This window comes from Humulus lupulus, chromosome 2 (assembly GCF_963169125.1).
Source record: "Humulus lupulus chromosome 2, drHumLupu1.1, whole genome shotgun sequence".
In the NCBI taxonomy this organism is placed as follows: Eukaryota; Viridiplantae; Streptophyta; class Magnoliopsida; order Rosales; family Cannabaceae; genus Humulus; species Humulus lupulus.
In genome coordinates, this window is record NC_084794.1 from 245865795 (window position 1) to 245937883 (window position 72089).

Here is a 72089-nt window from a genome sequence, read left to right on the forward strand (position 1 = left end):
TATATTTCAACGCATGAATATGCCCACTACTCCCAACTTTAAATGAGACATTGTCCTCAATGTCTAACGTTATGCATATTGTGGGAACAAATGAGAAAATGATAACCAACAAACAACAACAAAACCCCAAAAATTGAAATTCGCAACATAAAATAAAGACACAAATTAAAATAAAGCACACTAAAAAGAAAGATAAGACCTGATTAGTCTTTGGTAGACAAAAGCATCGCTCTCAAGTAAGTCTACCAATTGCATGTTTGCGTACTATCCTGTATTAATTGTTTGCGCACTATCCTATATCAATTGTTTGCGTACTATTCTTGCTTTTGGACTTCAATAATGCCATTTTTCAATTGTTTTCCAGATGTAACTCTTTATTTCTTCTTTCTTTTTCTTTATGCCAAAATGCAACTTTAATTCCTACAAAATAAAAATAAATTAATTCATAATAAAATATTTTCATTTATAAAATAAATGATATTAATTCCATGAAAATATTAATTAAACATAATTTATTTTGACCATTAAAATCAATAAATATGCATTTTTTTTTTACCACTAATCTCCTTTTGTTCATAGAACTCTTGAGAGTCTTGTTTATGACCTTGACCTGGCCACTTGCTTGGGGATGGGCCACCGAGGAGAAACTTTTAATAATCCCATTTTTATCACAGAACTATGTGAATAGCTCGCTGTCGAACTGGGTTACATTGTCCGAGACTATTTTCCTTGGCATCCCATATCTATAAATGATGTTCTTCACCACAAAGTCCAGGACCTTCTTCGAGGTGATTGTGGCCAGAGGTTCAGCCTTGGTCCATTTAGTGAAGTAGTCTATGACAACTACTGCATATCTGATTCCACTTTTTCCCATTGGTATGGATCCAATGAGGTCAATTCCTCATACCGCAAATGGCCAAGGGGAACTCATTATAGTGAGCTTGGTTGGTGGAGCATGAGGTATCAAGGCGAACATTGGCACTTGTCGCAATGCTTTACGTATCCAAATGAGTCTGCCTTTACTATTGGCCAGAAATATCCCTACCTTATTACTTTTTTTTAAAAGGTTGTGCCCCTTGCGTGATCTCCACAAAATCCTTCGTGAATTTCTTCTAAGATTTTCTTAGCTTCGAGTGGGGTTACACATCGCAATAACGGCATAGAATATCGTCTTCTATACATTCTCCTTTCACAAGATAGTGTACCTTAGTATTTCGTACATCAGTTTTTGGGCCTCGTTCCGGTCTACAGGCAGGTTCCCGTTTTGAAGTAGTCGATTGTAGGTGTTATCAAAGTAGAATGTGAGTCTATCATGTTGACTTCGACCTTGTCAGGCTCGATTATGCACGGTTTTGGTAAGAACTCCACTAGCCCCACGTTGAGTGTGTTAACCTCCTTGGGTGTGGCAAGTCGATATAAGGTGTCTTCATTCGAGTTCTGTTCTCGTGGAACTCGAATTGTTTGAATGTCTCTTTGAATTTTTCCAGATATGCTGCCATCTTAATCCCCCAAGCCTGGTACTCTCCTAACACTTGGTTGACTACCAACTGAGAATCACTATAGCAGTGTATAGCCTTAGCTTTCAGCTTGGAAGCTACCCGGAGCCCTGCTAACAGTGCCTCATATTCAACCTTGTTATTTGTAGCCTCGAAGCCAAATCTTAAGGCCGAGCGAAACCTATTTCCTGATGGAGTTATTAGGATAATGCATGCCCCCGATCTGGTCTCATTGGTGGATCCATTGACATAAAGTCTCCACAGCTCGCGGGCTGGGGTTATGACTTCTTTGTTGGTTATTCCTGTACATTCGACTATAAATTCAGCCAAGGTCTAACCTTTTATCGTCATTCTTGGGTGGTATCTCGAACTGCTTGAGTTCAACCACCCACTTTAATAGTCTTCTGGATGCTTCAAGTTTTGCTAATATTTGTCTTAGTGGCTAATTAGTCAGCACATGAATGGGATGCACTTGAAAGTAAGGTCGAAGATTTCGAGACGCATGAACTATGTGTTGGGAATAGCCCTTAAAGCAATTGTAGTTGACAAATGTTTTAAATGAAATGAATAATTAAATTGAATTATTATATATATACTATGTCCGATATAATATGAAAATATTAAGTGAATATCAGAAAATTCTAAGGTTTATCTATGTGGTCTTAATCTCATATTGGTATGAGAATATCGAGATTAAGATAATAAACTTAAAATAGTTCGTAGTAATAAAGTTATGGAATCTTTAGATTAATTACTGCGTACGATTCGCTAGAATTATGAATACAAGTGACCTAGATTCGGGTCACTAGTGTAGTAGGACACTTTAGTGAAAGTACTTTATATATAGAGATATATAGAACTGGACCAGATGTGATTTGTTAATACTTGTTTAAACACTGTTTCATAGTATTAATCAAACACATCAAACAATGATCATATACACGATGATCTTAATCCTGAGGTTGCTATGAACTTCTATATATGTCATCTGATCCTTTGATTCATGCATTAAGGTTTGTCAGAATGATTAGGCTAAGAACAATTGTTTTGGGGACTCAATGATATATATGGCTGGGGACATAGTTTAACAAATATGGAATCTATACCTTCTTATAGATTGAATAATGGTCCCCTATTGGGTTGACTTTTGGAACTGAAAAGGTTATGAGCGCTCACATCGCAAACTTGTTGTGACACAACCTTCACTAGTAAAGTCAATGGTACTCTAGGAACAAGATATAACTAAAAGGGTAAACGCTAATTTTATTCCCTTTTAATTGTGAGCCATTAATAGAGGATTAACGTTGTATATAATGATTATATCAATGGACACTTTATTCTTTAATAAAGTACTCAGTAAATATATGTCTGTAATTATCAAGAGTTCAATCTCATATTTATAGTGGAGTAATCATGAGATTAATAAATATGATTATTTAATCTAATAACTTTGATTAATAATCTAATATTTATTAGAGCTTGACATTATAGGTCCATAGGTTCCCAGGGTGGCTCTATCAACACCATATCAAGGTAAGAGTTAATACAAGGGTATAAATGTAATTTGGGAATTTGAGAAGAATTTTATTCTTCGAGTCAAGTATACAATTATAAGATAATTGAGGTTGAATAATTAATTATTAATTTTCAAAAATATATTTATAAATTTAAATATATAAATTTTTGAAATTCATATATATATATAAATAAATAAATTAATTAATTATTTTATTTGAGTGGGAGAAAATAAAATTGGTAAGTCAAAAATAGTTTTTTTTAAAATTTATTGAATTATAAAAGATGATGATAATGATGATCATTAATTTGAATTTTGAATTTTGAATTTAAAATTTAAATTTAGAAATATGGTTGTTATATTTTTCTTAAAAAGATAAATACCTTATTTTGTGGGAGATTGATTTTAGTTAAATAAATAAAAGAAAAATGAAAAATCCCTGAAAAAGAGAAAAGTAGGTCACACATGACACAGTTTAGAGACTATGCCATGCGTGTACCAACTGCATTGATATTGTATCAATGCTATTTTTATTTTATTTATTTAATTAATTAATAATTTGAAAAATAATTTTTTTTCAAATTTAGTAAGTTAGATATTTACCTAAATCAAATCCTATCATCATTATGATATTATTATTATATTACTACTATTATTAGGAATAATAAGGTAATAAAAATATCTCTCTATATATGGTATAGAATAAAGAGAAGAAACGCATAATATACAGATAACAACAACAGAATTCAGAATAGTTCTCAGAATTTTTGTCAGACAAAGACTCTTTCTTCTTCTTCTTCTTCTTTATTCTAGCCATTCTCAGACCATAATTCAAGTTCTCATGTGTTGAGAAATACTTGTGATTCCTAAAATTGCAAACCCATGTTCTCTATGTGCCCACACACATCTTGAGGTGTAGAGAACACTCCGAAAGATCGTGGTTTGAGTGCTTAAAGCTTTGGATAGGAAGATTGATAAATATATGAAAAGATTCAATGACACTTGATATGCTTCAAGAGGTAAAAATTCATGTTCTTGTATGTTTATATGTTATGTATAAATATATTGTATATTTATATATATGTTGCATGATTAATAATATTGTATGTTTATGTTTTTGTATGGATGTTTTCTTGTTCATATAAACTGTTTATATGAGTAATGAGAAATAATTTTTGTTGTTCCCAAAATGGGCTCACCACGCTCATTTCGCTGCGTGCTCTGAATATTTTTTCAACACTAAGCATAGTGCTAGCTTTTCCATCAGTGGATATCTTGATTCAATTCCCAGTAGTCTTTTGTTGACGTAGTAGACTGGTCTTTGTACTTTCTTATCCTCTCGAACAAGTGGTGCACTGATTGCATGCTCGCTTGTAGCGAGGAATAAGTAAAATATTTCCCACTTGACTGGTTTGGATAATATTGGTGGCTCAACGAGGTGCTTTTTGAGAGTCTGGAAGGCGAGCTCACACTCATCTGACCACTCAAACTTCTTGCCTCATCTCAAAAGATTAAAGAATGGTAAATAGTTGCCTGTGGATTTTGAAATGAACCTACACAAAAACTGGAAGGTGGGAGAGCATTGGCTGCTAGGATCGATGCTTTCTTATTGTGCATGCTCAGACCTGATTAGCCTTCGCACACACAAGATTATCGCCACCCTTACTTTGCTTAGATCTGATTGTTCTTCTCAGATGTATTGTAGTCATGGTTGTTTTCCGTTTTCGTCGTCACTGGCCCTTTGTGAACAACTGGATCATGATCATCATCAGTTTCCTTCATTGATGTGATGATTGTTTTAAGTGTTTGAAAAGATAATGAATTCTTATCACTATAGTTGTTCATGATTTTTGGATGTAGTGGGAGTTTTGAGAAGTCCAAGATCAAAATTGGCACTTTTTCTTTCTTGTATCCTTTTGAGAGATTAACACATTTTTCTATCATTCATTGTTATGTATGTGACTATTTATAGGCTACTTGAAGCTCTCAACCTAACGACTTCATCATTAAATGCCTTGATAATATTCGGATTACTCAGTCAAAGGTGTTATTATTGTCATAATTGTCCCTGATTTTTCGCGATTTCGCCAGATATTGAATTGACATAGTCGCGTGCTCTGACTTTACTGATACGATTCGATCGTACCTTGTCAGGGTGTACTTGTACTATTGATTCCCAACTTTTTGCAGCGTCACACGTTCAGTGTTCTGTTTCTTTCAATAAATGGTTAATAGATGGTTCATGTACTGCCCTGGCTACCCCAGAACAGTTACGGTGAATGGTGGACCGGAAATTTGACTCGTTACCTGAGTCCTTTGGTCAAAAACGTGCTCTAAGTGTAATTAACAGGTTAAGGTATAAAACCAATAAAAAGGAAATGGAGATTTTATTACAAACTGCTCTGCAGAGCTAAACAAAACATTTACAAGTGGTTCTCAGTACAAAATGGTCATTACAGGTTTAAATTTTACCGTCCCGCTGACCTAAGCGCAAAAATAGGGTAAACCCCCTAGTTCCTCTGAGAATGCCTTGGCCGTGGTGGTCAAGCGGCCGCATATGTACACATCACCACATAAGCTCTCCACTCAAGGCTAGGTGAGCTTTTCTTTCCCTTTACCTGCACCACATAGCACCCATGAGCCAAAGCCCAGCAAGAAAACATAATACTTTTCATAACATTATCAAATGATTATCATTATAATCATACTGAGCATAAAGCTTTCAAACAAGCGAATGAACATCACATGATTTTAGTGGGAGAATGGCTGCTAGGTAAGCCACTAGCCTCCAAGCTCTCTTTTCTAGCAGGAGAGTGGCTGCTAGGTAAGCCACTAGCCTCCAAGCTCTGTTTATTCATCGACCCTCAGGGTCGGTCAGGCATTAATGCTCTTTGAGTCATTCAATGCTAATAGTCGATTAGATCTAATCTCTGTTGGCTTGCGTGAACCACGCTAAGTCCATCCTTGACTAATAAGTCAGCGCTAAGTGACCAGTGTCCAGTATCACCGCCGAACTTGACTAATAAGTCACAGCTTCACAGCTGACACTAACACCTTTGCCAATTCTGACTGACAAGTCAGTGCAACGTGACCAGTGCCCAGTACCACTGTCGAACCTGACTAATCAGTCACAGCTTCACAGTTGATACTAGCACCTTTGCCAAACCTGACTAATTAGTCAGTGCTATGCACAAGCGAACAACATATGCTAAGCATTCCATGTTCAATCCATGTCCATATTACACAATCAACATGCCTTACAAATATCCATGCATGTCACACTTGGGGTGCAGTTTTCTTACCTCCGGTTCGAGCAAGAATAAATACAAGAACAACCCTGAGAACGATCAACCTTTTGGTCCTTTAGCGGTTACCTGGTCATAACCAAATTATGGGATTCCATCAATAAAATGAATAATAAAAGGTTCCCAAACCAAAACCTAACCTCCAAGACCTCAAACACTACTCAACCGGGTAGTAGGTTCAATCCCGAGGCCTTAGGCTTGAATCCCCATGCTAAAAAGCTCGCTTTGGCCAAAAATGCCTTAAGGGCCGTGGCCCTCCTTGGCCATGCCGCGGCCCTCCCCTCAAACAGAGGCGCCTAAACCCAGCAGCCCCCAAGGGCCGCGGCTCACCCTGACCATGCCACGGCGCAACGCCCAGTTCAGCCAAAACCCCTGTTTTTCTTCCCTTGCGTTTTCCCTTGGAACCAACCCTTCAAACCCAATTTAAACACCACCTAAACCTCTTTCAAATACCCATTTAAACCTCCAAACATCACCCATAACTAGCCCTCAACATAACCCAAGTAAAACACCTCAAGAACTCCCCTTAATTCCAACTTTCCACACCAAAATCAAGAGCTGAAATCCTAAAACGAAAACAAAGCAAAACCAGTAAAATAATGGATAAAACTCACCTCAAATTCGAAACCAAACCCTCTTCAATGGCTGAACCAAGTCTACAACCTTAGCCCCTTGATCTCCTAGCTTAGTTCCACCCTTTGAGCTCAAAAACTCCAAAGAAGAAACAAGGAAAAATGAAGGAAAAAGATGGTACGGGAAGGAGAAGAAGGAAACTCTGTTTTGAGTTCTGTTTTACAGCCATCTAAACATCATATATATCCAAATCACAAATGACCACAATACCCCTAGGTCTTTAAAAGTTTCTAAAGCCAACTCAAGGGTAATTTTGACACTTTCCACCTACACCGTTAATGATAATTAACGCTTCCTAATTCCCGCTAATCTCAATATTCTCAAACACCAATATTTCACATCCCGTTACCCTTTAATGCCCGGTAACACTCTAATCATTAAAACACCCCGAGACTCACCCCGAGCCCCGAGCTTAAGCCTGTTATGACCAAATCGATACTTAACATTCCTTGATCGTCTCATGCCAACTAGCTCGAACATACCCACATCATAATGTGGTCTCAAATTATATCACCAACATGCGAACAAATAATCAATTTACCCTCAACGGGCCAAATTACCATCACACCCCTGTGGATAGAAATATGGACTCACTTGCATGCATTTTACATCATATCATAATATAATCAACATATACATGCATTTAATCAATTAATAGCATAATTAAGCAAGTATGGCCCTCCCGGCCTACTGTTCACGCCGTTAAACACAACGGAGAATTTGGGGCATTACAGTTCACGAGTGCTTTCATATCAATTTAATATACATAATGGAATCATGTTAGGCATGCATATATCATAATTTGAATGTCTCTACCAAATATCATCTTTATTGATTTTATCTTTCTTTACAATTTGTGCAGAGCAAAGGTACACAAACGAGCACAGCGTGGCGAGCTAAAAATAATACTTTTTGAGAGCCATAGAATTCCACGTTTTGGGTAAGCGCTTCCCACCATGGATTTCTTGTAATATATAGGAACCTTTGCTTATTTCTTCTGTAATCTAGAATGACCCTTCCCAATTAGGCTCCAACTTATTTTGGTTACCAGTAAATCTTCTGAGCACCCTTTCTCCTACTAGGAACTCTCTCGGGTTAACACATTTTTGATATTGTTGCTCAGCCAACATCTTGTATTTTTTGTTGCAAATATGAGCTACCTAACTAAGTTCTTCAAGCAAGTCTAAATTGTGTGCAAGATGTGCTATATTGAGGGGCAGTACGACGACTATGTTTGTGCGCAAAGTTGGCAAGCCTGTCGCTGTTGGGATTACTGCCTCTATTCCGTACACCATTGCATATCGAGATTCTCCCGTGGAGATTTTGCGCGTATTTCTGTATGCCCATAGTACTTTTTGTCTTCCAAGTCCTTTATATTTCTGAATATTACATTATTAGTAGCCTCGTCCTACCTGTTCACTTGTGGATAGCTAACTGAGGAAAACCACAAGTAAATCTTAAATCGCTGGAACAACTCTTTGATTTTAGAATTTTTGAATGATGTTCCATTGTCTACTATAATCTCCTTTGAGATTCCAAATTGGAAAATTATGTACTTCCACATAAAGTTTACCGTATCAGACTTCCCCACGGTGGTGTAAGATTCACCGACTACCCATTTGGTATAGTAATCTATGGCCAATAACATTTTCCTCTAGCAGCTCTGGGAAACTCTCCTACTACATTAATTCCCTACTTCACGAACGCCCATGGTGCAACAACCGAATGCAAAGGCTGTGCGGGTTGGTGTATTAATGGTGCATTCTGTTGGCACTTATCACACATTCTTGCATGATGTCCTACCTCTATCATCATGTATGGACAATAATATTCTGTAGTAAGAGCCTTATGAACTAGGCTTCGACCGCCTGAATGATTGCAGCACATTCCTTTGTGAATCTCCTCTGATAACTCTACAAAATAGAGTTATTTTACCACTTTTTATGTGCTAATTGTTGCTTAATTCTTGTGTTTTTAATTGATTTGTTAAGTTTTTAAGTAATTTTGAATTTATTGGGTTTATTTTGATTTTATATATTTTTGTGTGTTTTTATAGTTATTTTGTTGTAAAATGTTGTAGTTAATTATTTGAATTATTGTTGTTTAATTTGAGGTAAAAAAATGTTGTATTATTGAACTTAAATATTAAATATAAATTAAGTTTTAATTAATATTTTCATGGAACTTATGTTGTATATTTGATTATTGAAAATATTTAGTTTTAATTTAATTTATGTTTTTTTATAGGATATATGTTGTATTTTTGGGCTCTTTAAAAGCAAGAAAAAGAAGGAAAAATTGTGACATTTATGAAATGCAAGCCAGCCCAGGCCCACACGCCACCTCACTAGGCCCATCCACACCATCAGCCAAGCTCCACACGCCTCTGCCTCCTGCCACAAGCCTTCAACAGCAGTTTGGTCCACCTGATTCTCCAAGCCCCTCCATTCCGCCTGGCCCAGTCCATCAGCAACACCACGCCAGTAGCTCACCAAGACCCAGGCAGCCCTGCTGCCTCACGCGTGATGCTCCCAGCCAGCAGCAAGCTTTCGGCCCAGCAACCTGCCACACTTCCCAGCCCACCACGCCTGGCCCAAACTCCTTTTTTCTTCTTTCCCCCATCTGCCTCGGGGTTATTCCCTTCATTTTTCTTTCTCTTGGAAGGGTTGTCCCCAGGGGTTTTGAAGTTGTAGGATCCGCCGAGGTCAAGCTAGAGTTAGCGTTCGTTGTTGTAGTTATGGGCTGAGAGGTCATATTCAATGCTGACCTTGCTTCCTCTACATTAACAAACCTCTGAGCTCTTCGATTGAACTAAGTTAAGGACCTTACAGGCTTTCTTTGCAAGTCTTCCCAGAGAGGACTCCCAGGCATTACTCCGGCTCGAACGACCATTAAATGACCATTTTCGTCGACATCACGAGCTCGAGCGACTTCCAAGTTAAATCTTGTGAGATAACCTTTCAGTGACTCATTTGGCTATTGTCGAACATTAGTCAAGGCTGAAGCCTCGGGTCTAATGCTGAACATGGCTTTGAATTGTTTCTTAAAATCTTTCGACAATTAATCCCAGGAGGAATTCGAATGCCTATTGTATTTTTCAGACCAGTTTTTTGCTGGTCCCGTGAGAGAGGCTGGAAACAGCATACACCTGAGCTCGTAGCCCACATTACTGGCGCGCATAATTGTATTGAATGTGCTCAAGTTGCTGTATGGATATGAATTTCCATCGAATGGTGGGACGTGAGGAATTCTAAATCCTTGAGGAAACAGGGTGTTAGAGATGTGTGGGGCAAAGGGCTTGAGTTCCTCATCGAACTCTTCGTCCCGTTCTTGCTACGTTCATTCTGTAAGAACCTAAATGCTCCCTCCAACTGCTCAATCCTCTCTTGGACTAGATCTACAGAAGGCCTGGCCTGAACTGGAGGGAGCAGGTTATCGTTGATTACAACTCCAATTCCCCGTCTCGGTGCAGGATTGTACATCGGCTGCTCGACCGTTCAGATGATCTCGTAGATCTGGATTCAGGGGATTATCACACCCCCGATTATGGTTTATGTGTTCTTGTAGGTCAGGGTGGTCTCCTCGATTCCCAACATTCCTTGGCTCTGTGTCATAAATGCTCACAGACCTAGTGTAATCCGAGCTTTCGCTTACGTAGCTCGTCTCTCGGTGATTACGAGGTGGATCCCCTGCTTGTCTCCTTGTCCCAGCGGCTCGTGACCATGACATTTGGCTTCTAGTGGGTTGAGGAGCCCTACAATCTCAGGTAGCCTCTCCATTTCCATGTCCCCGCCCAGCCTGTCGATCCCTATTTTGAGGGGCAGGGTCGCGAAGCATCTTGAATTGGTGAGGGATGCCTTATTGGTGATGGCGGGTGTCTTATGGGAGATGGTGGATGTCTCCCATTGTTGGGCCTAGATGGTCCCGAATTCGCCCGATTAGGTTTCGGGATATTCTGTGTTGTACCAAGATTTGAGGTCCGAGCCACTGGGGGGCTCGGTTATTCCCCATTCCTGTGTGTGCTGCTGCAGTCGAGTTGGTAGTGGCCTCAGCCTGATTTCCCCTCCGGGGTCTTGGCTAAACAGGAAGGGATGTTGGTGGCGGTACTTGTCCTGCTCTCCAGGTGGCCGCATTCTTTCGAGGACGTCCCTTGGGTCTACAAGGTGGGGCCTGGACGTCCTGCGGAGGCTGGGTATCTTGCGGAGGTGGGGCCTAAGCCGCTTGTGCTTCAGCAACTAGCCTGGCTAATTCTTCGTTGCGTTTTGTAGCTTCTGCCAACTATTTACGCATTTGGCAGTTTTCGAGTTCTACGATTGGGACATATCTCTCGGGATTGTTGTACATGTCCTCGTTGGCCCTAGGAGCAGGTGGTCCCCGAGAGTTATACGAGTCACTCCTCTCACCGAGATCAGAATTCACCATGGGCTGCTTTCCAGGGCGCCGGGGGTACTCATCTTCATCTAGAATTTCTTCATCAGGCACATTGGGATCATTTGCAGCCATTGCTAATTCGAGAGGCTCTCTGACTAAACAGATTCACGCACTGTTTAATGGCTCTCAATGAAAGCACCAAACTGTTGATGATGTTTTTCGTCAACTTAAAAATGAGAGCAATTAAATAAGAATATATCAGAGGAAATGAAAGAAGATGAAAACAATATCTTTTTTATGTGGTTCAGTAGTTAAATCTGCTTAGTCCACGAGTCTATGTTATTAGTGTTTTAGAGTCTTCTTGAAAATTTTCAGAGAATAGTTGCCCAGAGTTTTCCCTCAAGATCTCAAGATTTCGGTCCCCCACAAATGGAGTTTCCTTCTCTATTTATAGAGAATGTTTCAAAATTCGTTCCCACATATTTCGGGAAGATATTTTATAAATCAAATAATATAATGTCATTTAATGCATTATTTGCTACGTACACAGAAACATCCCATAAAATGTGGGTTTGGTTAACAAATTATATAATATCCCTTAAACATAGGGATTTTACAACAATAAATACATTCATATGTAACCGGTTAGCTCAGATACGGAATCCATTACATCTCTGAGACTATTCGCTTATCACGAGCTCGTCATTTTACTTCGCCTGAGCTTATAACAAGTAATCATTGATGAAGTCATCGCATTCGAGCTTACACTTCTCGAGCTCGAACCTTCTTGTCTGAAGGCAAAAGAAGCATCAGGAAATATATATAAGTGTTGAACCATGGCTATCGCGAGCTCAGAGCATATTCGAGGCTACACACTCCTCGAGCTTTCGAGGTTTTCATTTACAGCAAAACGGTCTGACTAAAGGATCATATGACAACCGTACTTATTTCGAACTTACACCTAACGAGCCTAGATTTCGGGATCGTAATTCCTCAACCCCAAAATCTGGGTGTAACAGAATCATTCTTAAAATATTTAGATATTTAATTTATGACAATAATAAACATAACATGAGAAAAAATATTACATAATATTTTTTAAACTAAATTAATGTTTCATTAAAAAAATATTATTACCTAGATTGTTGTTTTATAATTAATACTAATAACTATATTATCTCGATTATCTTGATATTATCAAATTTTATTATGTTTATGCATGATTATTTTATACATTTTTTTAAACTTAATAGTGTATATAAAGTTATTTATGTGCATATATATACATATGCTTTGTTATAAGTTACATTATAGAAAAAAAGTTACAAAAATAAAAATAAATATGTACATGATAAATATTGATAATTTTGTGATATTTCAGTTATTAATATTAAAAAAAATATGGGTAAGAATTTTTCTTAATGAAAAATTAATTTAATTTGTAAAACTATTAAATATATTTTTAAAATGTCATGAAAATATATTTTTTCAATGTCATATTTGGTATTGTTTAAAATTAAGTGGTCCAATTTTTTTATGATTGTTTCAGTTTTTTTTTTTATATTTTTTTATGTATTTTGAAAGAAAAAAGAAATAAAAATAACATTGAGGGATTTAAATGATACAATTTGAAAATGTTGGGGATTTAAGTGAACAAAATCAATTTTTGAGACCTAAGTGTTACAAAGTGTAAAGAATGAAGACTGCAGCTGAAAAAAAACTTTATAATAATGATATTTTATAATATTTGAATTTATATTATTATAATTATTAAATATTTATTCTAGCAAAATTTTATAAAAATTATATTATATATTACATGTTACATATTATTATAATAATAATATTTATAGCATTTGAATTTATATTAATATAAGTATTAAATATCTAGTATTGTATTATATATTATTATAATAATGATATTTTATAACATTTGAATTTATATTAATATAATTGATAAATATCTAGTTATAATAATGATATTTTATAGTATTTGAATATATATTATTATAATTAATAAATATACATTTTTTAATTTATTTTAAAAGTATATTCCGTTAAATATTTAAAATATTCCATTAAAATTAACAAACGAAACCGTTAAAATTAAGAATTTCCGTTATTTACACACTTTATATAGATATATATTTTTTTAAATAATTATAGTCCTTACACATATTTTGTGAACCACAACAGCAAACATTATCCAAATAAAACTAAATTTTAAAAAAAAGTCCATAGTCTACTATATGAATGTATATAATTAATATTAAAAAAATAAACAAAACCCCAATAAAGTGAAGAGTGTCATCTTGGTCCCTATGTCGTTTTAACTATTGAGGCGAAAATTGTTCCCGACCATCCTATGGCCCATTTTGATGGAAGTATCAGTCTCATTAAAAGCAAATCCCTCAAGAAATTGACATCACTGGGCGTGAAGTAGATTGAAGGCAATGGTGGGTTATAATAAACAAAGGATTGGATTTTTATTTTCATTTATCTTGCAAGGGGTATTTTGGTCTTTACCACTCGAATTCTATTGCCAACTTTATCCAAATTGGCATATGTAAAGTTGTGCATATCCAAAGACAACTTATATGAGCCACTAAAAAAGCAAAACTGTCAGAAACTTAAAAACAAAAACACAGTACTTGCACAACATAACCCCCTTTAATCGTCGTCATCCACAACCCCCCTTTAACTTTTGCCCGTCAAAGAAAAGAAGCAAGCACCAGAGGGTAATTTGATCATGAAAAGACGACAAATTCAAGAACAGTTTTTTGTCTTTTAGGTGTCGTATTGGGCCCTACAAAAGCCTCATAAAGTCAGTGGGCTCATAGTTGGGGTCCATTTAATCCCCTCCTCGGTACTGTATAGTGGGCTAGCATATCTCTCGGACCCCATCAAACTCATCATTCTCAGTATATTTTGATCCTACTTTTGACTGATATTTCACCTTCAACAACACCTTTTCGTAAGGATGTAAAAAGAGATGAGTTGCAAGCCAAATGTTTCATATGAATATTCTTCAAAGTGTAATAATACCCTTCAATCTATTTTTTTTAATAATGATAATTATAAAAATGAAAAAGAAATATCTTTCCGGGTCTACTTAAAAACCCTCAATCATGCAGGTTAAAAAAAAAAGTAGAGCAAAATTGCAGCATCATTTTAGCTAAAAGTGCATGAAACTTTGAAAAGAATTTTGCTTTCACTTTATATTTTTATTGGAGATGGCAAAAGGTGTTTGTTGTTGGGGGCCAACCATAGATAGAGCAGAGCATAGTGGTGATGTGTGCGTTAGACTATGACTAAACATTATCTCCTAATTAAGACTCTTTTGACTGGTATTTATATATATATTTGGGTGCCCTGTCTACTGTCCTCTCACAATGATAAAAAAAGATGATTATAAATAACCAAAAAAATATATATAGGTTTATATGTAAGGTCTTTATCTCCATGCTTCATGTATCAAAACATGAATTAGTAGAATGCAAAGAAACTGAGATTTGTCCTAATTGACATGAAATGTTGTTCCAAATATCTTAGTACTTTATTCTTTACTTAAGAGTAAAAACTAAAACTAGCTTAAGTTTCAGTAAGACTTGCTCTTTGCGATGCTTTTAATGACATATAACATTTTACAATAGTCTTTATATGAACTATTTTAAGCATCATCAAATAATTTAGAAGATGAACAAGTTTTGCATAGGTATGTTTATTGATAACTCTTGAATAAAAAATTATTTTTATACTTTTAAGCTTATAAATATAGAATTATGTTGAGTGATGTTTGTGTTTTATTGTTATTTTTAGTTTTTTTTTTTTTTTTTTGTATTCTTTGGTGTTCTTGTGTCATTTTTAGTGTTATAGGGCTAAAAGTAGAAAAATAAGGAATTTATGCATGAATTGTTCAAAGAAAAATAATGAAAAGTGAATTGGTCCTAAGTTTAATTTGTGCTGAAATGTCAGGTTTTGTTGGAGCAAAAGAAATTTTGCTAGAGCATTGAAATCCATCATATAAGGGAGAGACATATGCCATTTCATTAATTGACTTGTCAAAGGGTGGTGAGGTGACAAAAAATCAGAGATATTGAACTATATTTTTGAGTAAATTCTAGAAGAAAAGAAAAGGAAGCTCACGTGTGAAAGGAAAGATGGACAATTTTGTACTTAGACAACTAAATTGGGTAACCTAGAGAAAAAAGAAAAAGAAAAAAAGGGAAACCAGCCTCATATAAAAGGGGGATCTGCCATTTTTGAAGGGAGATAGACAGAGGACAAGAGAGAAAACCAGAGATACAAGAATGAAGAAGAGGAAGAAGATGATGAAAAGAAGAGAAGCTTGCTTCCATCATCACTTTTGGGTTTTTTCTTCTCATTTGTTATTTCTTTCCTATTTTCTTTTAGTATTTGGTGTTTGAATACTCATGGACATATTTAATTTTGTATTTGTGTTTCTTGTATTTTCCATGAACTAATCTCATGTGGCTTGAATTATTGATGAATTCTATGTCTTAATTCTAATTTTCTAGTACTTTATTTTAGCAATTGACTCATTGTTCATTCAAATGTGTTTATTGATGATTTCTTGTTGTTGATTGGCCACCAATGAGAAGATATTGAGTTATATTTGTGCTGGGAAGTTTGAATATAATTGATAGATTTGAATGACACAAGTGAATAATCTTGTTAGGTTATGTTTGTGAATAACATAGGAATGTGTTATTTACATTGTGTAACCATTATGAATTGATGCTTAAATTCTGGGTTCTTAAACTTGATTGGCATAGGAATATGTTAAATTAGGTGAAAAAATTAACACCATAGGATTTGGAAAAGTTTTATGAGCTAATTTGGAATTCTTGTTAACTCTGGGTAATTTTGCAAAGATTTTGCTGTGGCAAAACGTACAGGTCAATTGACATAGAGGGATTTAATAATTCAAGTCTATTTCAACCAATTGATTTACCTCACTTTTAAATTAGCATTGTAGTTTATTTTTAGCATTTTTAATTTATTCCAAGTAGTGTTAGTTTACAAAATCAAAACAATTTAATTTGGTTACTTTTGCAATTGTTTGATAATTAGTTTGTGCATTTAGTTTTAATTTGCAATCCTTGTGAAGATGATTTCGAATATTTATCACTTTATTACTTGTGTTTGTGACTGTGTACACTTGCACATAATTGATCGAAAAATATCATAACAAGTTTTTGGCGCCGTTGCCGGGGATCGAAAATAAAATTTTGTGTATTATCAATTACTTTGCAATTTTTTTTCTTCGTTTGTTCTAACCTTGTTTGCTTGTTCTTGTGTTTTCTCAGGTTATCTATTGTATGAACGAGCAAGAAGACTTTGAACTAGCTCCAAATGACCCCGAGGTTGAACGTACATTTAGAAGAAGACTAAGGGAACAACGGCTGAAGAGGTTGAAGGAGTTGAGGGTGCTAACAATATTGCTAATGTGATTGCTATGGCCGATGACAGAGAAAGAGCCATAAGGGAGTATGCTGCCCCCATGTTCAATGAGCTCAATCCAGTCATTGTTAGGCCTGAAATTCAAGCACCCCAATTCGAGTTGAAGCTCGTGATGTTCCAAATGTTGCAGACAGTGAGCAATTTAGTGGGCTGCTTACAGAGAATCCTCATCTTCATCTCCGTTCATTTTTGGAGGTGAGAGATTCTTTTAAGTTGCAAGGTATTTCTGAAGAGGCCTTGAGGTTGAAATTGTTCCCTTTTTCTTTAAGGGACAGAGCTAGAGCTTGGATCAATACAATTCATTCTGACTCAGTGACTACATGGAATGAGCTAGTTGAGAAATTTTTTATGAAGTACTTTCCTCCAACGAAAAATGCTAAGTTTTAGAACGAGATTATTTCTTTTCAACAATTGGAGGATGAGTCGGTTTGTGACGCTTGGGAGAGGTTCAAGGAGTTATTGAGAAAGTGCCCACATCATGGCATCCCACATTGTATTAAAATGGAGACTTTTTATAATGGTCTCATTGCTTCCACACGCATGGTTTTGGATGCTTTAGAAAATAGGGCTATTCTTTCTAAGTCCTACAATGAAGCATATGAGATTTTAGAGCGTATTGCCAACAATAATTACCAATGGTCTAATGCTAGAGCCTCAACGGGAAGGAAAGTAGCAAGTATTCATGAGGTAAATGCTTTGAAAGCTTTGACCGCTCAAGTTTCATCTATGACCAACCTTTTGAAGACCATGAGTATGGGGAGTAACTTACAACCAGCTCCTATGAGCCAAGTAGCGAATGTTTCTTGTGTTTATTGAGGAGGAGGGCACACATTTGATAGTTGTCCTTCTTGTAACGACCCAAAATCACTAATAAGGCTTAAGGGCCTTGTTTAGCGTGTCGGGGGGGCATAATTGGTTTATGTGTGATTTAATGAATAAATGCATGATTATGTGGTATGTATGATTATATGATTACATGGATACGTGAAATGCATGTTTATGAGTATTAAATATGCATGTGGCTCGTTTCTTATTAGGAGGGAATTTTTGTAATTTTGATCCATTATGGGTATATTTGAATATATATGTGATTAATTGTTGAGACCACATTATTATGTGGATATATTTTCAGTATATGGCTCGAGATGGTCCTAGTGAGCGGATTAGCGAAATAGTCACGGTGGGGATTTATACACGGCTCAGGGGAGCCTAGGGGTATTTTTGGGAATTTAGAAAATATATCGGGGATTATTAGACATGGGTAAGTAATTGAAAGTTAATTGGAAGACGGGATCAATTGGTAGATGTTAGGAACACTTGAGGGATTAGCGGGAATTGAGAGCAATGACCATTATACCCTTAGATTGATTAATGGATTAAGTGTTATGTGGGAGGGTAAATTGGTCTTTTCTATAAAGGGATATATTCAGATTTACTTAGAATTAAAAACAGAATGAAGTAGAACCTCCCTGCCCCTTCTCTCTCACTCTCCCCTTATTGAATCTTGAAACTAAGGACCTAAAGGTAGCACAAGCAAGGCTTGAATTGTTGAAGGAAGTTGGAGTCTTGGAAGGGAAACTAGAGGGAAATTCAAGCTGGGATTTGGAGCTAGAAAATAGAGGAGAATTCAGCTAGAATTGAGGTAAGAGCTTTAGTTCATCCTTGAATTTTGCTAGATTTTGGGGTATAAAGTAGTTGATGAACTTAGTTTATTTGTATAGAATTGAGCTGAGTTGGTGTGAGGTTTCTGCTGGGAAGTTGGGCCACAATTTAAGGTGAGAACCTTGCTTTAATCTCTGTGTTTTGTTGAGTAGTTTAGGTTAAATTTTGAGAGCTTGAGTATGGGTTTTGGGGATTTGTTGGAGTTTTGGGGAAAAACTTAGTTAGGTTTTGTTGCCTTTGATGAGTAGAGTGTATTTCTGTGGTTAATTTTGGGTTTGGAGGTTTTGAGGGATGGATTTTTGGAGCTTTGGCTCAAGGAAATCCGAAGAGAAAACCCAGAATTTTCGCAACTCTGGTATCAGCGTTGTAGCGCTAGGTTGGGAGCGCTAGGCTGCGATTTTGGGGGCTAGAGTCTCTGACTCTAGCGCTGTAGCGCCCAATAGGTAGCGCTGTAGTGCTACTCAACTTTCAAAACTTGATTTTTGGATACTTTTTAGGGTTTTTGCTCAGGGGCTCGGGGGACGATTTCACCACCTCGTTTGGTAGAATTAGAGGTCCCGCGGGATGGTTTCTGTTTCCTGGGTATTTTATTTCGATTGGAAGTTGATGGTTACCATTGACCCTTGTGACTAGGTTTATTACTAAGGCTCGGGGCTAAGGATCATTCTCAGAACCATTTCACCTTCTCTGCGCGGAATTAAAGGTAAGAAAACTGCACCATTTTGTGTGGCTGAGTTGGGACTAGGGTTCCCTATAGTTGAATACAAATGATGTATGATTATGATATGTCATGTGAGCATGAAATAAACGGCCTAAGAGTGTTAGGACTGATATATGCTCACAGGACGCAACTTGGCCATTGTGAGCTGAGGTTAGCTAAATAATCACTGAGCTTGGCCTAAGCGAGTCAGAGTTGGTGGGTTAAATAGAGGGTGCGGCCTAAGGGCGTCAACCCTGAGTATTGTATGATGAGTATTGATATGTTAACGATTGCTAATCTATTGCTTATAGCTTGTTAAATACTGGATAAATAACTTGTGAATAAATTGATTGTCTTCTCTGATTAGATGATCGTTATGACATGCTGAATAATTGGTTAACTATGGTTACGGGTCATTTGATTGTCTGTATTTTTTATGCTATGCTTTATGGTTTTCTTGTTGGGCCTTGGCTCACGGGTGCTACGTGGTGCCGGTAAAGGAAAGGGTAAGGTGGACCAATCCTGAGTTGGAGAGCTCTGGGGGTGGGATGTACATAGTCAGCTACTCGTCCGCCATGGCGGAGGGATAGTACAGGGACATGAAAACCTAAAATGCGTATTTTTCCATTAGAGTGGCTTATGATTGTATATGACTTTTGAAAATTTGTAAATTGTCCTTTAACCCTGTTTTTGGGATCCCATGTACCAAACGTTTATTTAAATGAAAATTTATCTATTTATGACCAAAATCTTTTAACCCTAACTCAAATATGACTTTAGGGCCACCTTTACAACTAAATGACTTGATTAGCAAGTCTTGCACGATTATAAACACACAGTGTAACGATCTTGGTTATCCAGGGCATTACACTTCTAATCCCACTTCGGTTTGTTACTTAGGGAATCAAAATGACAATCGCAACAATCCATATTCCAACTCTTACAATCTGGGTTGAGGAATCATCCAAACTTTTCTTGAGGAGGTCAAGGGGCTAGTTCAAGTGGTGCAGCCATTCCAAACAAGCCTACTTATCCACCAGATTTTTCTCAACAACAACAACCAAGAGCTCAACCTCCTCCTCCACAAGTTTCTCAAACAAGATCTTTGGAGAATTTGATGAAGAGTATATGGCCAAGAATGATACAGTGATACAAAGTCAAGCAGCATCTTTGAGGAACGTAGAGATTCAAATGGGATAGCTAGCCAATGAGTTGAGGAATAGACCACAAGGCGCCTTGCCTAGTGATGCCAAAAATCCAAGGAGAGATAGTAAAGAGCATTGCAAGGCGATCACTTTGAGGAGTGGTAAAAATCTAGAGTTGAATGATGAAATATCTAAGATAGAAAATGAGCCCACTTCAATCAAAAGTAGTGTGGAAAAAGGAGAAAAAGTTGGAATTTTGAATTTGTCAAATGCTGATCCTGAAGAAAATACTGCAGCAATTCCTCAGCAAAATGCATAAGAGAAGCTAATTAGCAAGCCGCCCCCACCATTTCCTCAACGATTTCAAAAGCAGCAGCAAGATAGCCAATTTTGGAGATTTTTAGATGTTTTGAAGCAACTCCACATCATCATACCTCTGGTGAAAGCTTCAGAACAAATGCCCAATTATGTGAAGTTCTTGAAGGATATTTTGACAAAGAAGATGAGGCTTGGTGAATTTGAAATGGTAGTTTTGACTGAGGGTTGTAGTGCTATTTTGAAGAATAAAATTCCTCCCAAGTTGTTCACAATTCCAATTTCTATTGGGGAGCGAGAAGTTGGTAAAACTCATTGTGATTTGGGAGCTAGTATTAATTTGATGCCCATGTCCACTTTTAAGAAGATGGGAATTGGAGAAGCAAGGCCAACTACAGTCACTTTGCAATTAACTGACCGTTCTATGGTGCATCTAGAGGGAAAGATGGAAGACGTCCTAGTACAATTCGCCAAGTTCATTTTTCTGGCAGATTTTATTATTCTTGATTATGAGGAAGATAGGGAGGTTCCAATCATTTTGGGGAGACCATTCCTTGCCACTGGAGGACTTTGATAGATGTTGAAAAAGGAGATTTCACCATTCGAGCTCAAGAAGAACAATTAACATTCAAGGTTTTTAATCCTATACATTCTCCTAATGAAGTTGAAGCTTGTTTAGCCATAAGTGCTTTCAACTCCAAGATGATTGAAAAGATGCATGAAAAGCATAGCAAAGGAGTGAGGAAAAAGGTCCCTTTTGAAGAAATTGAGAAAGGTGGTGAGCCATGGAAAAGTAAGGAAGAAGAACTATCCCATCCTCAAAAGTTACTGAAGAAAAAGAAACATGGTAGAAAGCCTTAGTAAAAAATATTTGAAGTTGGGCATAGAGTGCTTTTCTCAAACTCTCTAATGAAAACAAATCATGGGCAGTTGAAATCAAGGTGTGATGGTGTGTTCTTATTGACAAAAGTGTATCCCAATGGTGTGGTGGAATTATATGATGAGCATATATGGGAGAGCATTTAAGGTGACAAGGAAGGGAACAAAGTTTGGGGGAAGCCAGGTTGAGAGATACACTACCTCGGTTTCCTTGAAAGATCATTAAAAAAATGTTTGAAGTTTGGGTTGCTATGGTACTTGGAGGATTCATTTGTAAAGCAACCCAAAGAAAGAATAAAAAAAAAATGAAAAAAAAAAGAGAAAAGAAAGGCAAAATCATGTGTTATTTAGTTAGTTATTTTTATTTTTTTAGTTTTATTTTATTTTATTGTGTTGTTTTTTGGAATGGTTTTACGTTGTTCTTGTGTTTCAGGTGTTAAATAACAAGAAAATGGTGTTTTGGCAGTAATTTGGGGGTCTGAAGATTTTGCGGAAATTGTGCTGAAGCAAAATGAGGAGCAAAATGTGTGAAATTTTCAAAAAATGAAGGGTTCCACCTATTGCAACAAAATTTTTACTCGTAGCAATTTGGGAAAGCATCCAACTCTACAACCAACCAAAAAGAAAGCCATCAATTCAAAATCGACCTTATCCTTTCAGATGACAATTCTGAAGAATAGGTGGGGAGTTTTCTCATCTTAGCGGATTTTTTTTTTATTTTGTTATTTCTTTTGTTCTGTGGCTGTAACCTTGTTTTGAATTCTTGCTGGTATCTCTATTTTGATTCAAGTTTGTCCTTGTCTTTTTGTTATTTTGAGGATATTCTTTGCCTTTGTTAGTGTTGGTTGTGCACTGTAATCTTATCTATAATTCCTGGGAGTATCACTTTTTGTGTTTGGTTGTGCATAAGAATCTGTTAAGTTTTCATATTTTCATAAAATTAATATAATAATATATTTCGTCAAAATAATTTATAAACAATATTACTCATGAAATATTTTTTAACCGAATTAAAAAAACACATATATTGAATACTAGAATCAAGTATAATTTTTAAAATTACAAAAATACCCTTATTTTATTTTTAATAACATTTCATTTGTTATTTTAAACTAAAGTAACGATATAAATGCTTTACAAATCAATTTCTTTAAATAAACAAATATTATTTATCATTTTATATTTTGATATATGTATATTTGTTTTTATATTATCAGCATAAAAAATAAAATAAGTCATTAACTAAAAAATTATTGGTTTAAGATTTTTTTTTAAAAAAATAATAATAATTTTGAAGTGTTTCACATTCCTAGGTATCTGAAAACCACTTGTCAGATGGGTTTCACTTGAGCCTAGAATCAGGATAAGTTAAAACCCCTAGAGTACAGATTCCCGAATTAGAAAAACTCAAACCCAGTACCAAACATGGGAAAATGTTCAGATTCTGATTCCCATGTCCAGATTCCTGCATACCAAACGACCCCTTAGGGTCGTCCAAGCGACAAATTCAAGATTAAACATAGTATTTCACAAAAATACCCCTGGCCGTGGCAGCCATATAGGTCGAACATGTACACGTCGCTCCACGCTCTCCGTACTCATGGTTGATCGACCTTTCCTTTGCCCTTACCTGCACCATAGAGCACCCGTGAGCCGAAGCCTACCAAGAAAACTCAACATAAAACAATCAAAAAATGCATATCTATCAATAAGCATATAACAAAACAGCCAACAGGCCAAACACATAGTAGCCATGCTGTCTCTGGCGCTTTACCAGGCCCTGGGTTTGCGGTCTTCACCGTGAGGATGACTCCAGCATCCTAAGAGGGTCTCGCTCTAACGTCTTGCACTCCGCGTGCTAAACGCCGCTCCCGACCCCTTGCCGTACTCGGCTTTGCACTCCGTGAGCTTAACACCATTCGCGGCCCCTTGCCGTTCTCGGCTTCCTACTGTTCTCGGCCTTCGTCGTTCCTGGCCTTCGTTGTTCATTCACAAATATGTAACACATAGAATATAATCAACAAATACTTAAACAAATACAAAACATAAACAATAGGGTTGCACCCTGCAATTCAATCACATAAGGCCATGCCCTGCAATACAAACTATAGGGCCATGCCTTGCTCTACGGGTACGACAATTTTCTTACCTGTGTCCCAAGCTTCCTAAGCATCGAAATCCCGAGCACAGTCCTCTAACTCGAGCCTCACTGAAAACCTAGTCACAACGCATTTACAGTAGCCATCTATTAAGCTCTAATCCATTAAATATCTTTGGAATATAATTCTAGTCTCCGGGACATTGGATTCTACCAATTTGGGTGGTAAAATCTTTCCTGGGCCTTAAAAATTGGGTTCCTAAGCCAAACACCTAAAAAACAACCAATGTGTTGAATTAGGGTCGCGGCCCAGACCCTTAAGGGCCACGGCACACCCCAAAACAGAGGCAAAATGCTTCCCTGCAAGGAGACACGGGCCGTGACATACCCTTCTTAGGGCCGCAGCACGCCTCAAGAACAGAGGCCTTCACACACACACGGGTCGTGGCCCTTGATGAACAAGGCCGCAGCGCAAGCCCCAGAAACCAGCCTTTTCTCAAGTTTTTCTTTGAGCTTAAACCCATAAGTCACACCCCAAACTTCAGCCAACCTCAGAATTAAGCCCATAATTCATACTCATATAGCCTAAACATCCTAACAAACTCATAAGAAAATTCTTACACCCATCAAACCTCCAGAACAATTCTTGGAAACCAAATCCATGCAAGCGTAAGTTCTAGCTACAAAACCAGCAGAATTCAATTTGATCAACAGGTTTAAGAGCTTACCTTTGAACTGAACTAAGCCTCTGAACTAATCTCCTGAGTTCCAAGCTTCTAGCCTCCCAAGTTACAGCCTTGAATTTCTGAATTCCTAGCTTAAATCCCTTAGAATTCTCTCAGCTTTCAAGCATCCAAAGAGAGAGGAAGAAACCGAGAGATGAAGAGAGAGTCTTCTGTTTTGTTCCAGTGGTTTTCCAAGGCTTCTCTAAGCTAAGTAATACCCCTGCCAAATGACCAAAATGCCCCATAAGCTTATCCTTAACCCTTAAGTAACCCAAGGGCAATTTAGTCTTTTACCAAATCCTGTTAAATCCCCGAGTATTCCTATAAATCCCCATTTAATCCCGACATGTCTAAATACTTGGTAAATTACTAACCATTACTCAAAAATTCTCGAACACATTATATACCCAAAATACCCCTAGGCTCCTCCCGAGCCGGGTATTCGACCCCGTTGTGACTTTCTAGCTAAACTGCTCCCTAGGACTGTCTCGGATCGTGCATCACAAATATATCGCCACTCACACATGGTGTCAATCACAATATACACAAATATTGTATTTATGCCCTCAACGTAAAATTTACAAACATGCCCCTTAACAGCCAAAAGGGGCCCACATGCATATTTAATTCACCTAAATATGCATTTCTAATCACATAGTCATCAAATTAACATATAAACATAATAAATCAATTATTTCTCTCCAGGCACGCTAATCAAGGCCCTAAGCCTTATTAGCAAATTGGGACGCTACAACTATCCCCTCCTTACAAAAATTTCTTCCTCGAAATTACCTGAATAACTCGGGATACCGATCGCACATATCTGACTTAAGCTCCCACGTCGCCTCTTCTACCTTGTTGTTTCTCCACAACACTTTTACTACAGCGATGGTCTTGCTCTGCAAGACTTTATCCTTCCGGTCGAGAATATGAACCGACTTCTCCTCATATGACAAATCCTAGTCCAGCTCCAAGTTCTCATAACTCAGTACATGCGTAGAATCAGATACGTACTTCCGGAGCAGGGACACGTGAAATACATCTTGAACCTCTGATAGAGCTAGAGGCATCGCCAATCTGTAAGCTACCTCTCCAAACCGTTCCAGAATCTCAAAGGGGCCAACAAACCTAGGGCTCAGCTTGCCCCGAACACCAAACTGTTTCACACCTTTCAAGGGAGAAACTCTGAGAAACATGTGGTCACCTACTTGAAACTCTACGCTCCTGTTCCTCAATTCTGAGTAACTCTTCTGACGACTCTGGGAGGCGAGCATTCGAGCTCTAATCTTTTCAATCGCCTCATTGGTTCTCTGAACAACCTCATGACCCAAGTATCTCCTCTCACCCATCTCATCCCAATGGATATGTGATCTTCACTTCCTCCCATATAACATCTCATATGGAGCCACTTCGATAGTCGCCTGATAAATGTTGTTGTACAAAAACTCAATCAAAGGGAAATACTTACTCCAAGATCCCCAAGATTCAGTAGACAGGCTCGTAACAAATCCTCCAGTACCTAAATCATCCTCTCAAACTATCCATTCGTCTGGGGATGATAAGCGGTACTAAACCACTACTGCATGCCCATAGCCTTTTTCAGGCTCTCCCAAAACTTGGAGGTGAAGGTGGGGTCCCTGTCGGATACTATCAACCTCGGTGCCTCATGAAGTCGTACAATTTCCTTCACATATAGCTCAGCATACTACTCCACAGTATAATTCGTCCTCACAGGAAAAAAGTGGGCAGATTTGGTATACTTATCAACAATCACCCATATTGAATCCTGTTGTCCCACGGTCTTCGACAATCCAACCAAAAAGTCTATGGTGATATCCTCCCATTTCTACTCTGGAATCCCTAGAGGCTGCAATAACCCTGCTGGCCCCTGATGTTCAGCCTTTACCTTATGACAAGTTAAACACTTGGCCACATAATCCACCACATCCCTCTTCATTCCTGATCACCAATACAAGGTTCTCAAATCTTGGTACATCTTTGTCATACTCGGATGCAAAGAATAGGGAGTGGTATGAGATTCATCCAAGATCTCTCGCCGAATATCAGAATCCATCATAACACAAATCCAACCCTTGTACTTCATTAGTCCCATCTCTGAAATAGAGAAGTCCTTAGCTGCTCCAGCTAAGACACTCTCTTTATGCCCTCTCAACTAGGGATCTTCCCCTTGCGCTTCCTTGATCCTCTCAAGAAGTGTAGAATGAAGAGTCATGTTGGCTAACCGACCAACCATTAACTCTATACCTGCTTTAGTTATCTCCTCAAATAACTTATCATATATCTGCCTTAAACTGAACAACTATCCTGGGCCCTTTCGACTTAGCGCGCGGCCACCACATTGGCCTTCCCAGGATGGTATAGAATATCACAATTGTAATCCTTTACCAACTCCAGCCAACGTCTCTGGTGTATATTCAGATCTTTCTGGGTAAATAAGTACTTCAAACTCTTATGGTCGGTGTATATTTTTCACTTCTCACCATATAGATAATGTCTCCAAACCTTAAGTGCAAATACCACCGCTGCCAATTCTAGATCATGTGTGGGATATCTCTGCTCATACTCCTTCCCTTGTCTCGATGTGTAGGCTATCACCTTTCCGGCTTGCATCAGTACACATCCTAAACCCTGTCTGGAAGCATCACAATAAACCACAAACTTCTCATTTTCTGACGGCCAACTCAATACTGGAGTGGTGATTAGTTGGCACTTCAATTCCTTGAAACTATTCTCACACCTGTCTGTCCACATACTTAGTCTTCTTTCGTGTCAATTCAATCAATGGTGTGGCTATCCTAGAAAACCCCTCAACAAACCGCCGGTAGTACCCTGCCAATCCCAAAAAGCTCCTAACTTTTGGTACACTGCTTGGTCTAGGCCAATCTCTCACTGCCTCAATCTTTCTTGGGTCAACCAGAATCCCCTCCTTACTAACAATATGACCCAGAAATGTTACTTGCGGTAGCCAAAATTCACACATGTTGAACTTAGCATATAACCTATGCTCTTTCAACCGCTGTAATACCAAACGTAAATGCTGCTCATGCTCTGTCTCTTACTGGGAGTACACCAATATGTCATCAATAAACATAATCACAAACTTGTCCAAAAATTCCTTAAAGACCCTATTCATCAAATCCATAAAAGTTGCTGGGGCGTTGGTTAATCCAAAGGACATAACCATGAATTCATAGTGTCCATACCTTGTGTGGAAAGCGGTCTTTGGTTTGTCCTTATCTTTAATCCTTAACTGATGGTAGCCTGACCGAAGGTCAATCTTAGAGAACACTGTCTTCCCCTGTAACTAGTCAACCAAGTCGTCGATCCTAGGTAATGGGTACTTATTCTTAATGGTCAACTTGTTTAGCTCCATGTAATAAATATACATCCTTAAAGATCCATCATTCTTCTTGACAAATAATACTGGAGCACCCCATGGGGAGAAACTCAGTCTAATGAACCCCAAATCAAGTAACTCCTGCAACTGAATCTTCAGTTCCTTCAACTCTGCCGGAGCCATTCTATAAGGTGTCCTCGACACTGGCTCCGCCCCTGGCGCCAACTCTATAATGAACTCGATCTCCCTCTGTGGCGGCAACCCTGGCAAGGCTACGAGAAACAAATTTGGAAACTCACATACCAATTTGGTCTCACCTGGCCCAACCGCCACATCTCTTGATGTATCCACAATGTTTGCTAGGAATCCTATGCAACCTTCCTGCATCAGGTCTCTAGCCTTCAGTGCTGAAATCATAGGTACTCGATGCCCACTAAATGTCCCCACAAATAAAAAGGGTACCTCCCCTTCCAGTTCAAAAGTCACCATCTTGCGCTTGCAGTCAATCGTTGCCCCGTACTTCGATAACCAATCCATCCCTAAGATCATATCAAAGTCATCCATCGCTAACTCAATCAGATCAATAGACAACTCTCTACTGTCTACTGTCTGTCTCTACTGGCAATGCTCTAACCCATCTCCTAGAGACTACCAGTTCCCCAGTCAGCAACAAAGTCTGAAATCCCCTAGCATACAAGTCACTAGGTCTACACAGCTGATCTATCACTCTAGCAGACACAAATGAATGAGTAGCTCTTGAATCAATCAATGCAATAAAAGAAGAACCATCGCTAGAAATCTGACCTATCACGATCGAGGGGCTAGCCTCAGCCTCAGTATGGGTCAAGGTGAATACTCTGGCAAGAGCGAGACTGTCGCTCTGCTTCGGCTCCTCTTTCCTGGCTTGTGGGTAGTCCTTCTTCAAATGGTATGACACTCCCACAAATAAAGCAGGCCCTACTCTCCCTGATGTCGTCGTCTGCATCGAGGACACACTGGGAAACTCCTCTAGTTGTCACCCCTACCCTGATGGCCACTGAAAGCACCTTGTGCCCTCCTATCCGAGCTAGGAGGAATGAAATAGTCTGGGGCCTTTCTCTTCTACTCACTAGGGCCACTACCCCGACTAGATTCAGTGAAAGGAGGAACCGTCCTCTGAGCATCACACCTAGCGGCGCCTTCTCTCCATATCTGATCCTCAGCCCCCTCAGATGTAATGGCCTTGTCCACTACCTGAGCATACATAGTAGTCCTCAGATCTAAGGTTATCTTTACATCACAAGCGATCATGACATTCAATCCCCGCATAAATCCATCCCTTCGTTCCACATTAGTCGGTACCAAATCTAGCGCAAACTTAGCCAACCGGTCAAACCTCAAGGCATACTCAGTAACTGTCATTCGATTCTGAGTCAGGTTGGTAAACTCGTCAACCTTCACAGCTCGAACTGCGACACTATAATACTTCTCATTGAAAATGTTTCTGAACTCTTCTGAGGTCATAGCTGCAACGTTCCTTCTCTGAGTCACCACATCCCACTAGATGCGGGCATCCTCTCTAAACTTGTAGCTGGCACAAGCTACCCTCTCATTCCCTTCCACCCTCGTGAAATCTAGGATGGAAGAAATCATATTCATCCACTGCTTTGCCCCAGTGGGCCTGGTCCACCCTCAAAGGTTCTTGAACCTATCATACAAAGGTTCCCACCTATTCTCCATAACAGGATGAACTGGCATTGGCACCACAACCTATTGAACCTGTAACCCAATGCCCTGAGGAGGGGCTTGTTGCCTCAATTGTCGAAGCTCTTCTTTTGTTCGGTGAAGTCTAGCTTCCATTTTGGCAAACAACTATTGCCAATTCGGTGGGGCAGGTGGAGGGTCCTGACCCTGGTTGTCATCCTCGGCCTTATTGCTGCGGAGTCTAATTGATCGCTGAGGCATTTCAACAATATGCCTGCAATCAATGATGCCGCTCATCAGGCATGATAACAACATCCAAAACCACCTCCCAATTCATATCAACCAACCATGAACAACAGTCCGCACAACACAGATAACATACAACAATCAAAGGGGCCATGCCCTAACATCATGCATATGTTAACACATTCATCATGGTCTATATAAAATAATAAGGCAAACATGGCACTTAATCACGCAATCAAGCATAAAATTCAATCATTACCAACCAACCCTGAGTCGAGCTTGTCACTGGCAGCGAGCGTACATGTTTAGTCAATCTCTAGGAACCATAAAATTTGGCTTGCTCTGATACCAAGTTGTAACACCCTTCTTCCTTAGAGTCATTACTAAGTGAGTTTAAAACGTGCTAATCACTCCCTAATCGAGATTTTAGGTTAAAAGTGTAGCTAAACTGGGGTAAAACCCGTTCCACGTCATTAAATTTAAAACATTTGATAATCATTGAATCCTTAAAAAGTTTTACAGTTGGGATCCCAAAATATTGTTTTAGAAAATATTTACAACTCAAAATACATTTAAGGTCGTCCAAGCGACAAATTCAAGACTAAACATAGTATTTCCCAACAATACCCCTGGCCGTGGCAGCCAGGTAGGCCGAACATGTACACGTTGCTCCACACTCTCCGTACTCATGGTTGATCGACCTTTCCTTTGCCTTTAGCTGCACCATAGAGCACCCGTGAGCTGAAGCCCAGCAAGAAAACTCAACATATGCATATATATCAATCAACATATAACAAAATAGCCAACAGGCTAAACACATAGCAGCCATGTCGTCCCAGGCGCTTTACCAGGCCCTGGGTTTGCAGTCTTCACTGTGAGGATGACTCCAGCATCCTAAGAGGGTCTTGTCCTAACGACTTGCTCTCCGCATGCTCAACGCCGCTCCTGGTCCCTTGTCGTACTCGGCTTTGCACTCCGCGTGCTTAACGCCGTTCCCGGCCTTTTGCCATTCTCGGCCTTCGCCGTTCCCGGCCTTCGCCATTCCCGGCCTTCGCCGTTCATTCACATATATGCAACACATAGCATATAATCAACAAATACTTACACAATTACAAAACATAGACAATAGGGTTGCGCCCTAAAATTCAATCACATAGGGACATGCCTTGCAATACAAACTATAGGGCCACGCCCTGCTCTACGGGTACAACAGTTTTCTTACCTGTGTCCCAAGCTTCCTGAGCATAGTCCTCTAACCTAAGCCTCGCTGAAAACCCAGTCACAATGCATTTACAGTAGCCATCTATTAAGCTATAATCCATTAAATATCTTTGGAATATAATTCTAGTCTCCGGGACCTTGGATTCTACCAATTTGGGTGGAAAAATCCTTCCCAGGCCTTAACAATTGGGTTCCCAAGCCAAACACCTACAAAACAGCCAATGCTTTGAATTAGGGCCGCGACCCAGCCCCTTAAGGGCCACAACGCACCCCAAAACAGAGGCAAAATGCCTCCCTGCAAGGAGACATGGGCCGCGACATACCCTTCTTAGGGCCGTAGCGTGCCTCAAGAACAGAGGCCTCCCCAAGCCTTCACACACACACACAGGCCGTGGCCCTTGATGAACAAGGCTGCAGCGCAAGCCCCAGAAACCAGCCTTTTCTCAAGTTTTTCCCTGAGCTTAAACCCATAATTCACACCCCAAACTTCAGCCAACCTTAGAATTAAGCTCAGAATTCATACTCATATAGCCTAAACATCCTAACAAACTCATAAACAAATTCTTACACCCATCAAACCTCCAAAACCAATCTTGGAAACCAAATCCATGCAAGCCTAAGTTCTAGCAACAAAACCAACAGAATGCAATCTAATCAATAGGTTTAAGAGCTTACCTTTGAACTGAATTAAGCTTCTGAACTAATCTCCTGAGTTCCAAGCTTCAAGCCTCCCAAGTTACAGCCTTGAATTTTTGAATTCCTAGCTTAAATCCCTTAGAATTCTCTCAGCTTTCAAGCATCCAAAGATAGAGGAAGAAACCGAGAGATGAAGAGAGAGTCTTCTGTTTCGTTCCAGTGGTTTCCCAAGGCTTCTCTAAGTTAAGTAATACCCCTGCCAAATGACCAAACTGCCCCTTAAGCTTATCTTCAACCCTTAAGTAACCCAAGGGAGATTTAGACTTTTACCAAATCCCGTTAAATCCCCAAGTATTCCTATAATCCCCGTTTAATCCTGACATGTCTAAATACTTGGTAAATTAATAACCATTACTCAAAAATTCTCGAACACATTATATACCCAAAATACCCCTAGGCTCCTCCCGAGCTGGGTATTCAACCCCGTTGTGACATTCTAGCTAAACCGCTCCCTAGGACTGTCTTGGATCGTGCATCACAAATATATCACCACTCACATTTGGTGTCAATCACAATATACACAAATATTGTATTTATGCCCTCAATGGGCTAAAATTTACAAACATGCCCCTTAACAGGCAAAATGGACCCACATGCATATTTAATTCACCTAAACATGTATTTCTAATCACATACTCATCAAATTCACATATAAACATAATAAATCAATTATTTCCCTCCAGGAACGCTAATCAAGGCCCTAAGCCTTATTTGCAAATTTAGGACGCTCCAATCTTGAAAAAGTTACAAAAATATAATTAAATCAAGTTGAAGTGGAATGACTATCTTAATTAAGTTTTAAACTAAAATTCTTTGGGTGTGAATGTTGATAGCAATTGATTGATGAGAGTGTTTTTCTTTTTAGTGTGGGCATAGATTGATTAAGCATTTTTGAGACCCTAGAAAGAGCTAGTTTCTTGTGTGAGCTTAAGTTTCTAGAATTACGTAGTGGTTTTCCTTGAGGCGAAATGCTAGACATCACTACACCAATGACATGATTTAGACCACCTTTGGACCGTTTAAGCCTTTTAAGCCTACCTGTTATGCATTTTTTTCCCTAGTCACCCTGTTGAGCTTAATATACACTTTTCTTTCTTTGCCACTCATTAGCCTAGCTAGATATCATAGCATCCTTTAACCGTACCCTTTGCACCTTGTCTTTCTAGGATCAATTTGTTGTTGCCTTTTTGGCGGTTGAGAGGAGTTGCGTGTGAGAGAGGAATTTGGGTGAGAATTTTCTTTTTCTTCTTTTTCTTATTTTCACCATTGGGGGCAATGTTGAACTCTAAGTTTGAGGGAGAGTGTATTTTCATTTCTCTTGTTATCTTGCCATCTAGTTTGTTTATCATTATTTGAAAAGAAACAAAGAGAAAAATATATAAACGAAAAGAAAAAAAGGATTAAAGAGTGCACTCCCTTGCATCAAAGGAAAGGGTTGAAATTTTTTTTTAGAAAAAAAGTCATCAAATATGTTTGTAAATAAATTTGGGGGTGTAACTCCTCAAATAAATGAAAAGTTTGTTTTAGTTTTAGTTTTTGTCTTTGTATATTAGTAATAAAGGCTAGCGGCAGGAGTTATATTTTGTTGTGGGGTGTTCTTTGGGGAAATTAATGTGTGCACTGATTTAGGTCCTAGAAAGATTGAGGTGCTTGGGGTGATTTGAGCCTAAATTAATCTCTCTTATCCCACCTTCACCCTAGCCTATCATTACAAACTTGATAAAGTCCTATTGATCTTTGGTGTGGTGTTTGTCTAAATTAGTGGAGAGAGAATCACTAAGTAACTTATGGAGGCATTATTTAAGCTTTAGGACAAGGGTCTAGTTTGATTTTTGGTGAATGAAAATGTTTAGGAAAAGTTATGTATGCACTAAAGGGAGAAACGCTTGACTTATATTTTGACAGCAACATTAATACTTGAAGATTTTTGTTTAAAGCTTGTGTAAGTGTGAAATTCAGTTTCTCTTATTCAACAATAAAATTCCTGAGAGTTTTCTTCTTTTTAGCATTGGCAAAGCAAAGTTTATCCCCTCTTATTGTGCTTGTTTTTGTTGTCTTCCAATTTTTTTTATTTTGTGGTGTCTATTGTTTCTTTAGTCATCTTTTTGTATTCATCGCATGAGGGCGAGCAATGTCATAAGTTTGGGAGTGTGATAACTCTTGAATTAAGAGTTATTTTTATACTTTTAAGCTCATAAATATAGAATTAGGTTGAGTGATGTTTGTGTATTATTGTTAATTTTAGTTAATTCCTTTCTTTCTTTTTTCTTTGGTGTTCTTATGTCCTTTTTGGTGTTTTAGAGCTGGAAGTTGAAAAATATGGAATTATGCATGAATTGTTCAAAGAACAATAATGAAAAGTGAATTGACTCTAAGTTGTTTAATTTGTGCTGAAATGTCAGGTTTTGCTGGAGCAAAATAAATTTTGCTAGAGAATTTTCAGTAGGATACAAAGAGGGAAATCCAGCATATAAGGGAGAGACATGTGACATTTCATTAATTGAATTTTCAAAGGGTGGTGAGGTGGCAAAAAATCCGAGGTATTGGATTGCATTTTGGAGTAAATTCTATAAGAAAAGGAAAGGAAGCTCACGTGTGAAAGGAAAGAGGGACAATTTTGTTATATTATTTTAAATAATAAAATGCTAGATTAAATAATGTGACAAAATGTGATTTGTCACATCTTGTAATATATTATTGAGAGTCACAAAATTGGACACGTGTGTGTACCCAAATGTGATATATTTTGGAGTTACAAAACCAGTTACAAATTTGTAACTCCCAAATAATACCCAATAATGTGTAGATTGTATGTTACACATTTGATTTGGATTTCACAAAGTCATTATGAAATATGGATGTTGGAGACATGTTTTAACTCCCATTAGGTATAAGGAGGTTTCAAAATCATGTGGGAAAGGGTTTGGGACGTTTTGGAAAAACTGAAATTTTATATGCTGAAAATGGCGTGTAGTCGTGACCATTGTTATCCCTGGCCACGGCCACTGATACTCCTGACCGCGGCCAGTGAGGCTGATAGCCAATACCATTTTTTAGTTTTTCTCCAATTTGAACGGTTCTAACATCCTAAGTAACTTCAAAATCTCCATTTCAATTCCATAAACATCCAATTAAACATTGGTAACAACCATGTGGGTTGGTGGAATTTAAAATTCAAAGGGTATCTCAAACTCTATAAATAGGAGCCTAATGCTCACTTTTAAGACACACCATTTTCTATCCACTTAGCCATTGCTGAAAAATACACCAAGACGCTTGGTAATTTCAGAGAGCTATTTCCTTGAGAGTTCATTTAGTGCTTAGAGAATAGGGGGAAATAAGCTTTTGGACAAAGGTTTTGAACCTTGTTCAAGTTGGTGATCCCCACTACTCTAAACTTTGGTTGTGTGAGAGTTTGTGTTCTTATTATTGTTCTTTTTATTCTTTTGTTCTTCTTGTTCTTATTTACTTGTATTATTATTGTTTTGAGTTTGTGATCTTCTTCTTCTACATCTTTCTATTTGCTTGTATTTTGAGCAATAGAGTTGTAACACTTGTTTATAATCATCTTGTTTTTTTTGTATTATTTTGCTTAGAGTTGTATTTTTTGTTTCTCTATTACCATTGGATATAATATATTCTCTAATAATCAAAAGCTTAGTTGTACCCCTTGTTTGTTTCAATGGAAGGAGAGACAATAAAGGTCATGAACCAAGAACTAGTGAGGTTGGATAGGTTTGATGGATCCAATTTCACTAGGTGGCAAGACAAGGTGAAATTCCTTTTGACAACACTCAAGGTAGCCTACATCCTTGAGTCATCCTTGGCACCTCTAGTCGAGCCATTCAACAAAGACACTCTCGATGTGGTGGAGAAAAGAAGGAAGAGAGAAGAGGACAACCTTCTTTGTAGGGGTCATATACTTAATGCCCTATCTGATAGGCTATAGGACCTCTATACCAATACCGAATCCGCAAAGGAGATTTGGGATGCCTTAAAGAGTAAGTACAAGGCTGAGGAAAAAGGTACAAGAAAGTTCTTAATTTCTCAATATTTTGAATTTTCTTTCATTGATGGAAAAACTCTCTTACCTCAAATTCATGAGTTACAAGTGATAGTGAACAAGTTGAAAGTTCTCAAGATTGAGTTTCCCGAGGCCTTTCAAGTTGGTGCAAATTACCACCAACTTGGAGGAGCTATAGGAAATGAATCCTCCATAAGAATGAGGATTGCACTTTTGAAGAAATCTAAAAACACATTAGAATTAAAGAGGAGTCGATAATTAGATACAAGGGTGTGAATGAGTCTAAAGATGAGACTTCCAAGGCCAATGCGGTTTCACACAAGCATCCCAAGGGCAACAACAACAAAAAGGGTAGGGTGAACCCTATAGGTCCAAAGAAAGATCATGGACAATTCAAAGACGTGAGATGTCATTGTGTTGTTTGTGGAAAATCACGGCACTATTCTAGAGTATGTAGGTACCGAAAGGACCCACATGAGAATGAGGTAAATGCTATTGAATAGGAAGAAGAGATCCTAGCATGATTACCGTGTTTGTGTGACTTGTTGGGAAATTGTTGTTTTCATGTAATAACTTATAATAAAGCTTGTACTCTTGAAAGCAATTAATAAAATTAATGTATTATTCTATGATAATTCTTTATTTTTCTATGAGATTAATTATTGTGATATGAGACATTTGTGTAAGATATTAACAAAGTTTCAAAATGAACTTGTTAAAATAATAGTAAGACTGCAGACCTATTATTCCATAATGTGATTATTTGTTTGAGAAATTTTCACATTACATTTGTGTTCACATTTTTTTTATTTTGTGAAATATATCAAAGAAAGAAACTAAGTGAATATTGAGAGTTTATCTTGATCAAGATAAACATTGAGATTTTTTATCTTGATCTATTGAGAGTTTATCATGTGGCTTAAAGGACTCATGATGAAATTTATGAATTATAAGTCTAGATTTATCTAGGAAGATAAAAGACTTAATAGAAATAAAGAAATTTCTATTTAAAAGTGATATTTTCACTTTATGTGAGAAATGTGGGGGTGATGCTCCAAAGTTAATCAATTTATTTTCATAATGGTCGATTAATTTGATCATCTTATCAAATAGGTGATTTAGAATTCCACATTCTAAATTACTTTGGCTATATGTGTATAGAATGGATAATTCTAGACATGTTTGGTGTCTAAAGTTATTATTTTTTTAATATTTTGATTCAAGAAGGAATTAATTTCAAACATAAAGGAGAATTTTAGAAACAAAGAGGTTTCTAGAATTAATATTCAAGAATATTTTTATCTTGGATATTGAAATATAAAATAGTAAGGGTGTTGAGTATGATCAAACTTATTATTATGGTGCAACTATTTTAATCAAACTACAGCTAGCAACAAATTTTGAATAAAATAATGAGAGTGTTGAAGTATGCATTCATGAGAAAAGAAATTAATAAAATGGAATAATTTCTACATCTCAAGGGGTGGGACTTAGACTCCCTAAAGAGATTCACGGTTGATGGTAACTGCTGAGAAAACTTATACATGATCTTTATTTATTTTTTAACGTAGATCTAATATTAAAAAAATTAATATGAGACAACCTAGAACATGTTTCTAAAATATAATTCAAAGATAAATAATGATAAGAATACTTACATTATACGCACCGAAATAATAGAGTCCTTCCATCAGTTTCTCTAACCCTTGTATCCTTTCTGTCGCAGAGTATTACCAAGAAACTGAATCGATCTTCAATTTTCTTCACAGCCTTCCAAAGTATCATTAGAATCACCTAGACTAGAGTGGGCAATTCTCAACACATGAGATAGATATAGAGAGAAGAAAATGAAAGAACAATAAGGCTTAGAAAATGACTTATGTTTAGAGAGAATCTAAGACCTATTAGAAAGCCAGTGTCTGTCATCTTGTGTTTTGACTTCTCTCTTAGCATTCCTTTTATAGACTTAATTAGGTCATTTATTTGATTAAAAAATTAATAAAATAATAGTTAATTAACAACCCTAGGTCGAAATTATCATGGACTTTAAGCCCATGAAATTTCCCATTTGATTATAAGCCCATCGGACTTAAAATCAAGGCCTGTATTATTTTCTATTGATTTAATTAATTAAACGATTATATAAATCCATTATCAAATTAATTATTTATAATTTGAACCTTGATTTAAATTTATTTATTAATTTAGATACAAATGCATCTTGATTAATAAATCTGCCATAATTTCTCTTTTCTTCTCAAAATTACATAACTCTGTGAAACTGTCCAAAATTGACTTGGTCAACTTTGATAATTCTAATTGATAACTAAATCAATTAATTGAGACTATCTAGATGATTTTATCCAAGGTACAGTGGGGACCATGGGCCTATGAAATCAAGCTCCAACAAGTTATCTTAAATCTAACAAATAAATTTACTAACTTATTAATTCCTCATGACTCCACTAAAGACCCACAATTGAACTCTTGAATTCATAGAATGCTCTATAACAAATATAGATACGCTATTAATTATCCACTATAATAACCATAATTGTCACTCAATCCTCTATAGACGATTTACAATGAGATGGGACTAAAATATCGTTTCACCCTTCATTGTATTTTAACCTTAAAACACTTAGTTCCTTGTAAATGATATTTCAGTAAACTAATATTAATTACTGAAATGAGATCTCTATCATTTAGCACCTTAAACCAAACTAAAAGGAAACCATCATTTCACTTCTTCATCAGAAGCTATAGATGTTCATATCTATGATTAACACTCCCACTCAATTATACTACCGAGTTCCCAAGATGTAAGTATGGGCTTATCCGTAGGGTAAAATGGTAACGAACAAGTCAAAGAACTCAAATAATACAATCAGTTAGAATACTAACCACTCATAATTGAGATTGAATTGACCTATGGTAAACTATATGATATGACTATAATAGATAATAAATGTATGTTTACTTATCCTATCTACTGTCAATATTTGTCCAGTCCGATGTAACAAATACATCCGATCTTATCTACTTTGCCAATGTTCTGGAAAGAAGATAACACCACAATGTGTAAGTAGATCATATCGTAGATTGGCAAGTCAATGTAAATCTTGTGCACTGACTAATCTTAGGACTAACTTATTTTGAACATATAATCATATTTATATTCCATTGTGATTATGTCACTATAAATACGATTAGCTATATGCTCGGAATTTAATAGAAGTTTATATTAAACAAATAATCATGAAAATAAAACATGTGAGCAAAGTGATTGACCAAGTCAAAAAATGATTTCTATTCTTTTATTGATAATAAATGAGATTACAAAGAAATTGGGTTTCAGTTAGGGCATAAAACCCCAAAAAACTCTCACTTGCACTAATTGAAACTAATGCATTAATTCTACTAATCTCATTTCTTTGATATGCTTATCAAATGTAGCTTCTGGTAGTGTCTTTATAAACGGATTTGCAAGATTTTCTTCAGATGCAATCTTCATAACCTTCACATCTCCCCTGGCCACATATTCTCGAATAATGTGGTACTTCCTTTCTATATGTTTACTCCTCTTGTGACTTCGAGGTTGGCTATCGCTCCTGTATTGTCACAAAACAACACAAGCGGTTTATCCATTTCTGGAATAACACCAAGATTTGAATAGAACTTCTTTAGCCAGACTATTTCTTTAGTTGCTTCTGACGCAACTATGTACTCAGCCTCCATGGTGGAATCTAAGATTGCATACTATTTTACGCTTCTCCATATCACAACTCCACCCCAAGAGTAAACACCATTCCAGAAGTAGACTTCCTATCATCAACACCAGTCTAAAAATCTGAATCGGTGTAGCGTATAGGGTTCAGAACACCACCCTTGTAGACTAACATATAATCCCTAGTTCACCTTAAATACTTCAGGATATGCTTGACTGCTATACAATGTTCCAGTCCTGGGTTTGACTGATACCTGCTCACTACTCCAACTGCATATCAGATATCTGGTCTAGTACACAACATGGCATACATCAAATTTCCAACTACAGATGCGTAAGGAGCTTTTCTCATTGCATCTTCCTCTTCAGGAGTCTGGGGAGACTGCTTCTTTGAAAGATGAATTCCATGGCGGGACGGTAGACACCCTTTCTTGGAATTTGTCATTGAGAAACGTTCAAGGAGTTTATCAATGTAAGCTGCTTGAGATAGAGCTAAAAGTTTGTTCTTTCTATCCCTGATGATCTAGATACCTAGAACATAACTTGCTTCACCCAAATCCTTCATCTGGAATTGAGTGCTCAACCAATTCTTCACATCTGATAATTTCTTAACATTGTTTCCAATGAGTAAGATATCATCTACATAAAGAACCAGGAATACCACTATTTGATTTGCCTTCAGTTGGTAAACACAGGGCTCATCAATATTTTGTTCAAAGCCATAGGTTTTGATTATTTCATCAAACCTAAGATTCCAGGAACGAGAAGCTTGCTTAAGTCCATAGATGGACCTATTCAACTTGCAAACTTTTCCTTCTTGTCCAGCAACTCTAAATCCTTCTAGCTGATCCATATAAATGACTTTGTCAAGCTTTCCATTAAGAAAAGCTGTCTTGACGTCCATTTGTCAAATCTCATAGTCGAGAGCGGCTGCTATGGATAGGAGGATGCGAATGGATTTGAGCATGGCTACTGGACTAAAAGTTTTCTCATAGTCCACGCCTTCTCTTTGGGTATAACCCTTTGCCACTAATCGAGCTTTATAAGTCTCGATATTTCCATCAACATCACGTTTCTTCTTGTAGATCCACTTGCACCCAATGGTCCTAAAGTCACTAGGTGCTTCCACAAGATCCCAGACGGAATTTGAGTACATGGACTCCATTTCTTGTTTCATGGCTTCGAGCCATAGTTCCTTTTCAGGGCTAGCCATTGCCTGTTTGAAAGACAGTGGATCATCATCACTAGTGTCACCAACAACCATATTGGTTTCACCATCCAAACCATAGCGAAATAGGTTCCTAGAAACCCTCGCACTATGACGAGGCTCTGTGACTGTTTGCTCAGGAATAGTGGTACTTTCTTCATTTAAATTGACTTGCATCAGTTGGACATGAAGAGTGGGAATTTCATCATCAACTCACGTTGATGGTGATGGAACATTGGTTGGAGTCAATTATTTAACCATCTTCTCTAAAACTACTTTGTTGCGTGGTTTGAAGTTTTGGACATAGTTATTTTCCAAAAAAGTAACATTCGTAGAAGTAAACATTTTTTTTTACAGAATGACTATAGAAAAGTCCACCCCGGGTGTCTTTAGGATAGCCAACAAACATGCAAACTTCAGTTCGCGGTTCTAGCTTTCCTTCCTTTTTCCTCAAGACATGGGCGGGACACCCCCAGATTCTATAATGGCGTATTCTAGGTTCACGTCCATTCCAGCATTCTAAAGGTGTTTTTGGGATTGATTTAGACAGTACGACATTGAGAATATAGTTCGTGGTTTCAATTGCATGTCCCCAAAATGAAGTTGGTAGAGTTGAGTAACTAAGCATGCATCTAACCACTTCCAATAAAGTTCTGTTTCGGCGTTCTGTTACACCATTTTGTTGCGGAGTACCTGGGGCAGTAAGTTGTGATAAAATCACAAGTTCAGTTAAATGATCTTGGAACTGCATATCCAAATATTCTCCACCCCTATCAGATCGCAAGATCTTTAACGTTTTACCTAATTGGTTCTGAGCCATCGCTAGGAATTCCTGAAACTTTGAAAATGTTTTTTATTTCCTATGCATTAGGTAAAGACATGAGTATCTAGAGTAATCATCAATGAAAGTGACGAAATACTCAAAACCACCCCTGGCTTGTACATTAAAAGGCCCACAAACATCTGAATGCACAAGTCCAAGTGGTTGTTTGGCCCTATCATCCTTTGCAGAGAATGGATGCTTGGTCAGTTTTCCTTCTAAACAAGATTCACAGATAGGTAATTCACCTAAGGTGAGTTCCCTCAAAGGCCCGTCCTTTGTAAGTCTTTGAATCCTATCATAGACAATGTGACCTAGTCTTAAATGCCATAAATACGTCATATTATCGTTATCGATCTTTTGACATTTATTGGTCCTAGGTTTAGCTACTTTGAATAAATCATTGTTAAGAGAGAGGGGTTCATTAAGTAGCAGAATATAAAGCCCGTTCTCCAAACATGCAATACACAATTGTGATCCATTGAAGGAAATAGATATATTAGAACTTGTGAAAGTCATAACAAATTGTTCTAATTGCAACATGGAAACTGAAATTAAATTTCTAATTAAATCTGGAATAAAAAATACATCATTTAAAATTAAAAATTTATTTCTGAACTTCAGACGAGCTCTTCCTCTAGCTTGGACCGCAACGAATGCTCCGTTCCTAACTCTAAGCTTTAAGCCGCCTTTGTTCACTCAATCCTCTATAGACGGTCTACAATGAGATGGGACTAAAATATTGTTTTACCCCTCATTGTATTTTATCCTTAAAACACTTAGTTCCTTATAAATGATATTTCAATAAACTAATATTAATTACTGAAATGATATCTCTATCATTTAGCACCTTGAACAAAACTAAAAGGAAACCATCATTTCACTTCTTCATCAAAAGCTATAGACGTTCATATCTATGATTAACACTCCCACTCAATTATACTACCAAGTTTCCAAGATGTAAGTATGGGCTAGTCCATAGGGTAAGCTGGTAACGAACAAGTCAAAGAACTCGAATAATACAGTCAGTTAGAATACTAACCACTCAGAATTGAGATTGAATTGACCTATGGTCAACTATATGATATGACTAGAATAGATAATAACGGTATGTTTACTTATCCTATCTACTGTCAATATCGGTCCAGTCCGATGTAACAAATACATCCGATCTTATCTACTTTGCCAATGTTCTGGAAAGAACATAACACTACAATGTGTAAGTAGATCATATCGTAGATTGGCAAGTCATTGTAAATCCTGTGCATTGACTAATCTTAGAACTACGTTATTTTGAAGATATAATCATATTTATATTCCACTGTGATTACGTCAATATAAATACGATTAGATATATGCTCGGGATTTAATAGAAGTTTATATCAAACAAATAATCATGAAAATAAAACATGTGAGCAAAGTGATTGACCAAGTCGAAAAATGATTTCAATTCTTTTATTAATAATAAATGAGATTACAAAGAAATTGGGTTTTAATTAGAGCATAAAACCCCAACAGTAACCTATCTTAATACTAGTAACCAAACTAGTATTAGGTATAATAGGTAATTACAAGTCAATCAAGTGAATAGTAGTTGTACTCAAATTTTGTCTCATTTGAAATATGAGTACTAGTGTGTTACCAAAATGAGGGTTAAAATCGAAATATATTTTAATAGAACTCGGTCTTGAAAAGAAAAGTATCTTAGGGTAACAAAATACTATAAGATTTCTACCTATATAGAATAAGGGGTTGTGCCGCCCCTCATGAGAATTGAGAGTCATTCTCAAGAAAAATCTGTGAATGGAATGTGCACATGATGATTAATGGTGCAAAAGAGAGACATTGAGGTCTCAAGTGAACATAGTAAATGTGTGTGTGTTATCACCAGTTTGTTATCAAAGAATAATGGTTCAATGCTTCGGCAACCAAAATTTCAACAAACTTTGTGATAATTACACTGTTGACGCCGTTTTTCGTCAACTTAAAATGTAGAGCACGTAAACAGTAAAGAATTATGGCCAGAAAAACACAATAAAACAAGGAGAGTTTTTTACGTGGTTCAGCAGTTAACTCTGCCTAGTCCACGAGTCTTTGTTATTAGAACTTAGGAAATTTCTGGAAATCTTTCAGGGATGAATTCTCCAGAGTTTCTCTCAAGATCACAAAATTTTGGTCCTTTACAAAGGTACATGACTTCTCTATTTATAGAGGAAGTCTAAGAATACTATCCCACACGCTAAGGGAAGTTATTCCGTATATTAATAAATTTAATGGCTTTAAAGCCTGTAACTCCTATATACAAGGAAACGTCCCCTGAAGACCAGGGGGCGTGTAACTGACTAATAAATATCCCTTTATTGTAGGGAAGTTACAACAATAATATCTCTTGAATGCATGGACTGTGTCCCTTCAAGTGACCTATTAAGCCGTTCGAGATCAGCAATCAGCATCATGCCCGTCTAAGTCTCTGAGTGAAGTACAAGTTGTCTTATTTTCCCGAAATCAGTTTGGAGAGGGTAAGTACCATCGAGCTCACACTTATGCCAAGCTCGGGCCACTTGATCCGAGGTCATCTGACAATGGACATAGTCTGATGTTCTGTCTTTCGAGCTTGCAAGAACTTTGAGGCTACCCATCTTCGAGGTTGCCACCTACTTTCAAGGTTCGGTATCTAGGTTACAAGCATGTATTTTGACCATCTTGAACTCACCCCTGACGGATCCAGCTTTCGAGGTTACAACCTCAAGTCTCAAAATCTGGGTGTAACATTTTGCCCCCTCAAAAGTATTTGTTCGAATCCTATGAGAAGGAAACTTTTGAACTACTTCTTTGGGAACCGCACCGTCACACATACTCGAGTGTGGACACGCGTCAGTTGAGTATTTCTTATTCAAGGTACTTGAGTGCCTCTGTAATCTACCCACAATCGTTCACCTGCCACCTTTACGGCACCATCTTGTCTCCTATCAATGACCGTTGGATTTGATACGGAATCTGGCCAATGGCCCAGATTACTCCTTCTATTAAGATTTATATTAGCCTATATATAAGACTTCAGTCGTCCTCTTCCTCTCATTTTCACGTTTACCAGAAGATGAAAAAAAAGAAGAGGAGAAACTCAGAGGCAAGCCCAGAAAGTGTTTGGTGTTACATGTTCTCTCGGCCAAAGAAACAAAGGACCGCCAGCTTGTTCGAGACCGTGAGATCATACCTGCAGCCTCTTCTTCAGTCATCTGTTTCTCTGCAACCACCAACTTCGGTGTGTAAGTATCTTATCTTAACTTTTATGTATATCTTTTTTTATTCTTTGCCCCAGTTTCTGCCTTTGTTGCTTTTACATTTCTGGGAATGTGCTGGTTTATTCTTTAGTTTGATATACTAGGATACTTTGATCGATAGATATTAGTTTAGGTTCCCCATTACTGGTTTTGAATCCAGTTCATATGTAGGAAGGCCCAAATATGGTCTTTTTTCTAGGTTTTCAAATTTTGGAGGACATATCTTGCACATCAAGATATCGGGTACAAAATCTTGATTTTAAAGAATGCACGATACTCAAAAATACCATTTTTGAATAACCTCCACCTTTTTCCTTGATATTTCGGGATTCTAAAAAATTAAATCCACCTCCCTCCCTTTTTCATGAAGTACACGTCGTGACACTTAATCGGGTCTCCAAGATCGAACTCATCTTGTATCCAAGCATTTTCGAGCTTGACCCACCAAGATCGTTATTCTTGATTCCTTGCATGCATGGCCCTCACCACTTTTTTCTTTCTTGCTAGATGTCACAGAATCTGGAAAGATGGTGGGGGTCGTTGCTTGCCCTCCCATATTCACCAAAAACTCCGAGCCCGGAGTCGTTGTTTACCCGGAACCAGCGTCTGATTCGTGAACACGAGCTAGCTCGCGAACAAGAAGAAACCCTAGCTCATTATCGTCGTCAAATCGTCGAGGTCATAGAGAAGAAGAGAAAAATCCTTCGAGAGGCTCTTTATTCAGAATCTGACTAAGGGCCCAGACCGATCTCCCTTGATCCTAGGCTGAAAGTGACAGTCGCGCACAACCCGGGAGATCTTTGATTCTCACTGTGGGGGAGCCCTCTACCTCACAGCCGAGGAGGGAAATTTTTGAGGCCGAGCATTATTGGAGCTTGGTTACCTCGCTAGGTTAGATAAACGATATCCTGGCCTTTCATGGTATAAGATTATTAGGCTCGCTAAGGTGTCAAGCCCCTACCTCCCATGAGCGAAGCTGCCACGCTCCAGGAGATGGAAATCCTGACAACAAGCTGAGATACGCGGCTTGAAGCCAGGAGGACATGAAGGCAGGAGCGATACTGCCTTTGAAGTCTTTCTTCAAGGACCTCACAGACTTCGTTGGGATGGCTCCATTCTAGCTCAACACTAATTCTTACAGGGTTCTGTCTGCCCTGAGGTCGCTATACCACGAGCTGAAGTGGGAAGGACCATCGCCAGAGGAGATCCTGTATCTTTTCTGTTTGAAAAGAAATCCCTCCCGAGCTCGGGGAAGAGACGGCTTCTATTATCTCTTGAGCTACCCCAAGGAGAAAAAGATGTTTGAGGATCTTCCCAACCATCCTCCTGACTTTAAGAAGGCCTTCTTCTGGACAGATGGCCTAGCTCCGTCTCGATACTAATCGTTCAGACAGATTCGTAAGTATCCCAACCTCCTTCTTTTCTGTGCTCGGACTTTTGTCTATAGGCCCGTACTTAGTTGAAATGTATTTTATTTTCCAGCCAACTATCGTCTTCCCACTCCCACTGACAAGATGAAGGAGCATAGAGAGACTCTGCTTCAACTCCCTTATGGCAGGAGATCCCTCTCATACCTTTTGCATGAAGGTAAGCTCCGAGTTTGCGGGCTCTTGGGAAATGGCCAGTCCACCTCGGATTGGTCCAATAAAAAATATGACCACTGGGAGCTCGTACCTTTGCCAACATGCATCCTCCCCCCAAGGAGAGAGGTGAGGCCCTCGCCTCCAGTTCGCTGAAGGAGCCCGCAATCAGGAAATGAGGTCAACGATGAAGCCTCGAGCTCGGGCTCGGATGATCAAGGTACAGTCATCCTAAGCTCGAAAATGTGGTCCCCCACCCTATTAAAACACAAACCTGATAGGTTAGTATTGTGCGAGGACGATAGAGACCATTTTTATGTATGGACTTGGGTAGATGAACGGGTTCATAGGTTCGATAGCTGGCTCGGGAAATACGACACTATGTATAGCCTGAACGAGGTATGGAACGGAATAGCCATCCAATATGGGACCAAGGACTATAGGGACCTTTCGAGGTTGACGTCCACCTATAGGGAAGGTACTCCCCCCGCCTCTTCTGAAGATGGGGGAATTTCATGGTCTGCGAGCTCAAGCTCGGAGGAGAGTTCCAGTTAGGTTTTTCTGCACTTATTTTTTTCTTATATCCTCTACATTTGTTAGCACCATGCTAAATCTTGATTGCAACTGTGCAGGTGCTATGGACTCTGACCTTGATGTCGTGCTTTACAGTGGTGAGGGGGCTCAAAAGAGTAAGCACCCAAGAGGCTCACGGAGGTCAGACCGACCCTCCAAAATGCTCAAGCGCAATGAGAAGACTCCACCAGCTCCAACTACTGCGAGCACAGCCGAGGACCCGACTGCCCAGGTCAACGCATCCGTCTCGGCCGCATCTGCCGCGCTTCCTCCGACTACAATTCCTCCAGCACTTGGCCAACCCCCGAAAAAACCCTCAACCTCCAAGTCACTCTTGCCGTCAGCCCGACCTCATGTTGATGAGTTCGTGCTTGATAGTGCCGCCGGGGCCCACGGAGCTGTAATTGGCTCGGATATCCTCTCTCGGGTGGGTCAGAGTCTTACGGGATTCGACGCTGAGCACTGGGAGTTTATGAATAAGGCTCGAGACTGTAATACTATTTATGATAAGAGTATTGAACTTATTGTCGCGGTAATTTTCGCAACTTACTTTTAATTGCTTATGTGCCTTGGCTTATGTTCTAATTCAATCTCTTTGTGTTTCAGGCTCTTGTCGTCTTGGCTCAGCTTAATTATAAGCTGACCAATGAGGTGCACTCGAGCATGTCTTTGGCCCAGGAGTTGAGGAATCTCCAGCTTAAAATGGCTGATGAGCTCAAGGACTCGAAGACAGAGCTTGAAAAGGCGAATGCTCGACTTGCGGAGCTGGAGAAAGCTAATGCCAAGCTCGAGGAGGAGAGGCTCCCACTTTCGAGATAATCGAGAGTGAAAAGGCTCGCCTCCTTATCGAGTACAAAGAGAATAAGGACAAGGCGGTTGATCAAGCCATGTACAGGATCTGGGCTAGCAACGCCGACCTTGATACCAGCTTCCTGGGCTCTTTTGAGGAAGGATTTGTGGCCAAATGGCAAGCTTGGCTTGACGTGGAGGAGGCTGCTCGGGAGACTGCTCAGAAGGATAGTCATGCTATTTGTCCTAGAGAGTCTAGTGCTGCTGGTGCTGAGAAGGCCAAGGAGACTGCTCCTTCATAAATATCACTTCGGGGCTTCGTCCCTTTATTTTTGTAATTGTTTTAATTTATGCCCGTAGGGTTGATACATTTTCTTTTTCTTTTTGGCATTCTTTTAATATATATATGCTTTACATTTCTTGATTTGAAATATTTTTGCACATTTTATATTAAAGAATCGTGTATGCTTGTTTATTCGCACAAACATAGTTTGGATTTAGGCTCAAGGTTCAATGCATTCACGCACAGTTTGCTCGGATTATCCGCTTCTGATCTCGTTATTTGTCAAGGTCGGATATTACTTTAACCATGAACCCGAAAGTACTTGTATGGTGTGTAATGCAAATGATTTAGTTATATCTTATTTTTAGTTACTTTTTCTCGTCCTCGGTTATCTCTCCGAGGTTATGAGTTCGAAACTATTGTTTTATAAGATACTCCAGCCTCGATCTTGACTTAACTCGAAGTGGGTTTATGTTCCAACTTATCGGCGATTAGTTTTAGCTGGTTTGCTCCAAACCTGTTGAGGTCGTGTTTGGTTTGTAATCCATACACTTAAATTTTTAATCTAGTTCGCATATTTGGTTACATCCAAACATTTTTATCTTTTGATATTTTGGTTACGTCCAAACTATCTAAGCTCGCGCATCTGGTTTCTTCCAAACACTTGTATGTTTTTGATAATTCGGTTATATCCAAACTATCTTAGCTCGCACATTTGGTTATATCCAAACACTTGTATGTTTTTTATAATTCGGTTATATCCAAACTATCTTAGCTTGCGCATTTGGTTTATCCAAACACTTGTATGTTTTTGATAATTCGGTTATATCCAAACTATCTTAGCTCGTGCATTTGGTTATCTCCAAATACTTGTATGTATTTCGTATATGTTACTTTATTTTTCAAGTTGGTGGTATTTATATATACCAATGATGCCCCCTTAATATCCTATGAATGTGACCATAGGTTATTAGATTAAGAGAGATTGCAAAAATAAGCCATATTAGACGAAATAAATCTTTATTTGACAAAGCCCAAAAGTAGGCAAAACAGTACAGATAAACAGGCATGGTTATAGGCAACATCCTTCCTACACTATTGATAGTAAGGTGTTAGGTGTTCGCCATTCCATGTTCGCGGTACTAGGCTCCCATCCAATCTCGCTAACTTGTAGACACTGAGTCGGATGACTGACTCTATCTGGTAGGGTCCTTCCCAATTTGGCCCGAGCACGCCAGCTGCTGGATCTTGCGTTGCCAAAAATACATGCCTTAGCACCAAATCTCCCACACCGAACTTTCGATCCCGAACTCACTTGTTGAAGCACCTGGTAGCTCGCTGTTGGTATGCAGCGTTTCTTAGTTGAGCTTCGTTTCTTCTTTCTTCGATCAGGTCTAAGGTTTCTTTGAGTTGAGTGTGGTTCGAGTCTTGGTCATAAGCGTGGGTTCGAATTGTAGGAATTTTGACCTCAATTGGCAACATAGCCTCGCAACCGTACGCCAGAGAGAACGGGGTATGTCCTGTTGATGTTCGGGCCGTAGTCCTATATCCCCATAGGACTTGGGGCAATTCTTCGGGCCATCGTCCTTTTGCTTCTTCCAACATTTTCTTCAACGAACTCTTGAGAGTTTTGTTTACAGCTTCGACCTGGCCATTCGCCTGGGGATGAGCTACTGACGAAAAACTCTTTATTATTCCATTTTGTTTTTGCAAAAGTTGTTAAACAGATTGCTATCGAACTGGGTTTCGTTGTCGGACACAATTTTCCTCGGCATCCCATATCAACATATAATGTTCTTTACCACAAAGTCAAGGAATTTTTTAGAGGTTATTGTTGCTAATGGTTCAGCTTCTGTCCACTTCGTGAAGTAGTCTACGGAAACTACAGCATACTTCACTCCGCCCTTGCCAGTTGGGAGAGAGCCTATGAGGTTGATTCCCCATACCACAAATGGCCATGGGGAGGTCATCATGGTCAGATCGGACGGTGGCGCTCGAGGAATTGTGGCGAATCGCTGGCACTTATCACACTTCTTTACGTACTCAAAAGAGTTCGACTTGATGGTAGGCCAGAAATAACCTTGGCGTATGATTTTCTTGGACAGGCTATGCCCCCCAGTGTGGTCTCCACAGAACCCTTCATGAATTTCTTCAATGATTTTCTTGGCTTTGGGTGGAGTCACACATCGAAGTAATGGCATGGAATATCCCCTTCTATACAGCCTGCCATCCATGATGGTGTAACGGGGGATTTGATACATCAACTTTCGAGCCTAGTTCCGATCTTTTGGAAGGATGCCAGCCTCGAGATATTCGACTATTGGAGTCATCCAGGTAGGCTCGGAATCGATCATACATAAGTCTTCCTACTCTGGCTCGTTAATACTAGGTGCCGAGAGATGTTCAATTGGCACAACATTTAGCTCATCATTCTCGGTAGAAGTAGCGAACCGAGCTAAGGCATATGCATTCAAGTTTTTTTCTCGGGGGACCTGTTCGATTGCGTAAAACTCGAAATGTTCCAATGTTGTCTTTGCCTTTTGTAAGTAAGCTTCCATTTTCGTGCCACGAGCCTGGTATTCTCCCAAAATTTGGTTAACTATTAGTTGGGAGTCGCTGTAACAATGTATTGCTTTAGCATTGAGCTCCTTGGCTATACGAAGTCCCGCCAGTAAAGCCTCGTATTCGGCCTCATTATTTGATGCGCTAAACTCGAATATTAAGGCAGAATGGAATCTGCTTCCTGCGAGAGTGATTAAAATGACTCCTGCCCCCGATCCATTTTCATTAGATGACCCATCAACGTAAAGTTTCCACAGCTCGTGGGCCGGGGTTATAACTTCATCGTTGGTCATGCCAGTACATTCCACTATAAAGTTTTCCAAGGCTTGTGCCCTGATGATCATCCTTGGGTGGTATGTGATCTCAAATTGCCCGAGTTCAACCGCCCATTTAAGAAGTCGACCTGAAGCTTCTGGCTTAGACAAGACTTGTCTTAGTGGTTGATCAGTTAATACATGGATGGGGTGCACCTGGAAGTAGGGTCGAAGTTTTCGAGATGAATGAATTAAGCTGAGAGATAGCTTTTCCATCAAAGGGTATCTTGACTCTGCCCCCAGTAATCTTTTACTGACGTAATATACGGGCCTCTGCACCTTTTCTTCCTCTTGCACGAGCACTGCACTTATGGCGTGCTCGGTAGTGGTAAGATATAAGTACAATACTTCTCCCGTAATATGTTTTGATAAGATTGGGGGGGGGGGGGGGTGTTCTGCGATGTGCTTTTTAAGCTCCTGGAAGGCTAACTCGCATTCTTCCGTCCATTCGAATTTCTTGCCTCCCCTCAATAGGTTAAAAAACGGAAGACAACGGTCTGTAGATTTCGAGATAAACCTACTTAGTGCCGCCATCCTGCCAGTCAAACTTTGGACATCTTTGTGTCTCCGAGGTGAGGGCATGTCGATCAGGGCCTGGATCTTGTCTGGGTTAGCTTCTATTCCACGAGCGTTTACAATGAAACCCAGGAATTTTCCTGAAGACACCCCAACGTAGCATTTCTGAGGGTTAAGCTTCATGTTATACCTCCGGAGCACGGCAAAGCATTCTTCGAGATCATCAACATGGTTATCGTTAAGTTGGGACTTGACTAACATGTCCTCAACATAAACTTCCATGTTGTTTCCTATTTGCTCCGAAAACATCATGTTTACGAGCCGCTGGTATGTGGCCCCATAATTTTTGAGCCCGAATGGCATGACGTTATAAGAATATAACCCCTTGTCAGTTATGAAGCTCGTGTGTTCCTGGTCAGGGGCATGCATGGAAATCTGGTTATATCCAGAATAGGCATCCATGAATGACATCAGTCCATGCCCTGTCGTGGCATCCACGAGCTAGTCAATCTGTGGTAAGGGAAAATAGTCTTTTGGACAGGCCTTATTGAGATCCGAATAGTCGATGCAGGTTCGCCACGTCCCATTGGGCTTTGGAACCAGTACTGGATTGGCTACCCAATCGGGGTAAAATGCATCCCTAATGAATCGATTTGCTTTTAACCTGTCGACTTCCTCTTTCAGTGCCTTCTTTCTATCATCGTCCAGCTGTCTTCGCTTTTGTTGCTTCGGTGGGAAGCTTTTATCGATATTTAACGTGTGGCTCACAACATTTGGACTTATTCCTACCATGTACGAATGTAACCACGCGAAGACATCCTGGTTTCTCTTCAGAAAGAAAATTAATTGCTATTTAGTTTCTTCGGGTAGGTGTTTCCCGACCTTTACCATTCTCGATGGATCTGACTCTTCGAGCCTAACACTCTCGAGCTCTTCTAATGGCTCGAGGTCAGCTCTTTCCTCCACTCTTGGGTCGATCTCTTTGTCTATCTCCAAGATTGTCCTGTCCTTATTCTGGATAACGACGAGTGTTTGTTCGCTCACCTGTTTCTTGCCTCTTACGGAAATGCTATAACATTCCCTTCAGCGTCCTGATGCCACTAGAAGTCGAGAACTTGATGGCTAGATGCCTTGTAGACAAGACTGCCCCCAGCCCTACTAAGGCGGGTCTCCCGAGCAGCACATTGTAGGCTGATGGCAGGTCCACTACCACGAACTCCATCATGTTGGTCACCGAGACCGGGTAGTCTCCCAAGGTTACTGGGAGTTTGATGGACCCCATACAGGCAATCCCCTCTCCTGAAAAACTGTACAAAGTTGTTACACATGCTTTTAGGTCTCGAAGCGCGAGTCCCATCTTTTCTAGGGTGGCCTTATAGAGGATGTTCACGGAGCTCCCATTATCAATGAGAACTCGGTGAACTCTCTTGTTCATGAGCTGGAGAGTGATCACCAGTGGGTCATTGTGGGGGAACTAAACATGGGACGCATCGTACTCAGTAAAGGTAATCGGTTGAGACTCAACTTTTTGGCATTTTGGAGCTCTAGGTTCGGATTCATAAGGAGACCCATCCCCAGTCTTTAGCTCGTTCACATATCATTTTTGGGCATTCTTGCCCATACCTGCGAGATGAGGCCCACCCGAGATGGTTATCACGTCTTCTCCATCAATTGGAGGGGGCCTATCTTCATCCCTAGCTCGAGAATTGTTGTTTTGTGCAGGTTGTGGCGCAGTTGCATTCTGGCTTGTGGACGCCTGATTAGTATTCTGGTTTTTGACATACTATCTGAAATAACCTCTCGAGATCAATCCTTCAATCTCGTCTTTCAACTGTCGGCACTCATCAGTAGTGTGCCCGGTGTCTCTATGAAATCAACAATATTTGCTAGAGTCCCTCTTGGACTTCTGATTTCTCATGGGGTCTGGATGCCTGAAAGGGGCCTGGTTTTCATTAGCCAGGTATATATTCTCCCGAGACTCATTGAGCTCGGTGTACACTTTGTATACGGAGAAATATCTTTCCCCCTTCTTCTTCTTTCCCCCTTCGGCCTCGGGGTTACTCCCTTCGTTCTTCTTTCTCTTGGAAGGGTTTTCTACAGTAGGCTTTGAGGCTGGTGGGTCCACTGAGGTTGAGGCAGAGTTTACGTTTATCATTGTAGTTACGGGATGAGAGGTCATATTCAGTGTCGACCTCGCCTCCTCTACATTGACAAACCTCTGAGCTTGTTTATTAAACTCAATTAGGGACCTCACCGGTTTTCTCTGCATATCGTCCCAGAGAGCACTTCCTGGCATTACTCCAGCCTAGACAGCCATTAGATGACCGCTGTCATCAACATTTCGAGCTCGGGCAACTTCCAAGTTAAACCTCGTAAGGTAACTTTTCAATGTCTCGCCTGGCTGTTGCCGAACGTTAGTCAAAGTTGATGCCTCAGGTCTAACCCCCATCATGGCTCTGAACTGCTTCTTGAAGTCCTTTGATAGCTAATCCCAAGAAGTGATTGAATGTATTTTATATTTCTCGAACCAGCTTTTGGCTGGTCCCGTAAGCGATGCTGGAAATAACATGCATCTGAGCTCGTAACCCACGTTACTTGCTCTCATTATGGTATTGAATGTACTCAGATGGCTGTATGGGTCGGACTTTCCCTCAAAAGTTGGGACATGAGGGATCCGAAATCCTTGAGGAAACGGAGTGTTGGAAATATGGGGAGCAAACGGTTCGAGCTCCTCGTCAGAATCCTCATGCCGACTCCGACCTTGCTCATTTTGCAAAAGTCTGAAGGCCTTTTCAAACTAATCAATTCTTTCCTGGACCCGGTCCACGGGGGGTCTTGCCTGAAATTGGTTATCATTTATCATAATTCCAGGCTTGCACCTTCGCAAGGGATCTTTACGCCCATTTAGGCGATCTCTTAGGTCCGGGTTTGACGGGTTAACATTACCCTAATTCTGATTCAAGTGTTCCCGCAGGTCGGAGCGGTTCCTGTGGTTCCCAGTATTATTTCGACCTCGATCATACATACTGACTGATCTAGTATCTCCTGAGTCATCACTGGTAAGACTCGTTGCATGATTATTTCGAAATGGGTCTCTTTCATGCTGCCTCGTCTCTGCAGTGCGAGACCGGGACATTTGACTTCTTGTAGATTGGGCGCCTCTCCGCTCCCTGAAGGCTTCTCTGCTGCCTTGCATCCTTCCCGCACGTCTTTCTTCATCATCTCCAGCTGGTTGAGCATTCCTGCGAGGTGGTGAAGGGTATCTTATAGGCAATGGAGGGAAACGTATGGGTGACGGTGGCTGCCACCCATTTCGAGGCCTAGACGATCCGGAGTTTGCCCGAGACGGGTCAGTTGCATTCTGCGTGTTACCAGGGATTTGAGTCCGAGCCTCTGTAGGGGCTCGGTTATTCCCAGCTCCCACTGGTACCTCCGCATTTGAATTAACCGGAGCCATAGCTCGGGTACTTCTTCGGGGTCCCGAGGGAGCGGATGGTTCTGCTGGTGCCGGAGGTTGCTCTGGCCTCCTCGTGGCAGCATTTTTTCGAGGACGTCCACGAGGCCTGTAGGGAGGAACATGCACGTCCCTCGGAGGAGGGGCTTGGTTCTCACGCGGAGGTGGGGGCTGAGCCGCCTGAGCCTCTGCAGCTAACCTAGCCAACTCCTCATTCCACTTATTGGCTTCCGCCAATTGTTTTTTCAGCTGTCGGTTTTCAAGTTCCACAATGGGGACGTACCATTCAGGATTGTAGTACATATCCTCATCCCTTGGGGATAGAGGTGCTGGAGGTCCCCGAGAATTGGAGGACTCACTTCTCTCTTCAGTATCTGGGTTTACCATTGGCTGCTTCCCAGGGCGTCTTGGATAGTTTTCTTCAGGAATGTTTTGATCGTTTGCGGCCATAACTATTCAAGGATCGCACTGCCTAAGGCTCTCAATGAAAGCACCAAACTTTTGACGTCATTTTTCGTCAACTAAAATCTAGAGCACGTAAACAGTAAAGAATTATGGCCAGAAAAACACAATAAAACAAGGAGAGTTTTTTACGTGGTTCAGCAGTTAACTCTGCCTAGTCCACGAATCTTTGTTATTAGAACTTAGGAAATTTCTAGAAATCTTTCAGGGATGAATTCTCCAGAGTTTCTCTCAAGATCACAAAATTTTGGTCCTTTACAAAGGTACATGACTTCTCTATTTATAGAGGAAGTCTAAGAATACTATCCCACACGCTAAGGGAAGTTATTCCGTATATTAATAAATTTAATGGCTTTAAAGCCTGTAACTCCTATATACAAGGAAACGTCCCCTGAAGACCAGGGGGCGTGTAACTGACTAATAAATATCCCTTTATTGTAGGGAAGTTACAACAATAATATCTCTTGAATGCATGGACTGTGTCCCTTCAAGTGACCTATTAAGCCGTTCGAGATCAGCAATCAGCATCATGCCCGTCTAAGTCTCTGAGTGAAGTACAAGTTGTCTTATTTTCCCGAAATCAGTTCGGAGAGGGTAAGTACCACCGAGCTCACACTCATGCCAAGCTCGGGCCACTTGATCCGAGGTCATCTGACAATGGACATACTCCGATGTTCTGTCTTTCGAGCTTGCAAGAACTTCGAGGCCACCCATCTTCGAGGTTGCCACCTACTTTTAAGGTTCGGTATCTAGGTTACAAGCATGTATTTTGACCATCTCGAACTCACCCCCGACGGATCCAGCTTTCGAGGTCACAACCTCAAGTCTCGAAATCTGGGTGTAACATACACTAAGGTAAAATTCAAGTCGAAAGACATCTTATTTGATGCACCAATGCAAAGGTTTCTATAGAGAGTGATTATTTAATCAAGTGAGGGAATATTATATTTTAATATAATATTTGATTGATTAAATAAGTGTTACAAAAAATGATTATTTAATCTAAGTGAGGAAATGTAATATTATTTTAAATAATATAATGTTAGATTAAATAATATGACAAAATGTGATTTGTCATACCTTGTAACATATTATTGAGAGTCACAAAATTGGACACATATGTGTACCCAAATGTGACATATTTTGGAGTTACAAAATTAGTTACGAATTTGTGACTCTCAAATATTACCCAATAATGTGTAGATTGTATGTTACACATTTGATTTGGATTTCACAAAACCATTATGAAATATGGCTGTTGGAAACATGTTTTAACTCCCATTCGGTGTATGGAGGTTACAAAATCAAGTGGGAAAGGGTTTTGGAGGTTTTGGAAAAACTGAAATTTTATATGCTGAAAATGGTCTGTGGCCGCAGCCACTATTTATCCCTGGCCACGGCCTGGGGGACAGAAGCCAGTGGCCGCGACCACTGATACTCCTGGCCGTAGCCAATGAGGCTGAAAACCAATATCATTTTTCAAATTTTTTCCAATTTGAACGGTTCTAATATCCTAAGTAACTCCCAAATATCCATTTTAATTCCATAAACATCCAATTAACTATTGGTAACAACCATGGGGGTTGATGGAATTTGAAATTCAAAGGGGATCTCAAACTATATAAATAGGTTCCTAATGCTCACTTGTAAGACACACCATTTTATTTACAAAGCACTTGGCTGGAAAATACTGTTGGTTTTTATAGATCAAATCATAGATTATACGCAGCGGAACAACAATCAAAATTGTTAATTTAATCCCACAAGATTTCTAGATCTACTTCTTCACATACATATATATATATTGAATCAAAGACATGAATAGAAAATTACCTCAAGTCATTCCTTGCTTCTATCTTTTTGTATGGAAAAAATCCTTGAGATCTCACACCAAGATCTTCCAAAATGTTCTTAGCACACAAAGAACGAGTGTGGGCTCGCTATACAAAATAATAGGCAAAATCTATTCATCTGATGTTCTCAACACATGAAATCTGATAAAGTTTTGACCTAAGTTTGTGAAGAACAATAACCTATGCTTGTAGCACTGTTCTCTTTCTCTCAGAGAGATTTCACGATATTGTTCTATCCCTGAAAAGTTACGTTCTAAAAAATTGATATCCTATACTTAATATATCCAATATATTAAAAATAAAATATTAGTTATTTTAAACAATTTGAAAATAACTAATGAGTTATCAGATTATGTTTAAATAATAATATTTTAATCATATTACAATGTCTCATTATTTATTTAATATTTAAATAACTAAAATTGCGGAACCAAGAAACTACCAATTAGCTTCTTATGCGTGTAGCACAGTGACTGTGCACTGTGCTACACGTGTACCACATGCCATGGGTGACATGTGATTTTTCCCAATTTTTTTTATTATTTAAATACCAAAAATCCCAAAAATAAATTAATTAAAAATTAATTATATTTTTGTTACTCTTTATGTTATAGATATACTTTTAGAGAAATCTTATCTTAAGTCGTCCATTGATATAACCATCTTACAATAGTTCAACCCTCTAATTAATTAGTTCATACATTAGAATGGAACAATTACCATTTTACCTTTCTAATTTACTTCTTATTCCTTAAGTACCATTAATTCACTAGTGAATAATTAATCTATAATCTAATTATAGATTTGAGCTCAAAATCATTCAGTTCCAGAATTAACCCTTAAGGAAACTAATATACGACTCGTTAGGAAAGATTAGATTCTGTATTATTGATACATGTTCCGAGCCATCCATGATATTAAATCTCCAAAACAAAAGTCATTAGCCTCATTCTATGAAGAGACCTTAACGAATGAATCAAAAGATTTAATAAACATGAACAGGAGTTCATGAACACTCAGGATTTAGGTTGATCTATAAATGATCATCAGTTATGATATGAATTACAAGTCTTTTATTGTTAACTGGTTTTTGGATAAAGACTTTTATTCATATTGGTCCATGTCATATATAATCATATTATATAAAGTACCTTTACCGAGATGTCTTACCACATCAATAATCCGAATCTAGATTATTTGTATCAACATGATACTCAACAAACCGTACTTACAACCCCAATTAAAGAATTCCTTAACTTTAATTTGTTGTTGTTGACTATTTTTATTCATTCATGTGATCTTAATTCTCTCGTACTAATACAAAATCACATCCTCAATAATGAATATGGAATTTTTTTATATTTACAAAATTATTCAAACAATAATTTATTAATCCAAATATAACAATAATAATATTTATTTATTCACAGAAATAACAAATGTCTTTTACATGCTTTTAGGACATACTCCTTGTTGGAAAAACTCATTGCAGGATCTTTATTTATTTTCATGCAATTTACATATTATCAAAAAAACATGCAAATTCCTAGAACATGCTCTTATGAAATTGATACAAATACAAAGTAAAGTAAAAACTTACATTACGCAGCGGAACTGGAACAACTCCATCCTTCAATCTCTCTAACCCTTGATTCATTTCTGTAGCAGAGTATTATCAAGAGATTGAACAAGATCAGCAACACCGTCTTCCTCACCAAGCCTTTGATCAACCTAGAACTAGTGTGGGCTGATTCTCAACACATGAGATAGAGATCTAGAAAAGAAGAAGAGATTGTGGCTAAGAAAGGATTAGAGTGTCTAGGTTTTCACTTACCCAAATCAACTGAGACTGACTTGCTTATGAAAACCCTAGATATCATATTCCTTATATAGGCAACTTAATGAGATTTATTATAATTTAAATTAATTAAAAATAATAAACAAAAATAAAAGCCTTGGGTTGCCATAAATGGACTTGGGTCCAATCTCTTTGTTTTGAATTTAAATCCCAACTAGGCCTAAATTCAAAACCTTTTATTTTTTTTAAATAATTAATTAAATCATTATTCAAATTAACTAAATATAATTTGAAACTTGATTTAATATTATTTATTTATATTGATACCAATTTATCAATATTAATAAATTTACCCAAAGATTCTCTTTTATTCTCTAAATCTCATATCTTTGTAAATTTTCCAAAATTTACCTAGTCAACTTTAAAAATCCTAATTGATAATTAAATCAATTAATTGAGACATTCTAGATGATTTACTCGAAGGTGATGCGGGGACCATGGATCCATGAAATCAAGCTCCAACAAGTTACCGTGAATTTATTTACGAATAATTTCACTACCTTATTAATTCCTCGTGACTCCACTATAGACTCGGAATTGAACTCTTGAATTCATAGAACGTATTTTCAAAACCATAAATACGTTATCCATTGTTATAACCATTACAATCAGTCAATCCTCTATCGATGACTTACTAACGAGCTGGGTGCAAATTACCGTTTTACCCCTCATCAGTATTTTATCCTTAACTCCCACTAAGCTCCTTATAAATGATATTTCCGTGAACTTAATCACAAAAATGAGATCTCAATCATTTAACCTTTTGAACAAAGCAATTAAGGAAATCATCTTTTCACTTCTCATACAGAAGTTATAGATTTTGTATCTATGAATAATACTCTCACTCAATTACACTAATAAATCTCCAAGATGTAAGTATGGGCTGGACCGTAGGGTAAGTTGGTAACGAACAAGTAAAAAGATTTAAATAATATAATTAGCAGAATATTATCATTCAGAATTAAGATCGACTTAACATATGGTCAACATTGTGACATTGATTAGATTTGATAACAACGATACTTATTTATCAATCAATAATCAATATCGGTCCTAGTCCGGTGTAACTAAATACATCCGATCTTATCTACTTGGTCGATGCCTTGGACAAGACATCACACCCTGAATGTGTAAGTAGATCATATCGTAGATTGCCTAATCAGTGAAAATCCAATGCACTGATCTAATCTTGGGACTCGTTCTTTTGAACATATAATTACAACTATAATCCACTGTGACCTAGTCACTATAATTGTAACTATCCTTATGTTCGGGATTTTATAAATGTTTGTATTATTTCAATAATCATGTAATAAAACAAGCAAGCAACACGGTTGTCAAACTAAATGATTTCTACTACTTTTATTGATAATATGAAATCATGCTACATGTCCAACATGGTTTTATAAGGGCATAATACCCAACACTCCTAACAATCTCCCACTTGTACTTAAAGAAAGTGAGGCATTTCTCTCAATCCCATATTAAGTACACGACCCTCAAATTGCTTTGCAGGAAGCGTCTTCGTAAATGGGTCTGCCAGGTTGTGTTCTAATGTGATTTTCAGAATGAACACATCTCCTTTATGTACGATTTCTCTGACTAAGTGGTATTTGCGCTCTATATGCTTTCCCCTCTTATGGATTCTTGGTTCTTTAGAATTAGCCACTGCTCCACTGTTGTCACAGTAAAGAACAAGTGGTTTCTCCACTTTTGGAACCACTTCCAGATTTGTGTAGAACTTTTTCAGCCAAACTACTTTTTAGCTGCTTCACAAGCTGCTATGTATTCAGCTTCCATGGTTGAATCAGCTATACTGGATTGCTTAATGCTTCTCTAGACAGCTGCTCCACCACCAAGAGTGAATACTGACCCAGAAGTAGACTTTCTACTATCTTTGTCAGATTGAAAATCTGAGTCAGTGTATCCATTAAGTTCAAGATCACAACTCGAATATACTAGCATATAGTTCCTCGTTCTCCTGAGATACTTGAGAATATGTTTCATCGCAATCCAGTGTTTCAAACCTGGATTTGACTAATAACGACTGACAATCCCTACTGCATAACATATGTCAGGTGTTGACGGTGAAATCTCGTCAACGAAATTAGATCAGAAAACTCAAAGGTAAGTCAGGTGATGTTTATATAAGAACTAAGAGTAAACTTTAAGGAAAAGTAAACACAGATAAACAATGGAGAAAGCCTTGGTATATTTCTCAATAGCCTCTGCATACAATCAATTTTCTAACCCCCTTCTCTGTGGAAGTGGGGTTCATTTTATAGTAGGATCTAATGGCCCTGGGTACATGGTGGTCCAGGGGACCAGATGGTACACAAGTACACTAACAGGAGAGTGGTTCCAGGGGTAGTGGTGTCGGCTCTGGTACAAAGTCAGAGATCATGGGCGCACCTCACCTCCTGTACCTGGTCATGCCTCCACTACCTGCCTGGTACGGGTGTCAGAGGAGTGGCTGGTGAGGACAACAGATGGTACTTTGTTCGTACCTTCACTACTTATCTGACGTGGGTACTATGTCCGTACTCTAACTCCTTTCAGTTCGTCAGTGGACTCCGTACCTCATGAGATCAATGCCATGTGACCCTCATTTGCAAGGCATAGATGCGAGGTGGTAATGACCCATGCACTGGCCGTGCCTTGCAAGGCTCCTAGTGGCGAAGGGCCTAGCTATACTTGTCTCCTTGCGGCATGGATCCAGACTAGTGACGTGATGGTGCAACGACCTCCCGAGAAGATGGTGGCCTACGGGCCTCGCTGGGGGCACGCGCGCATGAGGGCCTCGCTGGGGGCGCATGCGCATGAGGGCCTCGCTGGTGGCGCGCGAGCATGAGGGCCTCGCTGGGGGCGCGCGGCTGATGGCCTCGCTGGGGGCGCGCGCATGGAGGGCCTCGCTGGTGGCGCATGCCTGATGGCCTCGCTAGGGGGCGCGCGCGCATGAGGGCCTCGCTGGGGGCGCGCGCATGAGGGCCTCACTGGTGGCGCGTGCCTGATGGCCTCGCTGGGGGCGCGCACATGAAGGGCCTCGCTGGTGGCGCGTGCCTGATGGCCTCGCTAGGGGGTGCATGCCTGATGGCCCTAGGACCCAATGAGAGTGTAGGCGTATGGGGGTCTAAGTGCGTTCTTTGGGTCTTTTATAAGCGTGGAATATTGAGCATCCACGGGTGTATGTCCCGGGCGTCTTTGGCAGCGTTTACGCGTATGAGTGCATCTTGACATGTGAGCATGTCAGCCTTGTGCACCTATCCCCTTGCAGTATTCATTGTGGCCCCTTAGCTTAGTAGGGCAAAACCTTGTGGCTCATAATGTGTTGTTTCTCAGGAGATGATCTCTTGTATTCAACAAGGCCTACAGGCTCGAGCCCAATAGCATGAATAAGTGACCTTTATCCCTATGTTCCAACCAGGGACTAAAGAGTTTTTATTTGGTGGATTTTTGGCATCCACACTTGCCCCCCAGTCTATAGGGGGGCCTTTAGGTGTTCTTGTAGACTCTTCTCTTCCTTTTTATTATCCCTTTTTTTTTTTTTTTTGGTATTCATCATGCTCGAATTCCTTTGGAACCCACGCGAAAGGGGGTTCGATAGGTCTTTCTTTGGTGCACCTTGGTTGCACCTATAAGGATATATTGACCCCTTGGGTTCTAGTTATCCTTTTCTATATTTTCGCGCGCGCTTATTATTTGTTGCGAGAAGCGTCCTTCTCGTCATTAGGCATAGTACTATTTTTGCAAGCGTCTTCTTTGAGACCCTTTTTGGAAGCGTCTACTTTGAGACCCTTTTTGCTAACGTCTACTTTGGAGACCCTTTTTACGGGCGTCTACTTATGAGACCCTTTTTGCAAGCGTCTACTTTGGAAACCCTTTTTGCAAGCGTCTACTTATGAGACCCTTTTTGCAAGCGTCTACTTTGGAGACCCTTTTCTCAAGCGTCTGCTTTTGAGGTGATCTCCCCTTGGGTGGGGACTTTCATGGCTAAATGGTCTTCGTTCGATCTCCAACTTGGTCAGCGACCCCTCTAGAACGATGCCCCCCTTCTATATGGAATCCCCAGACATATTGGTAGTATGGCCACTGGAGGAAGGTTCGCTTTCTTCGACATGGAAGTTCTTATGGCCCTCTTCCACACGTATGTACCTCTGTGCTCTCTCGAAGAAATCGTCCAAATCTGAAACTTCTCTTTTGAGCATGTTACTCCATAACTTGCTTCCTGGACGAACTCCGGCTATAATAGCCATCTTGAGCTTCGCTTTGGTTAAATCTCCCACCTTTGTTGCTTCTATACTGAACCTATGGATGTAGTCCTTCAAACTTTCATTCTCGCCTTGTTTGATGTTAGCAAGGCTGGTAGTTGGCATGACGTAGTCACACGCTGCATGGTGTTGCTGAAGAAATTCATCAGAGAATTATTGCCATGACTTTATTGTTCCTGGCCTTAACCTCCTGAACCACTTGTATGCCACTCCTTTAAGAGTAACGACGAAGCAATGACATTTTGCTCTGCTGTTGACCCCCCTTAACCTCATCAAGTTATTGAAGGAGTCTAAGTGATATTTTGGGTCTGTAGTACCCTCGTACGGAGTCATGCGAGGCTCTCTGAAGCCAGTGGGCATTTGTTTAGCCTGAATCTCCCTTGTGAAGGGTGAATCACGGTCTAATTCTCCGTCATCCATGTGCCCCCCAAGTGCAGTGGTGATCTTGCCTCGAGGGCTTCGCATTTTGGTGTCTAGTCCCCTCCTCTTTTTGCATAAGGAATTTTGTGGGTTCTCGGGCTGATCCCTTGCCTTGGTTGTGTCCCTCGGTGGAACTGCGGGGGGTACGTCTCTTACTTCTGACCACTCCCCATGGAGCTCTTTTCTTAGGCTAGGGGGTTCCCCTTTTGAGGGGACTTTGGCATCGTTCTTATTACCATCATCTTCTCTCTGCCTATGCTCCTGGGGACATTTCGTTGGCCTATGTCCCCCATGGTACTTTGCCTGGGGGGTTTTACTGGCGGAAAGTTGGGTTCCCCCATCGTCTATGGGGACAGTGTTTTCCCCTTTTTCATGCTCCTTCCCTTTATGCTTTGGGAGGGGTATGCTTGAATTCCCTTGCCATAGGTTGTTTAAAACCTTCTGCATGTTCTCTATCATGGTTTCCAGCCTCCTAGTCTTTTTATGCAACTCGTGAATCTCATCCTTGTAGAAGCGTGTCCTTGAGTTGGAACTTACCGAGCGTACCCCGGGACCCTTGCCTGGCCAGTGCGTCGAGGGACCGGGGTCCTGATGGCCTGAGTGTGGGGTCAACCGGGGCCGGTTAAGTGGATACACTAGTGGCTCTGAATGACCTTCGTCGGGCTGGGTAGCTGGGGATGATGCTTCCCTCTCCTCCTCTGGGGGAAGAGGTTCTTCCGGTCCACCTCCATGCTCGGGTATAAGGGGGTCTTTCTTAGAAGGCCTCCGCTCTACTTCGTGTCGGCGAACCTCAACCTCTTGTATTTTCCGTAGGCGTTTTGAACGTCTTAGCATCTTTCTTTGTTGGAAATGATGGAAGAACACTGGCTTGATGCTTGTTCTTCCCACAGACGGCGCCAAACTGTTGACGGTGAAATCTCGTCAACGAAATTAGATCGAAAAACTCAAAGGTAAGTCAGGTGATGTTTATATAAGAACTAAGAGTAAACTTTAAGGAAAAGTAAACACAGATAAACAATGGAGCAAGCCTTGGTATATTTCTCAATAGCCTCTGCATACAATCAATTTTCCAACCCTCTTCTCTGTGGAAGTGGGGTTCATTTTATAGTAGGCTCTAATGGCCCTGGGTACATGGTGGTCCAGGGGACCAGATGGTACACAAGTACACTAACAGGAGAGTGGTTCCAAGGGTAGTGGTGTCGGCTCTGATACAAGGTCAGAGATCATGGGAGCACCTCACCTCCTGTACCTGGTCATGCCTCCACTACCTGCCTGGTACGGGTGTCAGAGGAGTGGCTGGTGAGGACAACAGATGGTACTTTGTTCGTACCTCCACTACTTATCTGACGTGGGTACTATGTCCGTACTCTAACTCCTTTCAGTTCGTCAGTGGACTCCGTACCTCATGAGATCAATGCCATGTGACCCTCATTTGCAAGGCATAGATGCGAGGTGGTAATGACCCATGCACTGGCCGTGCCTTGCAAGGCTCCTAGTGGCGAAGGGCCTAGCTATACTTGTCTCCTTGCGGCATGGATCCAGACTAGTGACGTGATGGTGCAACGGCCTCCCGAGAAGATGGTGGCCTACGGGCCTCGCTGGGGGCACGCGCGCATGAGGGCCTCGCTGGGGGCGCGCGCGCATGAGGGCCTCTCTGGTGGCGCGCGAGCATGAGGGCCTCGCTGGGGGCGCACGGCTGATGGCCTCGCTGGGGGCGCGCGCATGGAGGGCCTCGCTGGTGGCGCATGCCTGATGGCCTCACTAGGGGGCGCGCGCGCATGAGGGCCTCGCTGGGGGCGCGCGCATGAGGGCCTCGCTGGTGGCGCGTGCCTGATGGCCTCGCTGGGGGCGCGCACATGAAGGGCCTTGCTGGTGGCGCGTGCCTGATGGCCTCGCTAGGGGGTGCATGCCTGATGGCCCTAGGACCCAATGAGAGTGTAGGCGTATGGGGGTCTAAGTGCGTTCTTTGGGTCTTTTATAAGCGTGGAATATTGAGCATCCACGAGTGTATGTCCCAGGCGTCTTTGGCAGCGTTTACGCGTATGAGTGCATCTTGACCCGTGAGCATGTCAGCCTTGCGCGGGCACGTCGGACCTCACTATGTGAGGGCCTTGTGCACCTATCCCCTTGTAGTATTCATTGTGGCCCCTTAGCTTAGTAGGGCCAAACCTTGTGGCTCATAATGTGTTGTTTCTCAGGAGATGATCTCCTGTATTCAACAAGGCCTACAGGCTCGAGCCCAATAGCATGAATAAGTGACCTTTATCCCTATGTTCCAACCAGGGCCTAAAGAGTTTTTATTTGGTGGATTTTTTGCATCCACATCAGGTCTAGTACATAACATTGCATACATTAGGCTCCCTGCAACTGATGCATAGGGATACTTTCTCATGTCCTCTTGATCTTGTGGTGTCTTTGGACACTGATTTTTGCAAAGAGTAATTCCTTGACTGGTCGGAAATTGACCCTTTTTGGAATTTTTCATAGAGAATCTTTCATGTACTTTATCAATATAATTTGCTTGTGAAAGTGCCAGGAGTTTGTTCTTTCTATCTCTTAGAATTTTAATGCCTAGAACATAGCTCGCTTCTCCCAATTCTTTCATTTGGAATTTGTCAGCCAACCATTTCTTTACATTTGATAATGTCTCTACATCATTCCCAATGAGTAGGATACCATCAACATAAAGAACTAAGAAAACCACAACTTTTCCTTTGATGTATTTATAAACACATGCTTCGTCAACATTTTGTTCGAAACCATATGTTTTAATAGTTTCATCAAATGTTAAGTTCCAAGATCTTGATGCTTGTTTCAATCCATAAATGGATTTCAAAAACTTGCATACCTTTTGATCTTGATCCTTCTTAATAAACTCTTCTGGTTGTTCCATATAAATGGTTTCATCAAAGTGGTCACTAAGAAAGTTGTCTTGACGTCCATTTGCCATATCTCGTAATCATAGATGGTAGCTATGGATAAAATTATGCGAATGGACTTAAGCATGGCCACAGGAGAAAATGTTTTCATAGTCTACACCCTCTCTCTGTGTGTAGCCTTTGGCCACAAGCCTTGCTTTATAGGTCTCTACCTGCCCATTTGCACCCCTTTTCTTCTTGTAGATCCATTTACATCCAATGGCATTAACATTGTCAGGCAGATCTACAAGTTCCCAGACTGAATTGGAATACATTGATTCCATTTCTTGATTCATGGAAGCTTGCCACTTATCAACATCAGGGTCTTCCATTGCTTCCTTAAAAGTCAATGGATCGTCCTTTTCAGTATCTGATACAAGAACGTGTGCCTCATGTTCATAGCGAATAGGTTGTCTCACAATCCTCCCACTACAACGTTGCACTGGTTTTTCCTTTTCAGGAATTGTGGTTTCATTGGTTCTTTTATCATTAACTGATGAAGAAGATGGAGATGAAATTTTATCTGTCATTAGTTCCTCTAAAACTACTTTGCTCCGAGGTTTAAAATCATTCATATAGTCGTTTTCTAAAAAGGTTGCATTCATCGAAACAAATACCTTTTGATCACTTGGACTATAGAAATATCCGCCTCTTGTTTCTGGAGCATAGCCCACAAATACACACACTTCAGGCCTTGAATCCAGTTTTCCAGATTTAGGTCTTAGCACATGAGCAGGACAACCCCAAATACGGAAATGTCATAAACTAGGTTTATTTCCATTCCATAGTTCTAGTGGTGTCTTTGTCCTAGCTTTGGAGGAAACTACATTCAAAATGTAATTAGTCGTTTGAAGTGCATATCCCCAAAATGATAAGGGAAGTGAAGAGTAGCTTAACATAGACTTGACCATGTCCAACAGGGTCCGGTTTCTTCTTTCTGAAACTCCGTTTTGTTGTGGTGTTCCAGGTACTGTGAGTTGGGATAGAATACCATGCTCCAGCAAGAAATCTTTGAATTCAGAATCCAAATATTCACCACCACGATCAGATTGGAGTGTTTTTAAGGATTTACCTAATTGCTTCTCAGCTAAGGCTTTGAAGTCTTTAAACCTGTCAAAAGTTTCTGACTTCTTAAGCATTAGGTAAACATGACTGTATCTAGAATAGTCGTCAGTGAATGTGACAAAATATTCATAACCACCTCGAGCTTGAATGTTAATTGGACCACATACATCACTATGTATAAGCTTTAGTGGTTCTTTGGCTCTATTTCCCTTCGAAGTGAAAGGTCGTTTAGTCAATTTTCCTTCTAAATAGGATTCACAAACCAGTAGGGTTCCAACTGTTAGTTCCCTCAAAGGTCCATCTTTAGTTAACCGGTTTATCCTATCTAGACTTATATGACCTAATCTTAAGTGCCAAAGATACGTGTCATTTTCTTTAGAAACCTTTTGTCTTTTGTTACTTTGTGGTTTAGCTACTTTGAATAATTCAGAATTATTGAGCGATTTTTCAATTGGATTAAGCATGTACAGTCCATCCTTTTGTTTTGCATGACAAATATTGTTCCCATTCCTTGAAATAAAAATCATATTATTATTATTATAAGAAATGCCAAATTTTTGTTCATGTAATAAAGATAAAGAAATAATGTTTCTAGTAATTTCAAGAATAAAGAAAACATTATTCAAAACTAGAAAATTATTCTTAAAAAATAAACGTACTGTTCCACATGCTTTAGCTGAAACAAGTGCTCCACTTCCCACTCTCATAGTCATCTCTCCTTGCTCCAACTGCTTTGCGGACTCAAGCATCTGCAAACAAGAAAAAACATGGTTAGTGGAACAAGAATAAACTATCCATGATAATTTATCTTATTCCACCATACAAGCTTCGAGTACAAGTAAATCTAATTTACCTTTCTTTTTCTCTTTCAGCTCGGGGAGATACTTTGGACAGTTTCTCTTCCAATGATCATCGACATTACAATGGAAACACTTTCCTTTGGGTGCCTTTTGTTTGGGGTCATTGTTCTTTTTGTTCTCTGGTGCCTTGGATGACTTCTTTTCCTTTTTCGGATTATCCTTTTTAGGTTTGCAGTCATTGTTATTGCTTTTCCTTTTCTTCTTAGAAGAAGATGATTTTGCTTAGCCTGACTTGAGATCGTCTTGTTTAAAGACTCAAAAGTTTGTAATTCATTCAGCAATTGTGTCATGTTAAATTCTAATTTGTTCATGACATAATTTGTTGTGAATGTAGAAAAAGAAGGAGTTAAAGACTCAAGTATAATGCTTACTTGTGTATTTTCATCCATGACTGCTCCATGCGTCTCAGCTTCATGAAGTACACTGATCATGTTCAAAATATGCTCACGCACAGATTGACCTTTCTTCATCTTAGCATTCATGTAGGTTCTAGTAGCCTCATGACAACTTTGATAAGATGGGTGCCCAAACATTTCCTTAAGAGATTCTAGTATCTTAAAAGCAGTTTCCATGGATTCATGCTTTGTTCATAAGATATCACTCATGCTTAAAAGCATATAGCACTTAGCTTGGTTATTAGATTGAATCCATGCATCAAATTTGTCCTGAACATGTTTCGGGGCATTGGCGCCAGGTTCTTCAGGACATTCTTCATTTAGGACAAACTTGTGGTTTTCGCTAACCAACAACAGATTCATATTTGATTTCCATTTTATGAAGTTATCACCAGTTAATTTTTCTTGTGCGATTAAAGCAATGATGGGATTTCCAGAGATAGACATATTCTGAATAAAATAAGAAATACAAATATTATTATTATATTTAGAAAAATAAATATCAAAGTTTTGGAAATTAAACGTGATGCATGAGCACAATTAAAACACATAAAATAAAGAATAATTTCCACGATAAAACTTTCTAACAATTAAAGTGCCGCCTTAGGATCGGTCAAATTAATCTTAGAGAATTTATAAGACATTCTTATCTTTATTGTTTAAAACTTAAAATAACTATTTATTTTCTCTTTCAAACATTAAAGTACTACTTAGTTTGATCAAGTTATGATTATCCACTGCAAAAGCTTAATCATAACTTTGTGAGTGTAACCCATTATTTCGGAGTTCATGACTTAACTTAGGACATGCCGCCTTAGGGTCAGTCAAACCTAAAATACATCATTAGTTCCTATCTTTGTAAGAAATATAACCTTGCTATTGATATGTCTAGACACCTTCCTTATGGGGACGAAAACAAAGCCGTCGCGAGGCGCTATTCATATCTCACGGTGTTATATTAATAATGGAGACCATGGGTTATGTTGAGTTATCAACCCTCTCCCACTCACTATTTTGAAATAAGTGTTTTTAACCTAATTAATTCCAAATTAATTATAGATTCTTTAAACTTTATGAACATAATTAAAATTGGAAAGAAAGCAAGTTTCTAGGTCCATATCCAATTTTAAATTACCAAATATGTTCATCTATACTTTAATAAAAAACAATTTTAAAATAAAGTTGGTTTAAAGAAATTAAGTCATAAAGACTTAAACAAAATGGTGTGATTTACCAAATTTTCAAAGAATAAAACTAAGTAATTTATATGCAATTGGTTTCACAAAATAATTCATATAAACACATAGGAAAATCCTAATAATCATGTTTCTACCAATGAGATGCATGATTATGACTGTGTGGGTTTTTATGGCACAAAATGCATGAACATGTTATCAATCACATCAATCACATGAAAATAATTATTTAAATAAATAGACAATAAATGTTGAACCGGGTGCATTTGGGTATTTCTAATTTTACAACCACTTTATAAAATTAAAAAAAATAAAATAAAACTGCCTTGATCTCCATCGGGCTTCTTTACTTTACTTTCAGTAGGATATGTGTCGTTGTTGGTCCAGAATAATAATAAAAAAACAATTTTCTAATTATCTTGATTAATTAAAACAAAAATTTTAAAAAATTCAAGATTTTTATTTTTCTTTTTAATTAAAACAACTTTTAATTAAAACAAAAAACTGAAATCTTTAATTAAAATCTGTTATTTTTAAAATTAAATTTTGAAATAAGATATTCAAAAAAGTTTGTTAGGATAACAAAAGTATCACATTATTTAAATATCAAATTTCTAATAAATACAATATTTGACATTTTAAAATTAAAAAAATAACAGAATAATTTCAAAAAAATAAAAAAAAATTCTGGACCAGCAAGACGGGGGCATGTGGCATCAAACGGGGGCTGCCGGGGCTGTTTTGTACGGAACCGTACGGATCCGTATGGACGTTCGTACGACGTCCCTGGCAGTGGCTCGAAGGGCGGCCTCAGAGGAACGGTGGCTGAATTCTGAATCCCGAGCTCCGTTCTGACTTTTGTTTGATTGGAATTACAATTTTATGGTGTCAAAAACCAAATAAAATTACATAAATCCTATGCCCTTTAATGGCTTACACAATGATCTAATCATAACCCAAAAACACCATACAATTAACGATTCAGCATTCCCATTCATTCATCAAAAATAAATAAATGCATAAAATTAAACCCATACAAATTCAATATATATATATGTGTGAAGATGACTCTGGTACCATTTGTTGGTTTTTATAGATCAAATCAGAGATTATACGCAGCGGAACAACAATCAAAATTGTTAATTTAATCCCACAAGATTTCTAGATCTACTTCTTCACATACATATATATATTGAATCAAAGACATGAATAGAAAATTACCTCAGGTCCTTCCTTGCTGCTATCTTTTTGTATGGAAAAAATCCTTGAGATCTCACACCAAGATCTTCCAAAATGTTCTCAGCACACAAAGAACGAGTGTGGGCTCGCTATACAAAATAATAGGCAAAATCTATTTATCAGATGTTCTCAACATATGAGATTTGATATAGTTTGGACCTAAGTTTGTGAAGAACAGTGACCTATACTTGTAGCACTGTTCTCTTTCTCTCAGAGAGATTTCACGATATTTTTCTATCTCTGAAAAGTTACGTTCTGAAAAACTGATATCCTATACTTAATATATAAAATATATTAAAAATAAAATATTAGTTACTTTAAACAATTTGAAAATAACTAATCAGTTATCAGATCATGTTTAAATAATAATATTTAATCATATTACAATATCTCATTATTTATTTAATATTTAAATAACTAAAATTGCGGAACCAAGAAACTACCAATTAGCTTCTTATGCGTGTAGCACAGTGAATGTGCACTGTGCTACTCGTGTACCACATGCCAGGGATGACATGTGATTTTTCCCAATTTTGTCTTATTATTTAAATACCAAAAATCCCAAAAATAAATTAATTATATTTTTGTTAAATCAAATAATTAATTCATTCTCAATTAATTAATTACACATAATTATACAATAATTATGTTTGATGCATAGAAAAATATTTTACTTATCAAATAAGTCATTTTGCCCATTTTTTGTATTTACATTTGTCAGTGTTTGTTTAGCTATTTCGGGGACAATGGACCTATAACATTAAGCTCCAATAAATTGAAACTAAATAATTAAACTCTTTAATTATAATAGTTAATTTATTAATTCTGATATTTCTCCACTATAATTCAGAATTGCACTCTTTATGTTATAGATATAATTTTACAGAAATCT

General features: G+C 38.9%; 1 protein-coding gene, 1 long non-coding RNA gene and 1 other non-coding gene across 3 annotated transcripts; 2 read left to right on the forward strand and 1 right to left on the reverse strand.

The window, feature by feature from the left end:
• The first annotated feature begins 15611 nt into the window (after window positions 1-15611).
• On the forward strand, window positions 15612-16752 carry LOC133816621 (uncharacterized). The gene is made up of 2 exons (XR_009885381.1): window positions 15612-15691; window positions 16652-16752. It is a non-coding gene; the product is annotated as an uncharacterized LOC133816621 (long non-coding RNA).
• Window positions 16753-17183: 431 nt separating this feature from the next.
• LOC133820763 (small nucleolar RNA R71) lies at window positions 17184-17290 on the reverse strand. Its single transcript, XR_009887162.1, has one exon. It is a non-coding gene; the product is annotated as a small nucleolar RNA R71 (small nucleolar RNA).
• Window positions 17291-20769: 3479 nt separating this feature from the next.
• On the forward strand, window positions 20770-21488 carry LOC133815330 (uncharacterized). The gene is made up of 2 exons (XM_062248185.1): window positions 20770-21054; window positions 21150-21488. The coding sequence occupies exons 1-2, from the start codon at window positions 20770-20772 to the stop codon at window positions 21486-21488; spliced, it is 624 nt and encodes a 207-aa protein (XP_062104169.1).
• Window positions 21489-72089: the final 50601 nt, after the last annotated feature.

Bases quoted from the DNA above. Each gene is read 5' to 3' on its own strand.
- LOC133815330 (XM_062248185.1), top strand. From the start codon at position 20,770: ATGCCCAATTATGTGAAGTTCTTGAAGGATATTTTGACAAAGAAGATG. The intron at 21,055-21,149 runs GTGCATCTAGAG...TGAGGAAGATAG, and splicing joins AATTAACTGACCGTTCTATG to GGAGGTTCCAATCATTTTGG.